We start from the raw sequence: 62,112 nt of genomic DNA, 5'->3' as shown, positions 1-62,112 counted from the left end.
GATACGAAGTCACTGACAACATGTGGCAAACTGTTCCGAAGTTCAGGAGCTCTCTAGCTAAAGGCACACCCTGCTGTTGGGATTTTATTAATCACAGGTACTTTAAAGTAATGGGTATCTGTTGAACAGAAACAATTTTCTGTAATGTAAGATTATAGATTGTAAACAAAAACACATAGTGGAGTGATTTAAGGCTGGCTAGGGAATTAATCTCAGGTGCATCTTGGCACTGCTGTCCACAAAAATAAGCAAGGTCTGCCACCGTGGGGCGGCACGGTGGCACAGCGAGTAGCACTGCTGTCTGTGTGGGTTTTCTCTGGGTGCTCTGGTTTCCTCCCACAGTCCAAAGACATGATGTTCAGATTTACCCACCGTATGTGAGTGACAGGGAGAGTGTGTACCACGGATGTATGGATGAGTGACCCAGTGTAAGTAGTGTACAGTACCAGCAGTGTAAGTCACCTTAGTGAATGAGGTGTGTGGGCTGGTAACACTACATAGTATTCATTGTAAGTTGCTTTGGAGAAAAACATCTGCTAAGTGAATAAATATAATTAGACTACACAAAACAAGCAAGAATTCTTCAAAGGGGAATATTTTGCTAAGATGACCAGGTTTTCACCCGCAGTTAAATTTCCAGAACCTTCCACAGATTGCAGGTAGGTACAGTTTGTACCCTTGATTCTTCGGCTGAGTTCTAGTTCCTCCTCTTCTGCCCTAGTGGGGGCGTTGCAGTTTCATTTCTGCTGGGAGTTCCAGTGGCAGCAGCAGAGAGGATAGAGGGTGCAGTGCTAACAACTATTTATTTTCACAGACTGTGGCATCTCCATCTCAAGGTCTGTGTCAGCTGTCAATGCAGTACCAGCAGTCAGAATTAGACCCAAACATGCACCCAAATGTTGCAAAGAAGTACCCTGACCCTGAGACAATTAGCTGACAAAAAACAATAACCAAAGACAAGAACAAAAACAAAGACACGTGACCACAAAAAAAAAAAGCAATATGAAACCTGTCAAGAAATCTGAACAAACACATTCAGCCGCTGTTGCAAGCCACCACTCGGGCAGCAACATTTTCACTATAGCTGTGGTGTGATGTAGGATCATGTGGCAAGAACATTTAAAAGCATTTCGCCTTAAATTCCATGTGTGTGTCTCAAGGCAAACAAAGGAATCTGTCCTCAGTGAGGAGACCGATACGTTACATTCATTCAAGATACACGGGACAAGATGTTACGCCCCATGCGCATATTGCAATGGCTTGTACACAACCGACATAAACAGGTCTGCATCTGGTTCAGTCTGCACTGAGAAAAGAGCAATAATAGAAACGTATCTCTTTATGTGCAGGGTAGCTTCTGTAAAACTCTTGGATAGAGCAATAATAAATCAACAGCTAAATTGAACTAGGTTCTATTGCATTACAAAGGTAACATTTCTACATATTAATATTTCACATTTGACAGCTAATAAAGTCTGCTAACAGGATTTACATATTTACACATATTCCACACTATGCACTCTTTCAAGATGACATCCTTTCATTTATTTATTTTTCTTCTGATGCCTTCTTCTCACCCTCCTTTCCAATCAAATCCTTCTCCCCTGCTTCTCAATCCACACTCAGAGAAAGGCAAGCATGGGGGATGTATGAGCAGAATGAGCAAGTTATCTCAAGGTGGCTTTGTGGATTGCTGAACTAATCATAGTCCAGACAGACAAGCACAGGAGTATGAAAGCAGAACAGCAAAAATAGAAAAAGTAGCAGGAAGAAAGACATGGCACAGTTGAGTGCACAAGCAACTAGCAAAGATAATATTTAAAAAAAAAAAAAAAATTATTCCACAAAAGGAAACAATAGAAGTTGGCATCAGACAGCTAATATGACCAGTGAAAAATGATGATGAAGTTTGACATTAGTTGAGCTGACAGTAAAAGTTATATTCTGATTACTAAAGCAAGCAACTGTTAAACAGCTGCTTTTCTGAGCTGCTAAGCTGCTACTCACCTAAATAAATCAGATCAACAAAGGCCCTGGCTTCTTGCCTGACTCCTTACTACCTTCTTCAGGATGAGCTGTCTGTACTAGGAGATCAAGTGTATGGGACCAGCTTGGGCTATATTGCCAGTCGCATTGTGTAGTAATTGAAGCTGCCCTTGCACATGACATCCCTCTTTTTGTGACGAGATCAAAAAAATGTCTGCACGAATCAGTGTCTTGGAGTTGGAGTCGGAAGCAATTACTGGGTTCCTGGAGTGGGAGTCGGTAAAAATGTACCGACTCCGAGGTACCCGGTAATTATACCATATACATAATAGATAAATGTAAGTCGACCCCCAAAAATTAGAGGTGTAGTATAGATTTAGGCCTATATTTGCTGGATAAGTTGACCCCCAAACTAACGTGCAGCTTTTGGGCAGTGCCGTGGAGTTGGAGTCGTGGCGTTGGAGTCAGATTTGAAGGTTTTGTGTACCAACTCCACAGCCCTGACGTGAATGGACTCATGAGTTCAGACCAGTGAATTAATGAGTACATTGAGGTGTGGAAGACAGAAGATTTGCAGCAAGTCTAAATCTGTACAAAAAGAGAAGCGCAGTTCACTTTTTGAACAATCACGACATGTAATACATACTGTGGCGCACAGCGCCGTGGGTTTGGATGGGGCGAAGAATGACGCGGAGGCAGCGTTCTTAACAAATGGTTTATTCGAACACCAGCGCAAGAGAAATAATGCTCTCAGTCCAGAGACCCCTTTTCCTCCAAGACCTGTGCTTACAGCCAGCCTTCCTAACCTGCTTTACCACCCCTTGGCTCTCCTACACAGTGGCAGACACAGTCAACCCACCATTTCCCCCCGAAGTGGCCCCAGTGGTTACAGACATTATTTACAGATTTCCCACAATGCAACTATTTATATTAAAACAGTAACACGGGTCGTTACAATACTCCAAAACAGTATACTACAAGAATGATTCTAATTTACATTTTTATTTTTGTCGAACCAGTCAAACATGTCTTAAATTGGGATTGAGTTGTAGGCTCTTCATCGAAACAGTGTTTTCATTTGAGCCTCTTCCTTTGGCTCCAAAACAGTAATACAATTAAATATTAAATAACAAACAAAACACTGGTAGAGTATTTGACTAAATGAAATGGAAGAGACTCCTCCGTGAACCGCCACCTTACCGTGGTGGAGGGGTTTGAGTGCCTGAATGAGTCCAGGAGCTATGTTGTCTGGGGCTATATGCCCCTGGTAGGGTCTCCCATGGCAGACAGGTCCTGGATGACAGACGAGACAAAGCGCGGTTCAAAAACCCCTTATGAAGGAAAAATCAAGGCTTTCGTTTACCCCGCCCGGTATGGGGTCACCGGGGCCCCACCCTGGAGCCAGGCCTGGGGGGGGGGCTCGCATGCGAGCGCCTGGTGGCCAGGTCTATGCCCACGGGGCCTGGCCGGGCTCAGCCCGAAGCCATGACGTGGAGCCGCTCTTCGGTGGGCTCACCACCTGCCGGAGAGACCGTAAGGGGCCGGTGCATTGTGATTTGGGCGGTGGTCGGGGCCGAGTGCCCGGCCGACCCAAACCTCGGGCACCAACTCTGGTTTTTGGGACTTGGAATGTCACCTCACTGGCGGGGAAGGAGCCTGAGCTGGTGCGGGAAGTTGAGAGATACCGTCTAGATATAGTCGGGCTCACTTCCACTCACAGCTTGGGTTCTGGAACCACTCTCCTCGATCGAGGGTGGACTCTCCACTATTCTGGCATTACCCAAGGTGAGAGGCGGCGGGCTGGTGTGGGCTTATTAATAGCCCCCCAGTTCAGCCGCCATGTGTTGGAGTCTACCCCGGTGAATGAGAGGGTCGTCTCCCTACGCCTTCGGGTCAGGGAACGGTTTCTCACTGTCGTTTGTGCTTATGCGCCTAGCGGCAGTGTAGAGTACCCGGCCTTTTTAGAGTCCCTGGGGGGCGTGCTGGAAAGCGCTCCCACTGGGGACTCTGTCGTTCTACTGGGGGACTTTAACGCCCACGTGGGCAGCGACAGTGATACCTGGAGGGGCGTGATTGGGAGGAACGGCCTCCCTGATCTGAACCCAAGCGGTGAGTTGTTATTGGACTTCTGTGCTAGTCACGGTTTATCCATAACGAACACCATGTTCATGCATAAGGGTGTCCATCAGTGCACTTGGCACCAGGACACCCTAGGTCGGAGGTCGATGATCGACTTTGTAGTCATTTCTTCTGACCTTCGGCCATATGTCTTGGACACTCGGGTGAAGAGAGGGGCTGAGCTGTCAACTGATCACCACCTGGTGGTGAGTTGGATTCGATGGCGGGGGAAAAAGCTGGACAGACCTGGCAGGCCCAAACACATAGTGAGGGTCTGTTGGGAACGTTTGGCGGAGGCCCCTGTCAGAGAGGTCTTCAACTCCCACCTCCGACAGAGCTTCAACCAGGTCCCGAGGGAGGTGGGGGACATTGAGTCTGAATGGACTATGTTCCGCGCCTCCATTGTCGGGGCGGCGGTTCGGAGCTGCGGCCATAAGGTCTCCGGCGCCTGTCGCGGCGGCAATCCCCGAACACGGTGGTGGACACCGGAAGTAAGGGATGCCGTCAAGCTGAAGAAGGAGTTCTATCGGGCCTGGCTGGCTCATGGGACTCCTGAAGCAGCTGACAGGTACCGACGGGCCAAACGGAGCGCGGCTCTGGCAGTCGCCGCGGCAAAAACTCGGGCTTGGGAGGAGTTCGGTGAGGCCATGGAGGAAGACTTTCGGTCGGCCTCAAAGAGATTCTGGAAAACCGTCCGGAGACTCAGAGGGGGGAAGCGGTGTTCCACGAACACTGTTTACAGTGGAAGTGGTGCGCTGCTAACCTCAGCTGAGGATGTTCTCGGGCGGTGGAAGGAGTACTTTGAGGATCTCCTCAATCCCTCCGGCACGCCTTCCGTAGAGGAAGCTGAGGCTGGGGACTTGGAGGGGGACTCGTCCATTACCCTGGCTGAAGTTGCTGAGGTAGTCAAAAAACTCCTCGGTGGCAAAGCTCCAGGGGTGGACGAGATCCGCCCTGAGTTTCTCAAGTCTCTGGATGTTGTGGGGCTGTCTTGGCTGACACGCCTCTGCAGCATCACGTGGAGTTCGGGAACGGTGCCTCTGGACTGGCAGACCGGGGTGGTGGTCCCTCTTTTTAAGAAGGGGGACCGGAGATTGTGTTCCAACTACAGGGGGATCACACTCCTTAGCCTCCCTGGGAAAGTCTATGCCAGGGTACTGGAAAGGAGAATCCGACCGATAGTCGAACCTCGGATTCAGGAGGAGCAATGCGGTTTTCGCCCTGGCCGTGGAACACTGGACCAGCTCTATACCCTCACTAGGGTGCTGGAGGGTTCGTGGGAGTTTGCCCAACCAGTCCATATGTGTTTTGTGGACCTGGAGAAGGCATTCGACCGTGTCCCTCGTGGCATCCTGTGGGGGGTACTTCGGGATTATGGGGTTCGGGGCTCGTTGCTACGGGCTGTTCGTTCCCTGTATGACCGGAGCAGGAGCTTGGTTCGCATTGCCGGCAGTAAGTCAGACCTGTTCCCGGTGCATGTTGGACTCCGCCAGGGCTGCCCTTTGTCACCGATTCTGTTCATTATCTTTATGGACAGAATTTCTAGGCGCAATCAGGGAACGGAGGGTGTCTGTTTTGGTGGCCGCGAGATCTCGTCTCTGCTTTTTGCGGACGATGTGGTCCTGTTGGCTTCATCAAGTCAAGACTTGCAGCGTGCACTGGGGAGGTTTGCAGCCGAGTGCGAAGCGGCGGGGATGAGAATCGGCACCTCCAAATCCGAGGCCATGGTTCTCAGTCGGAGAAAGGTGGATTGCCCCCTCCGGGTTAGGGGGGAGTTGCTCCCTCAAGTGGAGGAGGAGGAGTTTAAGTATCTCGGGGTCTTGTTCACGAGTGAGGGAAAAATGGAGCGGCAGGTTGACAGAGGGATCGGTGCGGCGTCCGCAGTAATGCGGTCATTGTACCGGTCTGTTGTGGTGAAGAGGGAGCTGAGTCATAAGGCGAAGCTCTCAATTTACCGGTCGATCTATGTTCCTACCCTCACCTATGGTCATGAACTCTGGATCATGACCGAAAGAATGAGATCGCGGATACAAGCGGCAGAAATGAGTTTCCTCCGCAGAGTGGCTGGGCGCACCCTTAGGGATAGGGTGAGGAGCTCAGTCACCCGGGAGGAGCTCGGAGTAGAGCCGCTGCTCCTCCGCATCGAGAGGAGCCAGTTGAGGTGGCTCGGGCATCTGTTCCGGATGCCTCCTGGACGCCTCCCTGGGGAGGTGTTCCGGGCTTGTACCACTGGGAGGAGGCCTCGGGGCAGACCCAGGACACGTTGGAGAGACTATGTCTCCCGGCTGGCCTGGGAACGCCTTGGGGTTTCCCCAGAGGAACTGGAGGAGGTGTGCGGGGAGAGGGAAGTCTGGAGGACTCTGCTCGGACTGCTGCCCCCGCGACCCGGCCCCGGATAAAAGCGGAGGAAGATGGATGGAAGAAGATGGATGAAATGGAAGAGAAATTTACATTCCATACCAGAGGTTATTTTAAAAATGGTTCTGCTGTAAATATTCTGTTTTTGCACCACAAAATTATAGGACGCATAAAAACATATATAATTCATTTAATAATTGGTAATGGTAAACAGAATGTATACTTTTTATACAGTAAACACGGAGTATATATAATAAACAGAATATTAAAAACGTAAGCAGTATTTAGCGCATACAGTGCAAAGGACTGGGATGTCACACCTAAGGAAAACAAGCGTTCCAACATAACTTTATTTTTTGTGAAAATGAAATACGGGGAAAGAAGACGTAGGCAGCGCGTGACGGCGGTTCCGCGTTTGCCATTGGCTGGAGGAATCGTCATTCAGGCGAAGAAATGACGTCAAACAGGAACAAGTCTGGGGAAGTGGACCGACCAAGATGGCGTCCCGCTATGAAGCAGGAAATACATTTCTGGCTTGTTAAAACTTCATTTTTTGAAAGTTTTGGTGGTGATATACTTAATAGCTTAATAGTTTTGTTTAGAGACGACAGTGGAGATACAGGTAAGAGAGCTCTAAGTGCCCACCGAATTATAGAAAGGCGAGAGCAGCTGGGAAACATGTTATATCGACGTTAGTTAGCCGGGTGACTTCCCCACTACACACACAGGACAGGCCTTGGCCGTCGACGTCAGTCTCAACATGAAATATCCGTTGTTGGAGCTCTCCCTGTTCCAGCAAAATGAAATTAACTTGAAACGTGGAAGGTGTTCTAGCTATTTGCGTTCTGTCTGTTTGTGAATCCTATCGTTCGCTAGACTACTTACTTGGTCGGTGGTGAATCATGTAGAGCCGCGCAGAAGTATCTTTTCCTCCTGCTGGCATGATTTGCGGGTGACTTAACTGGCAAAGCTAGTCTCTGCACGTTTAAAGAGGAATTCCTGGTAAGCTAGTAGTGATTGTGATACCCTGATATGTACTCTGAGGCCCTGCTTCTGTAGTTTTTTTTGCTCTGACTGAACAACAGAACTGTTATATTTTAGAGATTGATTGTATCTGACACATACTGTCCGTATGTTCATTTCTTTGCTTTGCTTTACTTAGTTGTTCATGTCCCCAGATGACTCATCTGTTGGTGTTATGTCGTGTGACACTTTGCCAGTGATAAGACAAATTTACATTTATTTATTTAGCAGATGCTTTTTTTGTCCAAAGCGACTTCCAATGAACTCTTATCTGTGTTACCAGCCCACAAACCTTATTCACCAAGGTGACTTACACTGCTAGATACTCTACTTACGATGGGTCGCTTATCCATACGTCAGTGGAACACACTTCCTCCGTCACTCACGCACCAATCTACCCGAACAGCATGTCTTTGGACAAATGTAGTATGACACACAGATGAAGGAAGTTGAGTAACTACAATGGAACTTCTTTGTTCATACATCTGAAACACTCATTTTTCAGTGTGGATATATGTGCCACAAACTGTGAAGGTGTTCAGCTATGTGATTAAGTGACCCAGTTTGCTGCAATAATGCAGACAGGGCAAGGATTTGTACTGTGTAGCATAACCCCACCATCCCCAGCCCCAAAAAAAGTTCTTTGTGGCTATATATTTTTTTTTTTTTAATGAAACAAGATCTTATTGGATTACTTGTTAGTGATATCCAAGGCTGGGATCTAGCAAATATATAAAATTTTAGGTTGTTGTATGAATTGCATAGAAAATATTTTATGTTTAAAAGCTTCCTATCAATAACTTATTAATGTGCATTTGTAGATTGCTCAGTTTCAGTCTGCTTGAAGTCTAATTTTTTTGAGATCCTCGGTGTACTCAAAAGTTTGAAGCGCATGCTGCAAACAGAATCAGAACGAGCTTTATTGCCAGGTATGTTCGCACATACAAGGAATTTGTCTTGGTGACAGGAACTACCACAGCACAGACAGAATGACAGTGACAAGACAGGTGAGAAGATAGAGTATGTGAGCAAGGGATAAAAAATATTTAAAAATATAAAGTACCCAATATACAAAAATAGTCACTAGATACAAATGCAAGGGAGTGTGAGTAAGAGATATGTGATAAATAGTTATAAATATAAATAGCATTATTTATTGCACGGTTTACTCTCTAGGGGAGAGATTTAGGTGTTCATGAGGTAGATGGCCTGAGGAAAGAAACTTTTCTTATGCCTGGCTGTCCTGGTGCTCAGTGCTCTGTAGCGCCGGCCAGATGGCAAGGGTTCGAAGAGGAAGTGGCCTGGATGTGAGGGGTCTAGAATGATTTTGCTAGCCCTTTTACTGACTCTGGACGAGTGCAGTTCTTGGAGAGCTGGGGGGGGTGTGCCGATGATTCTTCCAGCAGTCCGAACTAACTGCTGTAATTTTCTGATGTCTGACTTCGTAGCTGAGCCGAACCAGATAGTTATAGAGGTGCAGAGGACAGACTGGATGACTGCGGAGTAGAATTGCATCAGCAGCTCCTATGGCAGGTTGAACTTCCTCAGCTGACGAAGGAAGTACAACCTCTGCTGGGCCTTCTTCACAATGGAGTCTATGTGGGGCTCCCACTTCAGGTCCTGTGAGATGGTGGTGCCCAGGAACCTGAATGACTCCACTGTTGCCACAGTGCTGTTCATGATGGTGAGTGGGGATAATGCTGAGGTGTTTCTCCTAAAGTCTACGATCATCTCCACTGTTTTGAGCGTGTTCAGCTCCAGGTTGTTATGACTGCACCAGACAGCCAGCTCTTGGACCTCCTGTCTGTAAGCAGACTCGTCGCCATTCCGGATGAGGCCGATGAGTGTGGTGTCGTCTGCAAACTTCAGGAGTTTGACAGAGGGGTCTTTTGCGGTGCAGTCGTTGGTGTACAGGGAGAAGAGCAGTGGGGAGAGCACACATCCCTGGGGGGCCCCAGTACTGATTGTGGGAGTTTTGGATGAGCATTTTCCCAGCCTCACTATCTGCTGCCTGTCTGTCAGAAAGTTGGTGATCCACTGACAGATGGAGGTGGGCACAGAGAGTTGGGTTAATTTGGACAGGAGGAGGTGTGGGATGACGGTGTTGAAGGCTGAGCTGAAGTCCACGAACAGGATTCTCGCATAAGTCCCTGGTTTGTCCAGATGTTGTAGAATGTAGTGCAGTCCCATGTTGATTGCATCATCCACAGACCTGTTTGCTCGGTAAGCAAACTGCAGGGGGTCCAGCAAGGGTCCAGTGATGTCTTTCAGGTAGTCCAACACCAGTTTTTCAAGTGACTTCATGACCACAGACGTTAGGGCGACAGGTCTGTAGTCATTAAGTCCTGTGATTTTGGGTTTCTTTGGGATGGGGATGATGGTGGAGCGTTTGAAGCAGGAAGGAACTTCACACATCTCCAGTGATCTGTTGAAGATCTTTGTGAAGATAGGGGCCAGCTGGTCAGCACAGGTTTTTAGGCAGGCCAGTGAGACACCGTCTGGGCCTGGTGCTTTCCTTGTCTTCTGTTTGACGAAGACCCGACGCACCTCCTCTTCGCAGATCAAAGGTGCAGGAGGGGGGAAGGTGGGGGTTACTGGAGGTGTTAATTGATTGGTGGAGAGAGGGTCTGAATGGGTGTGGGGTGTGAGACAGGGTTTATCAAACCTGCAATAAAACTCATTCAAATCGTCGGCTAGTTGTTGAGTTGACACGGTGCCAGGGGGTGGTGTCTTGTAATTTGTGATGTCTTTCATGCCTTTCCATACCGACGCAGGATCGTTGGCTGAAAACTGTTTCTTCAGCTTTTCGGAGTAGTTTCTCTTAGCCACTCTGATCTCTTTTGCCAGTGTGTTTTTGGCTTGTTTATACAAGACTCCGTCCCCGTTCTTGTAGGCGTCTTCTTTGGCCTGACGAAGCTGTCTGAGTTTTGCAGTGAACCACGGTTTGTCATTGTTGTATGTTAAACGAGTCCTGGTAGGGATGCACGTATCCTCACAGAAACTGACGTATGATGTTACAGAGTCTGTGAGCTCATCTAGATCGCTAGCAGCAGTCTCAAAAACACTCCAATCAGTGCACTCGAAGCAGGCTTGTAAGTCCTGCTCTGCTTCCCCAGTCCATCTTTTAACAGTCCTTATTACAGGTTTAGCTGATTTCAGTTTCTGCCTGTAGGTCGGTATAAGATGAACCAGACAGTGATCAGAGAGCCCCAAAGCTGCCCGTGGAACAGAGTGATATGCATCCTTTACTGTGGTGTAGCAGTGGTCCAAAATATTACTGTCTCTGGTGGGACATGTAATATGCTGTCTGTATTTTGGCAGTTCACGGGAGAGATTTGCTTTATTAAAGTCCCCGAGAATGATTATAACAGAGTCCGGGTGTTGTTGCTCTGTGTCTGTGATCTGGTCGCCCAGCTGTTGCAGTGCTGCGTTCACGCACGCTTGTGGTGGAATGTAAACACTTACGAGGATGAACGAGGAAAACTCCCGCGGCGAGTAGAAAGGCTTACAGTTGATGAAGAGCGCTTCTAGGTCGGGACAGCACATCTTCTTCAACGCCGTTACATCTGTACACCACCTTTCGTTGATGTAGAAGCATGTCTCACCGCCACGTGATTTCCCCGCTGATTCCGCGTCGTGATCCGCTCTGAACAGCTGGAAGCCCGGCAGATGTAACGCGCTGTCCGGGATGGCTTCATTCAGCCAGGTTTCCGTGAAACACAGACCAGCAGAGTTTAAGAAGTCCTTGTTTCTTTGGGACAGGAGGAAAAGTTCGTCCATTTTGTTGGGTAAGGAGCGGAGGTTCGCCAGATGGATACTAGGCAGCGCTGTTCTAAAGCCGCGCTTTCGCAGCTTGACAAGTGCGCCGGCTCGCTTTCCGCGCTTGCGCGTCTTGGAGCGCTTGAGAAGCGCCGCTGCACCTCCGAGTACAATGTCCAGCAAAACGTCAGAATAGTCGAAAACTGGTAAAATGTCGGGTGGTGTGTACTGCCGAATGTTCAGCAGTTCTTCCCTGGTAAAACTGATTGTCGGAGTATAACTAAAGACAGGGCAAACTAACAAAAACAGTAAAACAACTGTGGAGCTCCACACCGAGGCGGCCGTCTGCGGCGCCATCATGAAGGTGTGATGGGAAAACACAGGGAAAACATGCAAAATCCACACAGACAGAGCCAGATTTGAACATGAGTATGAATGCATAACCCAGGTGTTGTGGCACCAGCACTCCCTGTTGTGCTACTGTGCCATTTTCTAAGGAAGTTTTGTCTTAAGATGTGGTTGTAATTCACTCCGGTGCTAATGCTGAAAGATAAAGTACACCCACCCTTGAAATGATGGTGTTAATTCCATGAAATCAGCCTGTTAGGTGAATTCCTCTTCTAAGGCACTTAAGTTTCCATTCCTGTTAAAGGGGAGGCGGTGAGGGATGGGTTCATGAACAAAAAATTTTACATAAGATTAATTAAATACAACAGTTAAAATATACTGGTGTCATCACCTTTATCATCTTTGTCACAAAAAGTTTTTCTATCTTTTTATATTACTTGTATTTATTTTTTATATTAATAGTTATATTTTCATTCATTCATTCATTCATTTATTGTCAACTACATCTGGTCCAGTAAGGGGGGTGCGATGGCCCAGCAGGTTTGACCTGTGCCTGTTCTCTGGTGGGTCTGGGGTTCGAGTCCCACTTGGGATACCTTGCGACGGACTGGCATCCTGTCCTGGGTGTGTCACCTCCCCCTCCAGCCTTACGCCCTGTGTTGCCAGGTTAGGTTCCAGCTCGCCACAACCCCACTCGGGACAAGCAGTTTTTGTGCGTCTGTGTGTAGTGGTCCAGTGCAGGGTCTCGGCAATACAGAACGTACTCTGAAAGTATTAGGCCACTTTACACCCTGAATGGAGAAATTCTGGTAATCTGCTTCACGGATGTTTCATGTGAAGAAATAAAGCTCATGAAATGACTGCCTAAATCTTTCACTGTGCAAACAGATGGACACTGTGCTTTTAGATGATCTTAATTTCATTGCAAGTTTGAGGCTTATTTAGGATTGTGTAACGGTACACATAGGAGCTGTTTCTTCTCTTTTCTGTCCATTATAATCTCCTGGTAAAGTGCGGTTGTACTTCTGTTTTGGTGCTTTAGTGCTATACAGAAATGTTTGGCTTCACATGTCGAAGGTACAAGTGCACAATGGCCAGGAAGGGAAGTTTCAACACTGATGTTTTGGGCTGCGGTCTTGGTCGGGTTGTTCATCGCATCCAGTTGGGCAGACACGTTCAGTAGGCTGTTGGTGGTTCAGGTGTGCTTGGTGAGCCTGTTCCCACCCTCCACCATGTCATCCTGACAGTGTGTGCCACAATATGATTTAAATAACATAAGTTAATAGTTTCATGTTTATAGCAATTAAAGAAAAGACGAGTAGCCCCAGAGGGTGTTTGGTTATTACGTGCACATGAGGCTGAGCGGTTTAGTTGCAAATGTTTTGACACCACCTGCTGAAGAATGTACCTTGCCTACTGCTGAAACCTCCCATAGTGCCAAATCACAGATAAACCACTCAGCCCTGCATGTGCTTAGTAACCAATTTACATGTTTGTGGTTTATTTTTGTAAGAACTCAGAGTCCAGGTTCGAATCTCACTTCTGTAGTACTCTTGAGCAAAGTACTTACTCAGAATTACGAAGAAGTGGCATCCATCCAAAGTGTACCCTTCGTCATCCTGTGTGTCTGGTATAGACCAGGATATGTTAGCTCATTTGTTGTGTTATGTTTGTGAAGTTGTTAATTGAAGAAGTATAAAGAAGAGCATGGATATTTTGGTGTCCACCCAGGAACGGTATGACAGTGCTGAGGAATGAGACTGTTTGTTCGTTCCTTGGATGCACTTCAATCTCTGATGCCTGGCTCATAATATTAGGTTAGGATCAGTTGTATTTGAAAAATCACAAACTGCATTCATTCCTTAACCCACATTTAAGTTTAGAGCACTTCTTTCTGAATGACACACTAATACATTTATGAAAGCTGTTTTTGAAAATTGAACATAAATTGACATAAGCAAAGAGCAGCTGCCTGTTGCTAGTTTGTTAGCTTTGGACCAACAGCTGTTATAAGCTGTCAGTGTTTCTGATGGAGAATTTTAATAGTTTGGTTTATTTATTTAATTTCACAGTCATTAACAGCTACAGTTAGAATACAGCATAAGTTTGTTTTTGCTCCCGCTGTGTATTGCCTGACTACCTTGTCAATGTAATAGCAGAGATGTGGAAATAGAGCAGGTTGGAATGTAATAGACAAACTAAACAGCAACAGCATTGCATTACAGGCATTAAGAGGGTGTTGGGGGAACAAATGAAAAATGAAAAAAGTGGGGAAACTTAAATATTTGGAATGTTTTAAAAATGTACTTGTTTTGTCCTATTCATTGTTATCTGGTGACATTCACAGATTTAACAACCCCAGGAAGTAACAGGTGCTTTTTGGATGGGACTATATCAGGTGGCTCTTGAGTTACAACATGAGCCACTTACAATTATCTGTTCCCATGGCAGCCAACCGCTTAACCTTATATTATTTTTGAGTCCCAACATTTGATCATTACATCTTATATATTTCTTATTGTTTGGCTCTCAGTGTTTGGATGGTCAGAAGCAATTGTGTTTTGTTTAAAATGCTTTTTGTTTGTGAATGCCTACAGGTTACTTTTTATTTAAAATGACTAGCAAGGGATAAAGCGAGTGTTCTGGTGGTCCTTAAAGTAGAGCCAAAAAGTTTCACAAATGAAAGTGAAAACAATAGTACAGCATGAAAATATACTGTTCAGTATTTATATAGTAAGTTGGGGAAAAAAAACTCAATCAATCTTGTAACCCAGATAGACCCTATGAAAGGTGTCCTGCCTGTGTCACTTTCATCCATTTGCTGCTTTAGTCTTGTCCCCTAATGAAGTAGGGTCAACTCAGAGGAAGACTAGTGGAACTGTAAATAGTGTGTGTGTCATGGGCAGAAGTACCACTTGTTTGTCCCTGGAGATTTAAAAAGCTTCTTCCTCTAATTTCAAGACATTGCGTCATTGTCTTTTGTTGACTGAAAAAGGGAGTGAGTGAGAGTGGCTAAGAATATACATTCAAATGGATATCTTTTTCCTGAAGAACTGCTTAAAAAGTACCTTTTTGCTTAAAAACTGCTTACAGTGATTGGTGTCTTATTTTTGAGTCCACACAGGAGAATAAAATATGCAGTTTGCTTTATGTAGCGCTCTGTTTATCGGGTCAGTGGTCAGTTTTGTTTCAACAGCTTTAAGACTGCTCTACGTGACCACTCCTTAGTAGTTTGGTATTTGGTCATTGTTTCTGAGGAGTGGAAATTTCCTCAGTCATCTTTCTATGTGCTCATGTTATATTCTTCAGTGTGACATAGTTTTCAACATAACTGTTGAAAGTGTTCTGATAGAAGCTTTGAAATTAAATTTGAAATGTAACTTTCAGCATTCATGTTATGTTTTGCACATGTCTCAGGAATGCATTGTATTGTACAATGAAGCAGAGACTGCAAGGGGAAAAAATGTTTCATAGTTACGGTCTATGGTCCACTGACAAGAGAAATGGTATCTTGCTTAACTTTTTAGACCTCCACAGATCTAACGTCTGTCTAATGTCTGTTGCCATTGTTGGAATGACTGGGGTTTAACAATGAGCAAAAGACTGTTGGTGCCTCTTGACACAATAACTTTTTAACTTTTTCAAAATACCACCCATCAGCACAGGTCATAGTCACACCAAAAACTTGGCATAACCAGGAAAGAAATGTTACTCAAGTAATGCATAAAATGCCTTCCAGAATTATTGGCAGTCTTGCTAAAGATGACCAAAAAAAGGCTATAAGAAATCCTTAAATTAAATTTCTAAAAATACACACAAATACACACAATTATTGGCACCCCTAGAAATTGCCATGAACAAAGTCTGACATATTTCCATTTTTCCATTCAAGCTGATTGACTGACATGTTGCAACCTGCCCTTGGACTGTTCCAGTGAAGCACTGAATCAGATAGATATGCATATTGTTAACTTCGATTCTGTAGGGGCTGTGTAAAACTGCACCATTATTGCCCGAGGAACCTTTGATTTCTTCAGCTGTTTGAAGGAAGAACATTCTCGTAGCCTTCTTGATGACTGACGTGATGTCGTCATTCCACCTGAGGTCTTAGGAGATTAGGCTGCCTAGGAACTTAAATGGCTTGGTGGTGCAGACTATAGAACAATTTAGGACAAGCAAGAGGTGAGGTTTCTTGTCATTTCCATTGACTTCTGGACATTGAGTTGTAGTTAGTGACGACTACAACAGTGTGATACTTGAGTGACTTCATTCCTGTATATGAACTTGTCTGCATGGAGATAAGACCAATAACAGCAGCGTTGTCAGCAAATTACAGGGCTTTGAGAGACTGGTCTCCAGAGGTGCAGTCATCTGAAAATTAATTTATAGGTATATACACGTTTAGCTGCCTTTAATCCTGTTGTCAACCCAACTGTGCTTATTTTCACTTCTCACTTCAGTGTCTTTGTTAGGCACCAGTTAATTCCTATGTATTCCATTTCAGCTTTTTAGTAACTATTACATGTTGATGTGCACTTTACTGTCTTCACTTATTCAAAAGTATTTGTGTTCTAATGTTAGTCATCTTTTCTTGATTTAGGCTCTAAATGGCTGCAAGGAGGCCTGGATCAGACATCCACAACACTGGTATGTTCCAGTGAGACATGAGCGATCAACATCTGTTGTCCGAAATATTTTTAAACTGTACAAAATGTTGTCTTAATTTTCTTTTTATATTTTTATGTTTTATTTTCTCCTAAAAATAAGTGGTTTCCTTTGATAGAAAGTAACCCAACCTCTGCTTAACATACATGTACTTACTAGCCAAAACTCCAGAGCACACAGCAGTGTACGTAGGTCAGTAATGACAGCACAATTCTCCTGTTGGTTACTACACTACATGACTCTCAATTACGGACACGAACTTGCTGCTCAAGTTCAAAAATGTAGAGTTTAATTCTATATGCTATTGTCAAAATTTGCTGCTGGGACAAATAGAGTGCTGTGTTCCAGAGTCTGTCTGTTAGCAGCACTGATGCCACAGCCAAGGTAGCATGATAGTGTTGCTCTCAGTGCCACAACACATTTGAGTGCTGTTCTGAAGATTGCTACTACACAGTCACTCACCCCACACTTTGTTATAGTTGTTCAAGCTAAACAGTTTCAGACTTCAGGAAGCAAGTGGCAACATAAATAAACTGCAGTGGTATAATGATGCGATAGTGGTGCTTTTTTGTAGGTTTATGTTTATCGTTTCAGAATTGCTGAGTTTGCAGTTATAGTACAAGGGAGTCAAATGCACAGGCTACAAAGAACAGTACTGAATCAGTATACAGTACTATAGGAATACAGGTGAATATAGCTTTAACTTATAACGACAATAAATAGTGCTTTCCCACATTACTAGTAATTGTCTAACATTATTTTTACATTTATGAATTTAGCAGATACTTTTCTCTGAAGTGATATACATATTGCATTTTCTGGGAGATGTACATTACATTAGCAGAAAGAGACACTTAGATGCAGGTGTGTGATTCTAAAGTGCAGTTACTTTCCACCATATGAACCAATGTACATTACGTGAGTAGCTGTATAAAGGTTTTTTATTATAAACATTTACATTATATGAGTAGCTGTGTGAAGGTTTAGCTGATATTCAACAGTTATCTCAAAGTTACAGAGCATGATCATTTACACTCTATATGAACTTAAGAGATCATGGGAGCAGTGAGTCTGGAAGACATCAGTTTTTAGACCCTTTTTAAATGTAGAGGGAGATTCAGCAGTTTTAAGTGAGAGGGGAAGGTTGTTCCACCACATCAGAGCCAGAACAGAAAACCTTTGTGCTTTTGGACCTTTTGTTTGTGAGACCACCAAGTGGGCTGAGGTGGAGGAGCATAGCAGTCTGGTTGGGGTGTAAAGGATGATCAGGTCTTGTAGATATCTGGAAGCAGTTCCGTTTATGCTTTTGTCGGCCATAACCACAGTGTTGAATTTGAGCCGGGGAGCTATAGGAAGCCAATGCAGAGAGACGAGGAGGGGAGATACATGGAAATGCTTCAGCAGGTCAAACATTTTAAGTATGTTGTGTACAAAACCAGTCCGCAGCAGGCACCATTCGCCCCACGGTATGAAGTAGCTACACCCCGACCTAACTAATAGCAAGAACGAATACGCAACACTGGAATGACTCTTAGAGATTTAAGATACTTAACAGGTGAATTGGAGTCCAGTGTCAAATATCTCTGACTGAGGTGAAGAAGCTCAAATTGATCTAGACCCAAGGGAATACGATCCCAGTAGAACTGCAATATTTATTCATTTTTAAATTAACTTTTATTTACTACGATGGTGTTCAGTACAACACTTTTGTGGACCCTCTGAAATCCATCTGCTGACTCCAAAGAGGTCCATTCACCCTATCTTAAAAAACCCTACGGTATGTCTATGGTATAGTATGCTGCTGTATAAATTGGTGTGACGTGGTCTAGAAATTCATAGTAATTTACCCCAGTTAAATGAATGGAATTGGTTTCTGCTTAACAGATTTCGAAACTCGAATGGAACGTATCTGTTAAGTGCATGTTGAGTGTGCTCTGTAAAATTTTGGGGGAAGTGTGCTTATAGTTCTTTTGCATGTGTTATACATGTCCTCGTCTCCACCTCTACATCCAGGACCCATCAGCTATCTGGATGACGTTCCCTTTAAGCTCAATGACAAATTCCGATGTCCTGCAAAAGTGGGATTGCCTATTGGGTTTTGTCTTCCTGAATGCAACCCAGTGCTCTCTGAAGCACAGGTAAGTCAGCCCTGAGTTGCGCTTAGGTATTGTCGTTCCCCCCTTAACATAGTGTTTTCCCAGTTTGTGGTTGGATAGTACTTAATAAACAATGGCTTTAATACACACGCACACAGACACATTTTCAGAACCACTTGTCCCATACGGGGTCGCGGGGAACCGGAGCCTAACCCGGCAACACAGGGCGTAAGGCCGGAGGGGGAGGGGACACACCCAGGACGGGACGCCAGTCCGTCGCAAGGCACCCCAAGCGGGACTTGAACCCCAAACCACCGGAGAGCAGGACCGTGGTGCAACCCACGGCGCCACTGCACCCCCCTCTATGGCTTTAATATTTTCTATAAAAACATTTTGGTGATATCACTGTTATTAAAATTTTCTTTTTGTTCCATGTTTTTAAAATAACCTTTAAAATTGAACAGCGTTTCAAAGAAGCAGGTCCAGTTTCGATATGAAGCAGAAATTTTAGAAAATGGCAAACAAAATGCATTTTAAAAATAAGTAAACTGAGATTTTCCTATCTTTAAAATTTGTAACTCATATTTTCTTCCAAATGCCTTTATAAGCTGACCCTCCAAGTGATTTACCATAAAAAAGAAAATAATATTGCACTGCAGCTCAAAAGCAATTTACAATAACTGTCAGTACTTAAATTACAATATTACAATTACATTACATTACAATATAACAACCAGAGGTCTCCTACACAAACTGAGAGAACAAGCAACCACTGTACAGACTGAGGAAGGTGCTATGAGCAACCCATGATGATGCCACATTGCCTAACAAAATAGAATAAGATGTATTCTGTCCCTAACCCTAAAATAAATGCAAAACAGTAATAAGTTAAAGGATGAATGGGGGAAAAGTGAATCAGGGATGCAAAATTTTACAGTTTAAATAAATGGTAATGAGTTTTTCTGAGAATTCAGTATTGAATTGCACTCTTTCATACAAAGGATGCTTGTACTGCCTAAATATAGAGACAGTTTCTGACTTCGCGTTCCGGGAACCCTTATGCAAGTCAGTATTTGACCCAACCCATTAATCACACAGCATGATTTATGTATTCATTTTTTTTAAATGTCAGTGCACATGTTTGAAAATTTTAGTTTTATCACATTGAAAATTGCATTTAATAATTACTGTCTTAATGTATGTTGTATAATGGTATGTTACTGTACCATATGTTTGTAGATATGAAAAATATAAAAAATGTTGTATGGCATGAGAATGGAGTTTTATTACTATTGTTTAAGTTTTTGAGGCTGATCCTTACACATGATTTTATGCGGACAGCAACTTTCACGATGATGTTAACTTTCAACATAGAGAAACCAAGTTCACATGCTATTGCCAATAAGCTTTGTCCACCTTTGTAATTTTTTTGATCATCTTCATTTTAATCTCCATATCAGTTTTGGTTTTTGCATGGGCTATGGGCTAGCAGCACCCAATGGCCTCTTTCCATTCATTTGTTTCACAACAATGGAATGCACAAGAAAATATTTAAGCAACAAGTGACATTATTTCCATGACAAATTAGCAGCAAGACCAAAGCGTAACTGACTCGATGATAGGCCAGCATGTAACCGTTTTGTATGACACCAACACAAGATGGCAGCAGTGTTAATGTAAACAGTAGCTGAAATTTTCCATAGCTCTGAATTTCTGTCATTGACCCTTAGGTGTTCCCCCCCCCCCCGTTTTACGTAAGCCCTGTTTACTGAAGTCGCATATTGCGTAACATGGAAACCATCTCTACAGCAAGTGGTGAATTTTAAGAGATGCAGACAAACCTGCCTGAATACAAAGTGACTGTCATAGGCTCGGTTCTTAAGGTGTTTACCAGCACTTCGTGTTGTTAATATTGCTGTTTTTTGACGTTATTAAATGGACACTGAGTAGGTGATCATTTTATCTGTATCTCTTCGGCAACACTAGTACCTTCAAATGTGGACAGACTGGGATGATGGGGGGACCAAATATCCTCACTAGTGAATTACATGTTGTGGACTTCACCATTTCATCTGAAACACATCTTTGGACTGTGGGAAGAACTTGGGGTACCCAGAGGAAAGTCATGAAAACCCAGGGAGAACATTGTTCAGTGTTGATGTTAATTTGGCTCAGTCACTTCTGGTACATCTAAATACACATTTGGAAGACATCTCTAATAAAAGTAAAAATAAGTGAGTTTTCAGATTTGTTTGAAAATGTCATATACACTGGTTTTTCAACCTATGATCAGAAGTGCAAATGGAAGTCTTTAACTTATCAAGCAACTTTAAAATGAGTTTGGATAAAATCTAATTTCCACAATTTCCTAATCAGTCTTGATGGTTGATAGAGTCCTCCTATAGGCATGTGCAATGTTTGTCAACTGGTGGCAATTTTCAACTTCCTTTATTATCTGTACAATGAAAAGCTTAGTAGTCCAGAAGTTGTTTCATTTATTAACATGTCAGTAATGGTCTCAGATAGTTATATGAAAACAAATTGTTAGTTATGACCATTTGGACATAAGACAGCCGTCCTATTAACCTTATATTATTTCTGAGTTCAGACAATGACATCTCCATCTGCTTTTTAATGACTTCTGCTGATCAGAGTTTGGGTGTCCAGCAACAATTGCATTTTGTTCATTTTTGTTTAAAACGGCTGTAAGCAAAAAAAAGAGTATTCTGGTGGTGCTGAAAAGAAACAGCAAAAGATTTAGAAATAAAAGTGAAGATAATGGCACAGCATGAATAGCATAGCATGAAAGTATAATACTGTATTATTCTGTTAGTGTTGTTTTAATATGATTAATGTGTGAAATTCATGACATTCAAGACACACAGGATGAAATGTTACACCCCATGCATATATTACAACGGATGTACACAAGGACCCAGTCCAACCAACATCATTGTGAAGTCACAGAGAACAACATCCAGGATTTCCAGCATATACCTCCATGACTCAAGCCCAAGAATCTTAACTTCCTTCCCTACCCAACAAAACCACAGGGTACCAACATGGGTATTTCACTGAGGTTGTCAAGTGAACGCCTTCTTTCGTCGATGTTTCGTTGAATTGGGCCCACGACACCTCTGGAAGGCTCAACAGTGCAGTGGGGCATCCAAGACCCTCCAACCCTTCCTCCACACCCAGATGCCCATCACTCTGAACAAATACAGCAACTCCACAAACTCAACTACTCCAATTAAACCACAGCCTCATCTATACCTTCAAATACAGTACCCTCACAGTCTCAAACAATCCTGGATTAGCTGCACACCTGCCAACAAGAACTGAAAATGCAGTACTCCAAAAGCTTAAATTAACCTAATTAACAATGCCATGCCTCCTCACTTACCACCAGCTGCCTACAATTACTAGCCACCTGCAAAAATATCAAATACACAGGATATATGAAATATATATCAAAGCCCATTATACAATGTAGTATTTGTATATATGTCCTTATAGTTCATATAAGTGGATTTTTTTTCGACTTAGTGTCGTCATCAGAATGAAACTTTGTAAGCTGAGGGCCACCTGTACATTAAAATACATTTAAATTGTCATCATCCTGCTGTTAATCACAGACTCTCAAACATCAGACAGATTGTAGTGCGGGAAGGCATTATGGAAGGCAGTTCAATATAAATGGTCCCAAACTCCTGTTTTGTTTTAGTGTGTCAACTAATGTATGGGCATAGAAACAGTGGTAATTTTCCTCTGCAACAGAAAATTTTATGAATCAGGCAAGAAAGTGCAATAAAAAGTAAATCTTTGAAATGTTTGCGCTTTCAAATTTTTGAAGATACAAACAAATGTTTAACATGAGGACCCTGTGTATCACTACAGGACGGTTCAGTTCAAAATATTCCGTTCGTTTACTCATTCAGGATTACAGAAATGATCTGTGACATGAGCATTTTAATAGTGTTCTACAGGTAGTAAATGTGTTTTGTGTTTGTGAATAAAGTAAAATTTTTCATTCTTCTGAGGACAGTGAGCACAGCTGAGTAGGGGGTAAAACTGCTAATAGGAAGGAAAACTGATGAATAAAACAGTTTTTGCATAATTTTCATGTAAATGTAGCTGGATTTTAAATATTACCAAAAAATCTACCTGCTGCTTTTTAATCGATAAAATACTGGACAGCCACGTTGATTGTCTCCCTCCTTTCTGTCCAGCAGTATGACTTCTCTCTAGAGCGGCGCAGTGTGCAGTGGGGCGAGGAGTTGACCAAGGCCCGCAAGGCCCAGCAGAAGGCGCAGCTGCAGGCTGACATTGTCTGCACAAACACCAGGAAAAGTGAGCAGACGGCTGTACTGCAGGACCAAAGTGGAGGCCCCGGTGACAGGAAACCATGCCACCCCTCGGATGAAAAAGAACCCCCACCTCCAGCGCTTAACCCTGTGCTGGCAGGCCTGATGCATAATGCTATCCTCACCCCACTGCCAGCCCCCAGTCTTGGTCCTGTACGCCACCCGAGCCCTCCACCCTCACAGAGCCTTAACTTGGCAGACTTTGAACGCGAAGAAGACCCTTTTGACAAGCTAGAACTCAAGACACTGGATGACAAAGAGGAGCTGCGTAGCATCCTGCAGGTGCAATTGGGCACCCCACTCCAGCCCAGGGTAGTGCAATGCAGCACTGAGCCAGAGCTGGCCAAGCCAGGTGGCTTCCACAAACCCAATGGTTTGGTGACACTCTTGGAAGTGGACAGGCCTGGAGGCACTCCGGTGGGACAACTGGAGACGGACCGTCCTTGTAACATCCGCTCACTCACCTTCCCTAAGCTCTCTGACCCTGTTGACTCCTCTGAGTCTAAGAGCTATATTCCCAGCCCTGAGTGCAGTCTCCCCAACGGCATTCCTCCAGGCTTTCCACAGGTGACTTCCCAAAACGAGAGCTGTCAGCAGCACCATAGCCGCATGCACAGTGAAACTCTAAAACAGGTGAATTGAACACTTGATTTACCCCCCTTTTGTCAGCATCAGTAATACTTTCATCATGCTTAATCATTTTATAATATGGCATATTTAATCAAATGTGAGTGCGTGAGACTAAAAAACTAAAATTGGACCTCAGCATTATTTAAACCAACTAATTTTAAAGAAGGGGGGTGCAGTGGCACAGTGAGTTGGACCGGGTCCTGCTCTCCGGTGGGTCTGGGGTTCAAGTCCCCCTTGGGGTGCCTTGCGACGGATTGACGTCCCATCCTGGGTATGTCCCCTCCCCCTCCAGCCTTATGCCCTGTGCTGCCGGGTTGGGCTCCGGCTCCCCGTGACCCTGCATGGGACAAGCGGTTCAGGCAATGTGTGTGTGTGTGTGTGTGTGTGTATGTGTAATTTTAAAGAAATATGATGCTCAGTATAGTATAACCTTTTGTGTGAAATAGGATATTCTGTGTCCTTGCTGCGTCATATAGTGAGTTGATATTTTCCACAAAGATTTTGTCTCGGTAGATGTTTACTCTTTAGTAGCACTGAATGTTCTACATGCTGAGGGACAAAAATATTTTCCTTATTAGTACTGAGGTGAAAGAAGAGTGCCTTACCTTATGAATGCAGCTGGGACCGAAAGTCAGTTTGTAGCTGGTGGTTACAAAACTCTGTTGAACTGAAGGAAGAAACCATAAACATGTCAGCATCTATTCCATCGGAGCATATTTTTGTTGCGATAGAAAGTGGAACTGCAGGCCCTTTTCATTCTGCAGCAGGGAGAATTTAGAAAATAGAAAGGTGAGAAAGGTGAATAAAATGTAAGTTGAAAGCAAACTTAACGTCTGTGTCATTGGAGTCGCAAGTCAGACGTTTGTAATACGAGGTACAAGAGTATTCATTACTTATGGTTCTAAAACGTAGTATTTTAAAGTTTTGAAAATTGATGGGCAGAAGTGGGCTGTCAGAAGTGGAGAACTAGGAAGCATCGTAAGAAAAATGTTTCGGCAGTCTTGTGACCCTGTGACAGTCCCTCTTTGTCTTGATCCTGCAGCCTGATGCCGTGCCTACAGCAGCCTCTCCCCAGTCAGCATGTGCAGAGCCCACTGATCGCATGGCGGGTCGGTGCAGGGCCCTGCTGAGTCTGTCGCCCAGCGAGCGTGAGTGTGTGGAGACCATTGTGGGAATGGGCTATTCCTACGAGGGTGTGCTGAAGGCCATGCAGCGACAAGGCCAGAACGTGGAACAGGTGCGAGTGCTGTGCTTCCCCAACTCTTCCTGCCATCCTAGTCTGCATTCTCCTTACTGTGTCATTCTGTTGATGCCCGTCAGGTGCTGGACTACCTGTTCATACATAGTCGCCTGTGCGAGCAGGGCTTTGATGCCAGTACGGTGGAGGAGTGCCTGGAGATGTACCAGTGTTCCGAAGAAAAGGTGAGAGTATTGTATGATTTTGCACACTTTTTTACAAACATATTGCGGAGAAATATGACAACACTGATAAATACACATATTAAGTGCTTAATTATTCCTTTCATAAACCATATAACAGTGCTGCTTTTTATGCCTTATTCCAGTTTTTATATGGTCAAATTGTTCACACTTTTTACTATATACTTCACAAACTGTTCTCTTGAACTTGAAAAATGTTTAATGACAAATCAAAAAGAACTATGAATGAACTTCTTAGTGTATAGCTTAGCCTGTAAGTAAAGGTATTAGCTAAATGAATAAATATTTATATATCTGCTTATTTTATATAGCTGGATGTTTTTACTGGAGCAAATCTTTGGATACAAATCGTCTCTTAGAGAGTGATCCTTATAAGTACAAACCCGTACCATTTCCAAAAGATTTATTAGATCTGAGTCTCCCCAGCACAAATGCATCCGTACATCATGTATAGCATAATGCACACAAACTTTGGCAAATGCTTGTACCAACAAATCATTTACTTGTTTCATACTGATTGTTTGATTCATATTGATAGGAAAAACAGTGATACATGATTTGTATAAAAAGGATTTTTAATGTGTCAGATTATGTAATAACATCTAATTTCTGTAAAATTTGCTAAACATAACACCCTGATTAGTATGAAGATGAAACTCCTACTGTGTTTTGAAGATCAAATTTCATTGTAAGATCAAATGCTGGTCTGCTTTTGCTTCTTAGGCTTTGCAGTTTCTGCAACTGATGACTCGATTTGGAGAGATGGGCTTTGAGAGGGACACCATTAAAGAAGTACTACTGGTACATAACAACGACCAGGATAAAGCTCTGGAGGACCTCATGGCTCGTGCAGCAGCCAGCTGAGAGCTCCATGGCATTAGCTTGTTTCCCTTCAAACCCCTTTCTCCCTTTTCTTTATTCTGTAGCAGAGACCCACAGCCGATATGAATTATGGGCTGTATACAGAACAAGACGCAAGACTGGCCTTCTTTAGCTTTCTTTATTCTTAGAGGTTTGGTGGGGATAAGCAGCCCATAAAAAAGTCAGGGAGACTTGTTAGGGCACATTCATTTCATCTGGGGTAAAAAGCTCACTGAGATGTAGCGCTACACAGCAAACTGACTTTGTTAGCTACAAAGCTGCCATCGATTGCTGCTGGACTTTGGCCCAGTGAAGGCTCACATTGGCTGGAAGCACATGCAAGCTGAATTTAAAAGCCCAAGCGTACAAGAGCATGGAACGGAGAACTCAAAAGTGCCCTTTCTTTGTCTGTGGCTTGTGTTTTAATATAAATTTAACTGTGTGTAGTTTGTCTAATGTGGCAAACTACTCTTCCTAATTTTGGACATTAATTTCTTTGCTTTTTATTTTAAGAAATTTATGAACTAATAAACAATGTCATGTAAACAGAACTACTGCACCTGTGACTCTTGTATGGATTTGTGACAGTCTCACTTGGACTGTGAACAGGAAGGAAAGGCCATGTTTGAGATTCGGGACTTTACAAGCAAGGCAAAGTGCAAATAGGAGCTCTCTTGCTTTCTCTCTCTCTCACACACACACACACACACTACAGAGGTATTTAAAAGACAGACCATAAACTGCAAGGACACACCATTTTTTTTTTTTTTTTTTTTGTTTTAAATTATGATTTAAGTTCAAACATCAAGTTTTTGTGTTTCTTTGTAAAATGTTAAATATTCCACATGGTGTCCATACATGTAATTGTACAGAAAGATGAGGTCTGTTAGGTGTGTGTTATAGGGCCATCCTTGGGTGCAATAGAGACTGGAGAGGATAAGCCCTGCTTGGGAGCAAGGGTGGGGTGAACCAACTTCCTGACATTTGACATTTCTTGGATGGTGCCTTTGCAAAATTAGGTACCTGTTGCTCATTACTAATCCATAATATGTTCTAACCTGTTGAGAACTGTTTGAAAAACTGGTAGTGGGTGGATAGATTAATGAATGCATATAACAGCTGCAGTGTTGACCATGATTTTAAGCTGTCTTGGAAGTCCTTTACAGTCCAGGCCTAGTGAGGAGTACAGAAAGGAGTTAAACATATATTTAGGTGGCCATTCTGTTTTCTAGCGTACAATGGAAGCAGATGCAATTTTCTTTCATTGGAGAATGACCACACGTATTAAAATGTCTTCTCTCTCCAGAGCATTAACTTTCTAAAGAAGTGCTTCAACTTACATTAAATCTTAAGATTTTGTCAGTGGTGGTTATCCTGTGAACTTTTGATTTGTTAATGGGGAAAATGGTGTATAAAGTGGGTTCGGATTCAGAGACCCTTTAATATGAAGAAGTTTATGATGGCACTTTAGTTTAGAACTGTGTCGAGGGTTTTTAATGATTACAGGTTCCCAAATCCACAACTACTGTTTCTTGAACTGTGAAAATTAACATAAAAATGTCTTGTTAGCACTGTTTTGTTAATGACTTGTATGTGGGTTCTGTTTATTTTTCTTTCTTATTAATGCTGTTGAATAATGAAATATGTTTAGTGGCTCTGGACTAGTAGACACAGTGGTATCATTCCACAATACGATTTCAAGGGCTTTACTCATTGTTACTGTTTAATTACCTAGTTTTTGTTGGAAGCAAATGCTATATAATTTGGAGCTATAGGTTATATGCATTATATAATTATAGCATTATATGCTTCATTTATACTAAGCATTTACCCACAATTTAGTTCTCCCATGAGCCAGATTTCAAAAGTACAGTTTAAGAATCAAGACAAAAATGAAACTGGATTCTAAAATGTCTCCCAGGTGAAATTGCACAACAGGTAAAATCACAGTGTACTGTGTTTTGAAATCAGCTGGAAATCATTTGAATACCAAACAACTGAGATCCTTATGTTGTAATGCACCTTCTAGAAGCAGTACCAGTTTTGCAGGCACAAGAGTTTTAAGTCATTGAGTATTCTTTACTGTTGCCAGAGAAATTTCAAAGCAGTGTTGCCATCAAGATGTCTTTTATAAAATAAAATAATACCTCCGTGATTGTCTGAGAAGCGCTGTTATTGGGGGTTGGGATAAAGAAATGTTGGCTACACTGAAGAACTGCTCATTTCAAATGGTACTCTGACTTTTCTGTAAATGGGCATTTGAAGAATGAGCTCTGTTCGGCAATTTTAATGCAACCATAGTAACAAGCTTTCGACACATTTTGATTACATAAATGTACCTCTGTTCTAAAGTTATTTGGTTAGAAACAATGGAACATTTGCTAGGTCCAGTATTATTTGTAAACATACAGTAACCAGAGAAAATTGAAAGAATTGTTTTTGCGATACTTGGCGGTATAGCAGGTAACACTAAAACCTCAGAGCTCCTGGGCAACTCTAAACTGCCCTTAGTGTGTAAAAGTGCCTGTGGCTACTCTGCATTAGACTGGCACCCCATCCAAGGTGGACCTTCCTCAGCCTTGCACTCTTGCTTCTAGACTGCTATGACCCTGATTTGGACAAGGGGTTAAGGAATACAATGGACATAGAAGAACACTGAAAAACATGTAGGAAATTAGATTGTTCTTCTAAGTCTCCCCCTTCATGTTATTCCTTTTGGTATAAAATAGATGCAAGGTAAATTTCACCATAATCCAGTGATTTCTGGTCTTTTTAGTCCCAAATTAGTAAGAAAGAGTGATGGAGATCTGAGGGCCCAAGTGCCAGTTTTCTAACCCCTTGGACCTGTGCCTGATCCTGCCACACCCCCTGCACCAATCTGAAAAAAATTCAAATAAAATCGCAAGTTGATTCTGTTTCTGTCACGATCCTGGACAATCGGACTTGGGATGAATGCAGTGGCTGTCTCCCCTGGAGCCACTCAGCCACATGAAGCACACCTGAACCCAATAAACACTAAATCCCAGAACCATAGAAGGAGTGACACACCAGCCTCTTGTTGTGGATTAGCTCTTTCATGGTGATTACCTAGTGGTTCTTGGGCTTCCTGCCTAGGCTAAGACATATTACTGTTAACTGATTCCATTTCCTTTGCGAGGACATTCAGTGAGTCCCCTCACTGTGTGTTCCTCATCTCACACTGGCTCTTTCTTTGCATGGTGCATGTGTGTGTCTATATATATATGTTTATATATGTATGTAATCATTCTGCTTTTGAGAACATCACCCTTTTCATTCACATTTGGATGCATATCAATACACGTCCTTGAATGTGACAACTTCGTTGTCCTGTTCAGCAATTGCTGTTACTTTTGAGAAAGCATTGGCTACATATTCTGTAGTTTTTTGCTTTCTTCTACTTGCTTGACTTTGGCTTAGAAGTTATTTACAAATTGTGGTGTTTTACACCAAGAACGAATCCTTGAGAGTTTTGTAAAAGAAAGGTTCCTGCCGGCCTGTAGGGTGTAAGTTGACAAAGGATAATTGTCATTGGTTAGTAACCAAAAGAAGCGGGAACCGTTATTGGCGGCACTATATATATCGGGGGTGTTTTCGTGCAAAAAAGGAGATGAGGTTCCGCGGTGTGAAGTGAGGTTGTGACACGAGCTACTGTTCTTAATAAACTCTTTATTTTGCACACTTCAAGTGTTCCAGTGCTTTGTTTCAGGGAAACCTCCAAAGAACGGTGTACCTTCCTTTCGGACACCACACAAATCATACTGGTTTTTAGCTTTCTTTCAGTACTTTCTGTCCCTTGTGCCTAATAGTTCAGTGTTCTGTGCAGAATTTGTCCTCTTATTTATGGTATTTGCATAACAGTGACTGGTCTGGTACTTTTGTTGGTTTAGCAAATGTTTTCTATAAAGCAACTTACAACGAATAAACCTTATTCACCAAAGGTGACTTGGAAGGCTAAATATACTACTTACAATGAGTCACTCATCAATATAGCAGTGAGAAACACTTTCTCCTACACTCACATTAAGGATGGTTTAGAGTCACTGGTCCTCCTGAACTGCATGTCTTCAGACTGTGGGAGAAAACCAGAGCACCCTGCACCCTGTCATCATTAACCCTGCTGTCATTTCCTCCATCTGAATCACTAATCTCTAGGCTCTGCCACCTTAAATGCCCAACCATTTGCCCATTAAACCCCAGACTTCTGTCTGATAACCTCTGGTCTTGTGTTTGATCAGTGACTTTATTGCTTATGTGTGTTTGTTCTCTCGTGTTTGTTTAGTCATTGTACTTTGGGTGAGTGTGATGAGTAAGTGTTTATTGTTATGGTGCTGTTGTCTTCGGGGAAAAGAGAACAGGTAAGTGCATTACGTGACCTACATGTTGAACAAGTAGGTTTTTGCCAGTCTGCCTAGACACATTAGGGAAGAGGCTGGTGCCATTCCCTGTGATTTTGGTTATTATTAGAGTAGGTTAGTTATGGCATCATAGACACTGAAGAGCCTTTTTTTGTTTTGTTTTTTCTATAGCTGGGGTAGCTTACTAAATTGAAATTGTTTAGTTTTTCTTTGTTCTTTGATTTGGTACAGTCTTAGTTCCTTTTCCTGCCGAAAAGTATGTTGTGTGTTTTGTAAAAACTTTAAAGATTGTACATAGTCCCTTGAACATCTACAAAAATTGGCACAGTAAAGGAAACTGCACTTAGCACTTATATTGGTGTTATCATTGTCATGCATAAAATTGCATAAACTGTAACATCTAACTATTAAACTATTCTTTTTATCTCATATCATGCTGAAAATTATAATTGCAATTACAAAAAACAAAAAAAAAACTATAAAACAGCAAATCTTACATTTTTCAAACTTTTTTTTTTTATTATATTATTGTTTTCAATACATTCACAGAAAAAAATCATTCTGAAACAGGGATAGAAACCATTTTCGTGGCCTTGTTAAACTTCCACAAATGTGAATCTTTGAGCTTTTTACATCATAGCACAGACTTTATTTTTCTTCATATAAAGCTAGGTTTTAAATTGGGATTTTAGGATATTAGATGGAGATCTTTTACCTTTACCTTTACCTTAAGGCACACGGCTACATAAAGCATATTTTTAATTCCATTTAATATTAATAAAACTACATTGAAAAGAATTTGATTAATTTATTGTCTATTCACCTATTGAGGGTCTTATGACTGTATTACTTGACATTATCTACCTGAGGAAACTGATACGATGATGCTGTTGTTGGCCGAAATATCTTCCCCAGGTATCTTTCGGCCAAGTAGTTTGTTTAAAAGCTTTTGAAAAGATCCGCTGAAAGCAGGGCTGGAGAAGTAGTAGACCAAAGGATTGAGAACACTGTTAAAGTAGGTAAAACATACTGAAGTGTAAAATGCAAGGTTGGCCTCTTGAAAGTATGAACACTCATTGTGCCAGACTTTTAGGATCCAAACAGCAATGCGAGACATGCTGCTGGGGAAGAAGCAGATGATGAACACTAGAGCCACAGCCAACACAAATCGAACAGCTCTCTTGATCTTTCCTTGGGTGTCGATTGTCTTACTCTTTAATTGCCATGTCACACAGACTGTGCAAAATGTTACAATGCCCACGGGTACAATGAACTGAATTACATAGAAGATATTGTGCCATGTGGCTAAAGGGTTGTCTCCCATACAAATATTGAAGCTCTCACACTGGGTACGGTTATTATGGCTAAAAAAATGCTTGTCAAACAGCAAATAGGCGGTCATGGCTACAATAAGCGCCCACAATCCAGAGGAGATGAATAAAGCATAGTTCAAACCCATCCGATTGATGCAGTTATGAGGGTGAACAATCTTTAAGTAGCGATCCACTGCCACAGCCGTGAGGAAGAAGATGCCCGCAGCCCTGTTAGCAGCCAGCAAAAAAAGCAGGATCCGGCAGAGGACATCACCATAAATCCAATCCTTTCCCCGGCGATAATAATCTGCCCTAAAAGGGAGGCAGAACAGGACAACTGAGTCAGCTACTGCCAGATGCGTAAGGTAGACAGCGTTGGGTTTCCACGTATCTAAATGAAGAATAAACATCCACAGGGCTACAGAATTTCCCAGCAGGCCAAACATAAATTCCAAGATTAGGATAGGGGGTAGGACCTCATCCAAAATGGGAGAATCGAATGCACAGCATACAGTAGAATTTGCCATTACTGTAGCTCTCAGATATTTTCTGCACCTTCCTCTCCTGCTCTTTAGCACAACTGGATATGGACTGTCTGTGCTATATATATATCTTTCGGAATCTTTTGAGATCCTGTTTTCTTTGTGCACATGCAAATGAAGCACATTTACAAACACATAAGTAACACCCATCTTGAGATTTGACTTTCCCCAGATGATCCTAGCTGTGCCAAGAGACATAGACATAGACCATGTGTACTGTGTTTGGGAAGTAAACAGAGAACACTATTAAAAAAATCGATTAAAAGGCTAAAACAAATCTATATGATAGAATTAATGAATTAGATTACAACTAGTCCTCTCATCTGTGACTTTATACCTTTGTCCATGGTAAAAATAAACCCAAACATTTATTTAAAATTAAACCGTGACACCTCGTCAATATTAGCCTTACAGCAGTCAAATACAAGGTAAATATTAACCAAAATAAACCCCTCTTAATTAAATGTACAAGTTAACCACAGAATTGTATATATATATATATATATATATATATATATATACAGTAAATAACACAATAGCCTTCCCTCACATAATAAACACTCGTATAAGAATTTGGACTTACATGTATATTACATATTATATAAATTACATTGCTCATAAGTCCAAATTCTCACATGAGTGCTTATTATGAGAAATTTCTATAATAAGCTGTCAAATTACACAAGAAATGTTTCAGGAAAACAGAAATTTCAATTCAGAATATGTGTTCTGGTAATCTTGAGTGCAACACGAGGAGACCAGCAACACCTAAGTGCAATAGCGTGGCTTTTTTGTATCTTAGTTGTCTTATAGCTGGGTTCTTGCAGAAATGACACAGTATATGTGTATAAAGCCATTCCATTCAATCTACACAGGACAAGATGTTACACCCCATGCGTACACTACAATGGCTGTACACAAGGATCCAATCCAACCAACTTCATCGTGAAGCCACAGAGAAAAGATAGTAATAGCAATATAAAACCATAACCTAAGATAATAATGGGCTCTGAAGCAAAGTAACCTTCTAAAAGAAATGAAAAAATGAAAACAAATGTAGTCATCACAGTAATTAAATTACAAGAACTGCCTTCTTATGTAGTGTAATAATAAGTTTATTTTTATAGTGTACTATATGAAATATACTACAACATTTAATGTATAGATTACAACTGTAAAGCAAATTACACACACACACACACACACATTTTCAGAACCGCTTGTCCCATACGGCGTCACGGAGCCTACCCGGCAACACAGGGCGTAAGGCTGGAGGGGGAGGGGACACACCCAGGACGGGACGCCAGTCCGTCGCAAGGCACCCCAAGCGGGACTCGAACCCCAGACCCACCGGACAGCAGGACCGAGGTCCAACCCACTGCACCACTGCACCCCCTTTAAAGCAAATTAATGTATGCTAAATATCATTAAAAACTACAGCAATAAAAAAATAATAATAACAGCACTTTATAAAAATAACAATACAGAACAATAGAATGCGTCCACTCCTTGTTCAGTGTAGGGTCGGATGATCAAAAACATGTAAATTCTTCTGTTAACACTATTCTGCTAAAACCAACAAAGGATGCCCAATCCCATTTTCATTTTTATTTTCAATAATTTTAGATCCTTTTACGTAAAACCTACGATTTAACTTTTGGAGAGTCAAATTATTTCAGAACCTTAACATTCCTAATGTAACTAAACTTCCATTTTCTAGTGGAGATACTAGTGCTGCTCTCCTCAGACTGATTTTTACAATCCTTCAGAATAACAATTGTCAATAATTGGATTGCCATCAAGAGTACTAGCAATCTTTATTAAAGCTCTGCAAGTATATTATCAGCACAGGCATGTTGGTGAATTAAAAGAGTAAAGGAGAGTGTACAAGTGGGATAACAGTAACAGTTTCAAAAAGTTTGTTTTCAGTTGTTTGTCTGCTCTGGGTCGGGTGTGTGTTTGTTGGGCTACTGCTAGATTAGTTCCTTATAATATCAAACTCAAGTGCAGGATTATGAGGGTGTTATATTTAGCTTTCATTTTATGCTTTTTAGTTAAATTTCAGATGAGATGCACATGTATGCATTTTATCAAAAATACCAGGGTGGATTTTGTTTTAACTTCAAAATGGGTAATAAAAACTTATTATCCATTTTGAAGTCCATCTATGAGAACTTGAATGTTCAAGACAGTAATTGGACATTTTGTTTAATAATCTTGTTTTTAACTTTGGCTAAAAAAGCTTTCTTTTTATATAAAGACCATACTGAATTTTACATTGTTGGTGAGAAATGATGACACTAATGCCAATGAAGTTGCTCTGAAACCAGTGCAGGTTAATGTGTTATTAACAAAGTCTCTAGAACCACCTCTAATAATAATGAGCACAGCTTATTTTGTTTCATTTATTTGCAATTTAAAATGTAACTCTATGGGGAACGCTTTGCTCCCAGTTCATAAAGTTCATCCCTTGTGGTTTAATACGTTTCCCTGTTTTTCATGGCTGGCTTTAAAAACACCCAGTAATGATTACAGAAGATAGTCTCAGAAGGAGGTACTGAGAACAAAGAAAATTCCTGTCGTATTTTAAGAAGCAAACATTTCTTTTGGTACACAAGCAAAACATATGAGAATTTATCGAAAATATCGTAAGTCAAAAACGCATTTAATACACACCTCTGTGTGACACGCTGGGAGATGCGGATCGCTGCCGCTGCCCAATATCATGAGAAAGTATCACTCCGCATATTGCTTGCAAAGAAAAAAAAAAAAAAAATTCAAAGTACAGTTTCTACTGAATGTCTATCGCCAGCTCACCATCGTGAAGTTGAACTAATGTAAATTGGGGACCACCTATATGTATATATTGAAAAAGTTTGGAACCACTCAGCAATTTTAGAAGAAATTATACTTTTTTTATCAAGGTACCATTAAACTGATTTTAAAATACAGCTCAGACATCATCACTAATGTATCAAATGGTTATTACTGCTTAAAATGACATTTATATTGCTTTTTTTTTATTTTCACCAGCTATTACTCCAATGTCCTAATGGTAAACTGTAATGGTAATGATCCTAATGGTAGAGAAACCTTTGTAATTGTGTTAGCACAGCTGATTCTGTTCAAAAAAGTAAGTCGTTTTTCCTTGGGTTTCAACAGACTGGGATTCCTAAAGTTTGTATCTGGATTTAAAAATGGCCTAAACAAAAGAGCTTTCTCAAGGAACACAGTCTATTGTTGCTTTGCAAGCCTATTCCATGCATCAGACTGGCAAGGAACTGAAGATTTCATACAAAGGTACCCACTACTGTCTTTAGAGAAGGCGGAAAACGTGTTCTAACCAGGATAAAAACGAAAGCGGAAGCTTCAAGCAATAAACTCTTGGATGTTCAATTCAACTGATTTTTATAGAGTGCTCTTCTCACAAAGGGACACAGAGAGCTGAACAAAGAACTACAGAAATACACACACACACACACACACACACACACACACACACACACACACACACACACACACACACACACACTAGCTGAAGCCACTCATCCAAAGCAGGGTCACAGCAAACCGGAGCCTAACCCAGCAACACAGGGCACAAGGCTGGATGGGGAGAGGACACACCCAGGACAGGATGCTAGTCCATCGCAAAGCACCCCAAGCAGGACTCAAACCCCAGACCCATCAGAGAGCAGGACCCAGCCAAACCCGTTGCACCACCGTGCCTCTACGTCCCTCTACTATACAGATAATACAAATAAAAGGTTGGCTATAAATTAATTATCAGTGTAAGTAAGCCGACTGGCCATGGAAGAAAGGAACAAAAGAATCTCCCAACTTAAATGCAAGGGAGAAAAAGAAACCTCTGCGGGCCAAGTGCCAGTGGCTGTCCACCCCACCTGAGCCTTCTGAACTGAAAGTGACTTTGAAGTCAACTTAAATAGCTGTTTATAACAACACTATGGTCACTAGAGCTAATAAGTTGATGTCCTGGTTTGCCTATGCAGGTCTCGTCCGCATGGAATCATCAGCTTCTGTTGGAGTGCTGTATCTGTCACGGAGTTTCCCCGAAGCGGGAGCGCCGGACCCAAGTGCGGAGCACAGGAAGAGCTTTCAAGGAGGCAATCCAGAAAACATGGTCAAGAAACAGGCAGAGTCACTGATGGGCGAACGAAGTTGAATCCGAGAGACGTAATCCGGGGAACAGGCAAGGAGTCGTGGTAAGCCAGGAAGTCGTGGAGATACAGAAGAAGGTTCAGGGAAACAAGAAGGAGGATGAGGACAGGAACGAAGATGAGGAATCAGGAAAGACAGGAAAGCAAAGGCAAACTACACAGATGAGTAATAACGCTGAACAAGGTTCCACATCTGTGCGTGTTCTGTGCCTCCTTCTTATGTGTCCATCTCTTGATCCGCCACAGGTGCTCCTCGTTGCGCCAAGGGGGGTGTGACAGTATCACAACTGGCCTCGTCAGGTTTTGTCATGGGGCAACAATGTTTAACAAAAAGAAAGTGTTAGTAACTGACAACATAAAAATACTACAAAGATTTATAGAAAAAAAAAACACAACAAACAGGAAGCACATGAGTTACTAGATACACCAGGGTGAACATACGAGTCTTAAGCCTGGATTTGAAGACTGAAACGGATGAGACAATCCTGACAACAATTGAAAGACTATTTCGGTGTTCTCTAGCGAATGGCAGGCCCTCCTACTGAGATATTATTGATCACAGGTAGTTTAAGGATGAATGAAGACAGCGCTCTGGAACATAGCAACCTGTAATCTCATTAAGGTAAAATGGATAAATGCCATGTATTGCTTTACAGTGTGTAGCCAGCCAGCGGTCAGCCACAACATTAAAACCACTGACAGGTAAGATGAAAAACATTGATTATCTTGTTATAATGGCATCTGTCAAAGGGTGGAATATATTAGGGAGCAAGTGAACAGTCAGTCCTTGAATTTGATGTATCACTTAATCAGAACGTAGAGACCGTCTGGGAGGCAGTGCGAGAAACGGTTTACAAAACTGCTGTCGATGTCCTGGGGTTTTCAACAAAACACCAAAAGGACTGGTTTGACGAAAACGATATCGAGATCCAAAAACTACTAAACGAAAAACACCGTACTCATCAAGCATATCTTAGCAAACCGGATTCACCTACTAAGAAAACTGCATTAAACAACATACGTAGGTCATTACAGCAGAAACTGCGTCACATGCAAGACTCCTGGTTGAAAAATAAGGTTGATAAGATTCAAGGCTACGCGGATAGGCGTGACTTAAAGAACTTCTATGCAAGCCTGAAGGAAATTTGTGGTCCAACCATTTTCCGTGTATCTCCTCTCCTCAGTGAAAATACGAACACTTATCGTTGACGAATCAAAAATTCTTGATAGATGGGTCAAATATTTTTACAAGATACTGAATCAACCATCATCCATAAATGCGGAAGCAACTGAACGTCTACCACAAGTAGATGTCAACGAATCCCTTGATGAATTACCCAGCCTTGAAGAAGTACAGAAAGCGATTTATCAGATTTCCAATAGAAAAACACCCGGTGCAGACTCCATTCCAGCCAAGATCTACAAGCAAGGTGGACAGGGACTGACCATGAAACTGCTGCAACTTTTTCAACTAATCTGGGAGGAGGCAATACCTCAAGACTTCAAGGATGCCTCAATTATCCACTTGTACAACTATAAAGGGAACCGCCAAATATGCAACAATTATCGCGGCATCTCTATACTATCCAGTGCCGGCAAAATTCTTGCTAGGCTGCTGCTTAATCATCTTGTTGCACACCTTGATCAAGGACTCCTACCTGAAAGTCAGTGTGGATTTCGTAAAGAACGCAGTACTATTGACATGGTGTTTTGTGCGAGGCAACTTCAAGAGAAATGTCAAGAGCAGAACACTGACCTATATTCCACCTATGTTGACTTAACGAAAGCGTTTGATGTGGTTAGTAGAGAAGGATTGTGGAAAATCATGGCAAAGTATGGTTGTCCAAAAAAATTCATCTCATTAGTGAGACAGTTTCATGATGACATGCGGGCCAGAGTCCAAAGCAACGGTGTAATATCTGAGCCCTTTCCTGTTACCAATGGAGTCAAACAAGGATGTGTTCTTGCACCAACATTGTTCAGTATTATGCTCTCGGCAATGTTGACTGATGCCTTTAGCGAGGAAGATGTTGGAATCCATATTAACTATCATACAGACGGTAAGCTTTTAAACCTTAAAAGGTTGAAATCCAAAACCAAAGTTGCAACAGATACCGTCAGGGATTTTCTGTTTGCTGATGACAGTGATACCTGGAGGGGCGTGATTGGGAGGAACGGCCTCCCTGATCTGAACCCGAGTGGTGAGTTGTTATTGGATTTCTGTGCTAGTCACGGTTTGTCCATAACAAACACCATGTTTATGCATAAGGGTGTCCATCAGTGCACTTGGCACCAGGACACCCTAGGTCGGAGGTCGATGATCGACTTTGTAGTCGTTTCTTCTGACCTTCGGCCATATGTCTTGGACACTCGGGTGAAGAGAGGGGCTGAGCTGTCAACTGATCACCACCTGGTGGTGAGTTGGATTCGATGGCGGGGGAAAAAGCTGGACAGACCTGGCAGGCCCAAACGCATAGTGAGGGTCTGTTGGGAACATTTGGCGGAGGCCCCTGTCAGAGAGGTCTTCAACTCCCAACTCCGACAGAGCTTCAACCAGGTCCCGAGGGAGACTGGGGACATGTCAGGGCGGCGGTTCGGAGATGCGGCCATAAAGTCTCCGGCGCCTGTCGCGGCGGCAATCCCTGAACACGGTGGTGGACACCGGAGGTAAGGGATGCCGTCAAGCTGAAGAAGGAGTTCTATTGGGGCTGGCTGGCTCATGGGACTCCTGAAGCAGCTGACGGGTACCGGCGGGCCAGACGGAGCGCGGCTCTGGCAGTCGCCGCGGCAAAAACTCGGGCCTGGGAGGAGTTTGGTGAGGCCATGGAGGAAGACTTTCGGTCGGCCTCAAAGAGATTCTGGAAAACCGTCCGGAGACTCAGAGGGGGGAAGCGGTGTTCCATAAACACTGTTTACAGTGGAAGTGGTGCGCTGCTGACCTCAACTGAGGATGTCCTCAGGCGGTGGAAAGAGTACTTTGAGGATCTCCTCAATCCCTCTGACACGCCTTCCGTAGAGGAAGCTGAGGCCGGGGACTCGGAGGGGGACTCTTCCAGTACCCTGGCTGAAGTTGCTGAGGTAGTCAAAAAACTCCTCGGTGGCAAAGCTCCAGGGGTGGACGAGATCCGCCCTGAGTTTCTCAAGTCTCTGGATGTTGTGGGGCTGTCTTGGCTGACACGCCTCTGCAGCATCGCGTGGAGTTCGGGGACGGTGCCTCTGGACTGGCAGACCGGGGTGGTGGTCCCTCTTTTTAAGAAGGGGGACCGGAGATTGTGTTCCAACTATAGGGAGATCACACTCCTTAGCCTCCCTGGGAAAGTCTATGCTGGGGTAGTGGAGAGGAGAATCCGACCGATAGTCGAACCTCGGATACAGGAGGAGCAATGTGGTTTTCGCCCTGGCCGTGGAACACTGGACCAGCTCTATACCCTCACTAGGGTGTTGGAGGGTTCGTGGGAGTTTGCCCAACCAGTCCATATGTGTTTTGTGGACCTGGAGAAGGCATTCGACCGTGTCCCTCGTGGCATCCTGTGGGAGGTGCTTCGGGATTATGGGGTTCGGGGCTCGCTGTTACGGGCTGTTCGTTCCCTGTATGACCGGAGCAGGAGCTTGGTTCACATTGCCGGCAGTAAGTCAGACCTGTTCCCGGTGCATGTTGGACTCCGCCAGGGCTGCCCTTTGTCACCGATTCTGTTCATTATCTTCATGGACAGAATTTCTAGGCACAGCCAGGGAACGGAGGGTGTCTGTTTTGGTGGCCGCGAGATCTCGTCTCTGCTTTTTGCGGACGATGTGGTCCTGATGGCTTCATCGAATCAAGACTTGCAGCGTGCACTGGAGAGGTTTGCAGCCGAGTGCGAAGCGGCGGGGATGAGAATCAGCACCTCCAAATCCGAGATCATGGTCCTCAGTCGGAAAAAGGTGGATTGCCCCCTCCGGGTTAGGGGGGAGCTCCTCCCTCAAGTGGAGGAGTTTAAGTATCTCGGGGTCTTGTTCACGAGTGAGGGAAAAATGTAGCGGCAGGTTGACAGACGGATCAGTGCGGCGTCCGCAGTAATGCGGTCATTGTAACCGGTCTGTTGTGGTGAAGAGGGAGCTGAGTCGTAAGGCGAAGCTCTCAATTTACCGGTCGATCTACGTTCCTACCCTCACCTATGGTCATGAACTCTGGATCATGACCGAAAGAATGAGATCGCGGATACAAGCGGCAGAAATGAGTTTCCTCCGCAGAGTGGCTGGGCGCACCCTTAGGGATAGGGTGAGGAGCTCAGTCACCCGGGAGGAGCTCGGAGTAGAGCCGCTGCTCCTCCGCATCGAGAGGAGCCAGTTGAGGTGGCTCGGACATCTGTTCCGGATGCCTCCTGGACGCCTCCCTGGGGAGGTGTTCCGGGCATGTCCCACTGGGAGGAGGCCTCGGGGCAGACCCAGGACACGTTGGAGAGACTATGTCTCCCAGCTGGCCTGGGAACGCCTTGGGGTTCCCCCAGAGGAGCTAGAGGTTTGCGGGGAGAGGGAAGTCTGGGGGGCTCTGCTTAGACTACTGCCCCCGCGACCTGGTCCCAGATAAGCGGAGGAAGATGGATGGATGGATGGATGGATGATGACTGCGCTCTCAATGCTACTACAGAAGCCGACATGCAGTATTGCGTCAACAAGTTCACCATGGCCTGTAATGATTTCGGCCTGATCATAAATACGAAGAAGACTAGTTCTACACCAGCCTGCTCCAGGAAAACCTTACGACGAGCCTAACATCACAATAAACGGAAAAAGGCTCAGTACAGCGAATAAGGTCACGTGCCTTGGAAGCACACTGTCCCAAAACATTCTAATCGATGACGAGGTGAGGACAAGAATCGCCAAAGCCAGTGCAACCTTCGGCAGACTACATTCAAACGTGTGGAAAAGAAGAGGCATACGTCTGCAGACAAAACTCGCTGTTTATCACGCAGTCGTACTATCTACACTGCTCTATGCGAGCGAAATATGGACAGTTTACAGTTGTCATGCCCAAAAACTGAACCACTTTCACACAACATGCCTACGTAGAATTCTTGCTATTAAATGTCAAGAAAAGGTTCCCAATAGGGAGGTTCTTGCCCATGCTGGCCTACCAAGTGTTCACACTATTCTAATGCACTCCCAGCTTAGATGGGCAGGTCACTTGGTATGCATGTCAGACCTATGGCTTCCCAAATGACTTTTCTATGGCGAGCTATCCGAAGGTAACCAATCTAGAGGTGGTCAGAAGAAGCGATTCAAGGACACGCTCAAATCATCCTTAAAGGCATTTGGCATTGACACGGATAACTGGGAAGAATCTGCAAAGAACAGAACGAGATGGTGCACCTCCATACATAAAGGCGCTGTGTTGTACGAAGCTAATAAAATAACTTTAGCCATGCAAAAACAACAGGAACGGAAATCTTGAGGCGCTCGTTCCCAACAAAATGGCACAATCACATGTCCACAGTGTCAGAGAACATTTCATATGCAAATTGGTCTAATCAGCCATCTGCGCATGCACAATGCACCCCCGCCCCTACCCCAGTCTAACTAGATGGTCCTCATCAACAACGACGGACAAACAATACATTGGAAGCAGGAAAAACGGGCAAGCATAAGAATCAGAGTGACTTTGACAAGGGCCAAATTGTGATGACTAGACAACTGGGTCAGAGCATCTCCAAAACGGCTGGTCTTGTGGGGTGTTCCCGGTATGCAGTAGTCAGTAGCTATCAAAAGTGGTCCAAGGAAGGACAACCGGTGAATTGGCGACAGGGTCATGGGCACCCAAGGCTCATTGATGTGCGTAGGGAGCGAAGGCTAGCCTGTCTGGTCCGATCCCACAGAAGAGCTACTGTAGCACAAATTGCTGAAAACCTTAATGCTGGCCATGGTAGAAAGGTATCAGAATACACAGTGCATTGCAACTTGATGTGTATGGGGCTGCATAGCCGCAAACCGGTCAGAGTGCCATGCTGACCCGTCTACCGCCAGAAGTGCCTACGTTGTGGACATGAGTGTCAGAATCTGCCCATGGAGCGATGAAAGGGGGCCTGGTCTCATCAATCACATTTTCTTTTAGACCATGTGGACGGCTGGGTGTGTGTGCATCTTTTACCTTGGGAAGAGATGGCAATAGGATGCACTATAGGAAGAAGGCAAGCTGGCAAAGGCAGGGTGATGCTCTGAATAATGTTCTGCTGGGAAACCTTGGGTCCTGACATTCATGTGGATGTTACTTTGACACGTAACACCTACCTAAAGATTGTTGCAGACAGAGTACCAGGTCAGTGGGAGCTTCATGGCAACAGTATTCCATGATGGCAGGGGCCCTGCCACACTGCAAAAATTGTTCAGGAATGGATTGAGGAACATGACAAAGGGTTCAAGGTGTTGACTTGGCCTCTCAATTCCCCAGATCTCAAGCTGATTGAGCGTTTGTGGGATGTGCTGGAAAAACAAGCCCGATCCATGGAGGCCCCACTTTGCAACTTAACTTGTTACTAACATCTTGGTGCCAGGTGCCACAGGACACCTTCAGAGGTGGAGTCCATACCTCAACGGGTCAGAGCTGTTTTGACAGTGCAAGGTTGACCTATGCAACATTAGGCAGGTGGTTTTAATGTTGTAGCTGATCGGTGTAGATCAAGTAAGACTATCTAAAAAACGAAGCTGAAAGAACAAAGCCAACTGGACTTTAAGATTTTATCATTTCTAAACTTCACCAGAAGCCAACACAGCAATTTAGTGTTGTATGGTCATACTTCCTTGTAACAATTTCCACATCAGTCTTCTATAGTAACCGTAACCTGGATACAGTCTGATACTGACAGCCTGGTAACAGAGCATTACAATAATCCAGCCTACTCAAAACAAAAGCATGAACTAGTTTCTAAGCATCTTGCCTACAAAAAAAATACCTTTAGCTATATTTCTCAGCTAAGAAAGCATGACCTGGTCCATATAGCAACGAGGCACAAATGACAGGTTTCTGTGCTTAATGCATTCCGTATGATTGAAGCTTAATCCGTGAGTGGTGAAGACTAATGTGATTGTTTCAAGGGCTCCAGCACCATCCCTCCACGTACCTTTTTTGCCTGGCAGATTCAGAGATTGCCTTTCTTCAGCAGTCTATGAGAAGAGCACTATACAAAAAAAAAAAAATTGGAAAAAAAAAACTCCACAATTTTATACAAGAAAAACTATTTGCTGAACGGAACAGTATGCAATAGGTCATCAGGCTAGAAAACATTACCATTTGAAAGAAAGGGGAACTCCCTGTGTCTCTAAGTTTTACCATAAAATTATTCAGAACCAGACTTTCTCTTCTGGCATAATAAGGTATGTAATGACCAGTTCTATGCGTTGGTTTACAGGAAATCGTGTGTAGTGGGGGGGAAGGAAAAAAAAAAAAAAAAAGTAGTGCTGGTGCAAAAATAAGCAAAGCCCAGGTTGCATTGGTTAACATAGGGAAGTAGAATGAGGTATTACACAATCACTTAAGATTTTAAAATCTCATCTCAATCACTACTAGAATGTTCATATACTTCCAAGCATGACTGCATCACCAGAATATCAACAAAAACATTATGCTTACAAATATCACCTATACAGTATTTACTGGAGGCTTGCACACTTTTGAACTGCACCACTGGAACAGGATTCTGGGACATGAAGGTGTCAGAGGTAGCTGTGACAAGTAAGCTGAAGGTGGCTAATCTTCCATTGCAGAGTTCAATGCCACCCTCCTTAGTCATCTAGAAGCCTCATCACCAGAGCCTGCTTTTATTTTATATTTTTTTTAAAAAAAAAAAAAAAAAAACCCTCCCCTTTGACATGTTTCACATTGTCAACAGACACTTTTCTCCCAAATGAAATATCAGACAGATACAACTGACTGTAGTAGATCAGACACCATTTTGAAATTGTGCTCATTTTAAGGTAAGCCTGTATAATGCAATTACTTCCACTCAAAATACATGTTGCAAATATTTCACAGAAATACATCAAGGCACACAACCGGAACACTCATACCTAAAAAAAAAGTCTTCCAAGCAATTTTATTGTATACACTATCAGAATAACACTGTACAAGTCTTGCATTTCTGCTGCAACTTGCACCTGTTCCAAAGGCTGTTTCACTTTTCTTAGCCAAGTTCTCCAACCAAGTCTCTCTTTCTTCATATCTTCACCTTGCAGTTTTTCCTCTTTGCTTTTGTCTCCACATCCCCATTTTCCTAGAATATGGAAACAATTTGTAGAACTCAAAACATGCCAAACTATTAACAGAGGGTTTGAAACCAAAACAACTCAGCTGTTCTACTCACATCAGTGATTCAGGCCTATGGTCAGAGACCTGTCAATGGTTCGGAGTAGGTTTCTTTTGCATGTCGTACACTATGACAGGACCATATGATAGGTCCAACCATAAATCAAGACATGCTTAGTATACACAATCAATTCTCAGACATACCTCTTCAGACTTAGTCTTCTTCCTCCTCCTCCAGCTGTTTGGGAAAAGGAGGGGGAGCACAATTCATATGCCATTATAACATTCTGGTAGATAATGGTATTCAGTGAAAACCTGCAGGTTATTACACCAATCCTCACAATAAAGAGCATACCGTGTCAGGCTCATTAAATCAGTTCTTAACCCTCACGCGAGCGTCAGGGAAAAAGTCATCATCATTCACGGCAAACTGTTCTACCTTCACAGTGCGTGTTTGACAGCTGCTAGGACAGAATTTTTAGGATCCTGCTCTCACCTCTTTCAATGCTTCCTTCATGACATGTTTATATGCGGTGCTTCAGCTGACTTGAAAGACAAGTGCTCCTCCAACTAGGTCCTTTAACTTGTCAGCAAAAATGCTGAGGTCCATCACTGGAAAAAAGGTTGCAAACATCACTCCTGCTACAGCACACAGCAGCTGGCAAAAGCACACAGGAAACTGCAGGCTCTGCTCAGTGTTTAGAGCTCAACACCCATCCAAGGATGGAATACTGTTGACGAAAAATGAGCATCACTGCAAGAGCCAGGAGAGATGACTTTACAAGAGTGGGAGGACTGGTTTCTGTATGATACTGTACATAGGAACAATGGCAGGCTCTTGCAAAGGTTCATAAACAGCAGGAAATTACAGCACAATTAACATTATATGGTAATATTCACAAAATGTGAAACCTCTACAGAACTACACAAGACCAGTCCAAAGCAATTTAGAGCATTAAGTAGGCAAAATCCCACATACTTATGAAGCGGTCGATGCAGGAAGCAACAATACACTTGTCAGTGAGTGTGATGCAGCCCTTGTTCTTAGAAGCACAAACAATGGACTTGGAATGAAAGCGGGAGCCACATTTGGAAATGTTACCTCAAGTCTTCACAGTAGGCAGAAGCCATTGTGTAAGTTCACTAGGTCAATCACTGCAAAAATAAGCACATGACATTACTTATAAAGAACATACACTACTTCTGCTTCCTGCTTTTGATGTATTTGTCAGATAAAGAAGATTATACAGGGAGTAAGTAGTAATAGCTTAAGACACCCCCAATGGTGACACTCACAGAAATGTCTCTCCTTTTGTTTCTCCCATCTAGGCCACAAGGACCCTAGATGGGGAATTAGAAGAATTTGTTGTTCCTCCTCTTCCTATACAGACAGTACAGAGTGGCACTGTCTGTGGTAAGCACTGGGAGGTAGCACAGAACCAAACAGCCTGTGCCAAGAGACAAGGCAGTGGCCACCATATAGTAGGCTTACCAAAGTTGTTCCAGCAGATCATGTCCTCCTAGTCAACACTGAACTCCTTTGAACTTGGGTAGCAGTGGCTAAAGTGGTAGCTTCATCTGTCAGACCTTTCACAGGAAGTGAAAGTACAGGCAAACACCTACAAAAGAATGAAGTAAAAGTGTGAATGCCAATTTCATCCTAGCCTACCACCTTTCACTGGACCTGTCTCCTCACACCCCCTGGCAGAAATAGAGGCAGAGGCCTGCTATTCTCTACACCTGTCAAATCTGTCCACCTTTGAATTCCATGTCTCCATCACAGCCTTAACCACACTTCTGCTGGTTGCTCTTTATTGCCCTCCCGACTGTGTCCTAGATGATCCAAACATTGAGCTCCTTTCCAGGGAACAACACACTGCAGATTTCTGGTCATTTCAACCTGCATGTTGGAACATTCATGAAATCAGTCTTCTGTTGCTCCTGCAGTCTCTATGCCCCAGTCCTCTGCTACACAAAAAGGCAGCAGTCACCTCAATCTTGCATTCTCTGGAAACTGTAGCTATCCTTTACCCTGTCACTCTACTGCATGTCAGACCATTTAATTTCCTACCCTGTATCACACCCAACTCCTCTCCTGCACCCTCTGTCACCTTCCACTACTAATCTCACCCACCCCCTTCCATCTCCTGTGCCAAACAATTCTCAAAGCTGCCCATAGACAATGCTACCCATGTCTTCCTCAACCCTCGGTTCCTCTTCAGACACTCTGCCCTCTACCATCAAGACCAGAATACCCCAATTCCACCCACAGATACAAAAATGCACTGTCTCAACAGGGTCAAATTCAGATGCACACAATGATAGCAGAAATCAGAGAGACACTTGACATTTACAAAGAACTTGGCAGAGTGAAAGTTTGCCATTTCCTCAGCTAAAACCACATTTATCCACAACAATCTCATCTGCAGTCAAGCCACACAGGCTTCACCTTCTCTTCCCTACTGTCCTCCTGCTCCTCCTTCACAACCCTGACAAATTCTCTGCAAACACCTGCCCTAATCATGCTGAATCTCCATGAAAAGTCAGTCTGCGCAATTCATCCCCTGACAGAAGGTTCAGTCTCTGAGATCCTGTGGTCACACAGAGCCACCACCTGCTCCTTTGAGCCCATCCCTTTACCTCTCCTACAGAACACCCCACAACAGCTCAACTCCATGATCACAAATTCCTCACTCTGGACAACCTGTAACTAGCCATCTGTATTTGATGCTTAGAATGATTAGGCTGGTAATCAAGGATCAAAGTCAGATATTGCATCGAAAGCACCCTCCTTGCATTTTGTCTCCAGGATCTCAAAACTTCCCTATTTTCAAACTCACTTTTCCCCTGATTTCTTAAATGCTTAAAGATGTGTTGTCTGAATAATTACACCCATACACAGCTACTTGTGTAGGGTCTACTAGTTTATATGGTGGTATGTGACAAATTGACTGCGCCATCGCATCTGTACATCCAAATCTCTGCTTTTACTGGTGTAATGCGCTTTTTGTATTGTTATTGGAGAGGTATGTCACTTTGGAGAAAAGTATCTACTAGACAAATAAATGAAAAAGATATATTCAATTCATTTAAGAGCACTCCTCACAGTGACACTTGAATCTTGGGGCAGCAGGTAAGTGCCCAGTGGTCACCCGATAATCAGCAAACCCAGGTTAAAACAGCCGACCCTGATTCTGGTGTAGTACCCTGTACTAACTTGGGCTTAGAAGCCAAAACAAGTTAGGTGTTCTAATCACATCAGTGACTCAGGCCTATGGTCAAAGACCCATCAATGGTTCTGAGTAGGTTTCTTTTGCATGCCGTACACTATGACAGGACCATATGATAGGTCCAACCATAAATCAAGACATGCTTAATACACACAGAATCATCTCCTAGACATACCACCTCATCATACTGAGCCTTCTGACTGCCACTTCCTCTTCCAGTTTTGCTTAATTTTTGCAGCTACTTCAGCCTTGGAAGCCAAAAAAATTAGTATAAATTCAAACAAAACCTGGGAATTGTGGGTTTGCTGGAGAACACCAATACTTTACTGACAATTTCTGCAGACACAGCATCCTTTCTGGACCTGTCTGTCTACAGACACCCCCACAATCGAGATGGGCTGCCTACAGATACCTTTCTGGTGTACCTGGCTTGAATGCCCACCCAAGGATCATACTGGCTCAGTTTGTGTACCTCTGATAAAGAAGCACATCCACCCTACACACAATGATCATTTGGTGATCTACAGGTTGGGGGGGAAGGGCAATAAATATTCTCTCCGGGGTTTACATTTTCATTTGATTTGTCCCCCCCCGCTTACCACCGCACTGAGAAACACCTTCATTTGTGTTTTTAATCACTGCTAGATAGTATTACCTGGGCTATGCTGTTATTTTATGCAACAATCACTGTTATGTAAAGAGACTGTTCTAACCTTCACAGTACTTATGTTTTACAGCTGCTAGGACAAGAAATTGTTAGGATCCTTCCCTCACCTCTTTCAATGCTTCCTTCATAACATCCATGTTTATATGTGGCACTTCAGCTGACTTGAAGCACAAGTGCTCCTTAGCTGAATCCTGTAAGTTGTCAGCAAACATGGGTACATCACTGGAAAACAGGTTGCAAACATCACCCCTACTACAGCAGATGGCAAAAGGCACACAGAAAAATGCAGGCTCTGCTCAGTGTTTAGTGCTCAACATCCATCCGTGGATGGAATACTGTTGACGAAAAATACGAACATCACTGCAAGAGTCCGAAGAGATGACATTTACAGCAATGGCAGGACTAGTCTCGTACTGTACTGCAAACTGCAGGCTCTTGCACAGGATCATAAAAGAGAGAATACAGTACAATACACGTCATATGGTCACTTTCACAAAATAAGATAAAACTAGTACAGAGGACCAGTGCACAGCAATCTGCTGCATTAAGTAGGCAAAACCCAACATACCCAAGAAGCAGTCAACGCAGGACCCAACAATCCACTAGCCTGTGAACGTGGATGATACAGCCCTTGTTCTTAGCACTGCAACTGATGAACCTGGAACGAAAGGTGAAGCCACATTTGGGAGTTTTCCCTTGAGTTTTCATGGCTGAAATTAGAAGCCATTGTTGAGGTTCACAGAAAAAAGTACTTTTTCAACTTACTGGTTTTGATAGATATATCTTTCAGATAAACTACTACTAATTTGTAACTAAGACACTACCAATGAGGGAGGGCAATGTAATTATTCACAAGGGCATAATCTCTTCCGGTGCCCTTCATGGCAATGAAATGACAAAAGACATCCGTCTCCCCTTTTACTTCTACCATCTAGGCCACAAGGACCGTAAGTGGATTATAAGGAGGGATGGTTGTTCCACCCCTTCCTATACAGAAGGAGTGGCACTGTGTTGTAAGCAGTGGGAGGTACCACAGAACCAAACCCAAGCCTGTTCCAAGAGAGAAGACAGCAATGACCATATAGCAGACTTGCTGTACTTGTTCTAGCCGTTTCAGCAGATCATGTTGTCCAACTAGTTAACGCTGAACTTCTTTGAACTTGGGTAGTGGTGGCCAAATTGTGGCTGGGCTTAAGAGGCACCTTTTATCTGTCAGACCTTTCACAAGGGAGTGGACACAGTCAAGATGAAGATTCTTGGAGAAGCAGGTGACAATAGTTAACTTGTCACCTTACCGTCAATGGACTCTGCCCTAAAATCCTTGCTTCTCATGTACCCTGTACTAACTGTGCCACCAAAATCACAGAGTTGTGTATAGTACACGTAAATTACTATGACGCCTTGGATACACGTTGAAGAAATAAAGTGTACACAAGCAGTAACACAGTTTGCAAGCCTGTCTGTTCAGCTTTTCAGTATGAAGCATCAGAGTTCAGTATTCAAAGGAACATCATAACAGAAGAGGCTTCTGAATCAAGCATGGTGTGAAAGACTAGAAGAACAAGAGCATATACTACCCCAAAAGGCTGTAATAAACACTTTAATATTAAAAAAAACCATTTCAGAGTAGGTAGCTAATAACTGACCTAAGGTACCTCAGTAACTTGGCCGCAACAGCCACAGTCCTCCCGAGTGTTGCTTCAGTCTCTGAAGGAGCCACAGCCAGAGTCACCTTCTTTCTTCTAGCAGGGGGAAGGTTAGCCTCCAGAAAGAGCGCAAGGTTTCCATTCAGGACACCCTACACAGTGAAACAAAGATCAGTTCCAGTGATTGAGTAGCTACAAAATTGTTGTATGGGATAGTACAGAAAGGAGCGCAAACAAGTTAGCTCAGAAGTTGAGGTAAATATGATGCTCGCAGCACTGACTGTCCAGTGCCAGTGGGCCAACACAGAAATCCACTGATCATGCAGAGGTCTCCTTGGGTGGACTTTTAAAGCACAAAAGTGCCCAACTTTCCCAGACAAAGGAACTTATAGGGATTATTATACTTTCCGCAACAGCCACTCATACATGGCAAGCACCTCAGTTCTTCCACCTTCTGTGAATTTAAGATGTTTAACGCCTTGAATTGATAGATTCATATCACTTTGCACTGTAAGTGCACCTCAAACTTTAAAGAGGTGAAAAGAGAAAGCCGTATATAATATGGGCGCCCACGTCACGTGTGGAGAAGCTCGTTTCACCGCACCGCCGGTCCGGAAAAGGAGAACCTTGGCTTGAAAAATATCAAGGAGGAATTTATATTTAAAAAAAAAAAAAAAAGCCAATATTAAATCGCTTTAAGCGTCGACGAAGACGCACACGTTCGGCTACACGACTGCGGAGAAACCAGGACCAGCAGGAGCAACAGGCTCGTCATAATGGCGGCTCCGCGCTCAGCCACGTGGCTGCTTCGAATCACTGTCCGCGTGCGCGCTTACGGCCGGGGCGGGAGAACATTTTATGTGGTGTCTCAGCGGACAAGCAGAACAGCACGTTCAGCGGCTGGAACATCATTGCCACAATTCCCCACCAAGCTGAAGAACAAAACTTTTACACAGCGAGCGACCACTAGCACGTGTTTCACGACAGAAGGTCGCAGACACTCGGCCTAGTAGTAGTGAGTGAGTGAGTGAGGCGCCGTCAGCCGTGTCGTGTAGAAACCAGCTTATCTATCGGCTGCCTCCTCCCTATCTGTCTGGCGAAAAATATACTTATATAAGTCATTGTCCTTTCAATTGCTATAATATTGCTAAACGTCGAATTACTAGATCCAAAATTTGGTCCAAAATGTCACGTGCCTCTGCATATTCTATTCAAAACACACTGTGTGTGTGTGCGTGCGTGCGACAATGTTACTCTTTAAGTTCCACGCAAATTAGTACTAAATACACCATTCTCCATTTCACGAAGGCCGAAACCTCCACGTACCGCATCCGTCGCTCTCGTCTGCTGCGTCGAAATACCCAGCTCTCTGTACTTCTCTCTACCTACTTCACCCGCTTTTACTCTCGCGAGATTTCAACACGACGGGAAAACACGTCACGTCGAACGTTACAATGAAATTTAAACCGTGTACTGTATTTAAAAAACCACTATTTATTGCCGGGTAGGCTCCGGTTCCCCGTGACCCCCGTGACTATTTATTGTGTATTTTTTTGTCCCATTTATTATTTCTTTGTGTATTACAATGTTTCAATTCTATACCTTGGAAAACGAGATCCAGTGTATTTTTTGTTTACATTTATTCATGCTTTTCTCCAAAACGACTTACAATATATATAGTACTTACAACTATTTACCCATTTGTACAGCTGGGTAATTTTACTGAAGCAATTAGGTGAAGTACCTTGCTCAAGGGTATTACAGCTGGAGGCGAGATTCGAACCTGCGATTACCAGGCAGAACGTCTAACCACTGCGCTATCCGTCCCTGTCATGTCATTGTCCTGATTTTTATTTAAAACGTGAAAATTATATACACTTGCTTGTAGTTTAGTACTGTTGCCTTATAGAGTTTTAACAAAGGCAGATTTAGAAACTAGTAAAGTCGGCGCATGATAATGATGTCAAGTAAAACTGTAGTACTGGTACATTTATACATTTTATTTGTAATATTGTAACGACAGGGGGGTGCGGTGGCGCAGTGGGTTGGGCCACAGTCCTTCTCTCCAGTGGGTCTGGGGTTCAAGTCCCGCTTGGGGTGCCTTGCGATGGACTGGCATCCCGTCCTTGGTGTGTCCCCTCCCCCTCCAGCCTTACGCCCTGTGTTGCCGGGTAGGCTCCGTGACGCCGTATGGGACAAGCGGTTCTGAAAATGTGTGTGTGTGTGTGTGTGTGTGTGTGTGTGTGTGTGTGTGTGTGTGTGTATTGTAACGACCCTCGTTAGCCGAGTTTGAGCGGGAAACTTGTGTTTGCTGTGTCTGTGTACTGTCCTCTACACAGACTTAGTGGTTTGACAGTCAGCTAAATTGCCAGCCTTCACGTGACTCTGAAGACAAGTGTTTCTTTTGCTCACAAGTTTAATGATTTTAGGTAAGGAGTGAAAAGGCGATGCTGTTGCAGGGCTGAGGATGGAAAAGATTAGGAGAGGAGTTCACCACGTGCACTGACGATAACAACAGAACTACTTCGTACTTTATGTCAGAGAGGAAGCGTAAAAGTCTCAGTAATACGTAAAATATACAAGAAACCGCCAGTAGATGGCACCAACTCACATTCGCCTATCGAGAACTGAAAAACACACACACACACACACACACACACACACACACACACACACACACACACACACACACACACACACACAAACAAACAAACAAACAAACAAACAGCTTGAACAGTGGGTTCGTGGCAAGTCGGAGCCTAACCTAGCAACACAGAGCACAAGGCTGGGGGGGGGAGGGGACACATCCAGGCCATCAGAGTGGATAGTGCCTCATATGTCAGCTGTGAAGACCCAAGCTATCTTTACATTGTATCTCGGATCCTTGTAGTAATACCAGTCATCCTCTCCCATGAACCACCCATGTGAGAAGCATGGGTAGGGTTAAACTGCCAGATGCACCTTTGGTCTGCAAGGAATTTCTTCACAAAATAATTGTCAGTGTTGGAAGGAATGTTGAGCTCTTCAGAAGCATTAACAAAATTTGCGAACAGATGAGCTTTACAGGGCCTCAGATGGCAAGGAAACGTCTGAGAGCAGTAATGAAGCTGGACGTGTCAAAGAACTTGATAAGCGCAATGTGCATAGTTTTCACACTCATGCAGCTAAACATCATAGCCCACCTCTTACTATGTGCTTTCTAACAGGCAGACCTCAGTCCGTTAGAATGTGGAGCCATACATCCAGGTCAATAACCATAAACACAGGAACTCCGCATGGCTGCATGCTGAGCCCCATACTCTACGCACTCTTCACTCATGATTGTGTGGCCTCCCAGAACAACACCAACATCATCAAATTTGCTGATGACACGATAGTCATTGGACTGATAACGGGAGGTAATGAGTCGGCATACAGAAGGGAAGTGGCTGACCTAGTAGAGTGGTGCCACGACAACAATCTCTCCCTCAATGTGAACAAAACAAAGGAGTTGATAATAGATCCACGGAGAAGGAGGGAGCAGCACTCATCACTGTATATTGGTGAGACAGTGGTGGAGAGGGTGAGCAGCTTCAGATTCCTGGGTGTTCGCATTACTGAAGATCTCACCTGGTCTCACAATACAACACATCTGGTCAAGAAATCATGTCAGTGTCTGCATTTCTTGAGAAGGCTGAGGAAATTTGGCATGGCAAGCCGAATCCTCAGATGCTTCTATAGGTATGCAATCGAGAGCGTCCTCACCAGCTCTATCACAGTCTGGTTTGGAAGCTGCACAGTACAGGATCGTAAGGCTACAGCGAGTGGTGAAAGCTGCTCAAACCATCACTTGAACGTCCTTATCATCACTGGAGAGCCTATACCAGGCCAGAACCATCAGGAGAGCCATGAACATCATCAAGGACAATAGTCATCCCCAGCACAGCCTTTTCACACCCTTACCATCAGGCAGACGCTACAGGAGTGTTAATGCCAGAACTTCAAGGTTGAAAAACAGTTTTTACCCACAGGCCATCAGGCTTGTGAACGACACCCATCCACTACCTTTCCACCCATCACAGCAGACGCAGTTCACCCTCTGAGCCTGAGAGATGTCAACTACCCCCATCCTTCCTACACACACACATACACGTCCACAACGCCAATAACATCAGAGACCACAGACTACCTCCGTATACCTTGCGTACACAAATACACATCGCCCCCCCAGCTGCGAATAGACCCAATCTACCTCTGCAGGACGTTGCACATGTACGATTCCATGTTTACATTGCGCACTGCACACTTTATATATGTATATAACCTTGTTTCTTGGATTTTTGCACTAATAGTAATTTTTGTAATTTGTGACTCTGCACTAATAGTAATTTTTGTAAATTTGTGATTTATGCCTTGTGTTTTCCTTGTGTTTTTCCTGTGCTTTTCTTTCCTTATGTCCTTATAATTTATGTCATAGGCTGCTGAGAGGATTCACAGAGTAAGAATTTCATTGTATGGTGTAACGAACTGTTTACTGTACACATGACAATAAACTCTGAATCTTGAATGTGCGTGCTGACACTGTCCATCGGCCTAAAACACCTAAGCCGACATTCTTGAATGGGGGGTCAGTGGAAACACGATCTGCTGGGAGGTCAGCAATCTTTTGGGTTTGTGGCTTCCCACGAAGTGTGCGGTATGTGACACACTCATGACTGACCTTAGAGACACACTTTTGCCACCAACTATCCAAAGGCCAGCAGCCCGTATGACACTGTAAGAGATGAAGCGGGGTACAAGAGGTGCAGCGCTCGTCGGTGAGGGGTTTTCATGGTGCAACATGTCAGATCCAAGATCAAGTTCTTTGAGGTCACTGGCATAGTCTTAGGATGAGAAAGCCTCTAGAACCTCTCTGTTATTAGAAGCAATTTTATGGAACCATAGGTTGAAACCAGAAAGGGTATATTGTTTCTTTTTTTGAGCACATCAACTGCAGCCTTGACTGTGGGGAGAGACCTTAGGCCATCATCGACATAGAAGTCACGATTAACAAAGTGCTTGACCCCAGTATCCCCATCTTCAACAGACTGGCGGAGACAGTAGATGGCCACGGCAGGAGAGGGATTATTCCCAAACACGTGAACCCTCATACGATATTCAATGATATCTTCAGATAGGTCATTGTTACACAACCACAAGAACCTCAGGAAATTGCAGTCATCTTCTCTTACAAGAAAACAGTAGAACATCTGTTCAGTGTCTGCTGTTATGGCCACAGCTTCCTTGCAGAAATGTATAAGCATTCCAAGAAGGCTGTTATTCAAATCTGGTCAAGACAGAAGAAAGTTATTGAGCGAGTGTCACAGCCTCATTGGCCAACCCATCAGCAACACCTGCTGCCCAATAAAGGAACACCAAAAAAAAGGCAGCTCTGGAGAGTTGCTCTGCAGAGAGCAACTGCTGTTTCTACACGACTGCTTCTTATGATATGTGTTTCCTGGATTTCTCAACCTCTCTTCTGTTCCTTTTTGAGATTCCTGTCTTTTCCCGTGTATGACATTTGCTGATCGCCTGACCTTCACCTGTCCTTTTCACTCTTCTTTCACCTGCTCCTTTTTGAGAAGAATACCAGATCATGAGAACTACGCTTCAGTCCATCTCTTCCTTGAGCCCGGCGACCATGACAGCGAGACACCGTTGTAATGGGCACTGGAGTCAAAGACCACCCTGATGTTGCCATGTTTCTTAGGATGGTACATGCCAAAGAGTGGTAAGTACCAGTGCTCATCACTTTCTTTGAGAGGGGGTGCCACCTCAACATGGTTATTACGAAAGACCTCCATAAAGGTAACAAAGTGCTTTCTCAACTCTGAATTCCTCTCAAAGTTGTTCCTTGGCAATAGCAGTCGTTTCATGGCCGGAGCCCTGTTGTTGGGGAGTCAGCTCCTTGAGGCTTTGAAAGGTATTGTAGCCACCCAGTTGTTACTTTCATCCTTCTCCAGCCATTGTTCCATTATGTGAAGGATTTCATGTTGTTAATAGATGGAGCCACCTTGTCATCATCAGATGTTCTCTTGAACACTGCATGGCCAAGCTGTTCATGTTTGCAACTGTTCATAAGCTCATCTGTGGGAATTTCTGCTCTGTTGTTAGGAATGTTGTTGCACTCTAGTAGACTTGGTAAAGGGATTCTCACTTTTCCATGTATTGACTCGATTTGGTAGCCAAAAGCTTTTCTTCTAATTATCTCTGTCACTCCAGAACAAGCTCTGAGGGTATATGAAGAAGCTGGGCCTTTTTCCTTGAACCTGTCAAAAAACTCAGAGCAAGCTAATGACTTGTTGCTTTTTTCATCAAGGACCACATAGACCTTAAGTGCTTTGTCACGATGGCTACTGGGAAAGATCTTAATGAAACAGATTCGAAAAGCAGGATCTATTGCTGTGATCACCTCCACAAACTTCAGCGCAATGAGCTGCCACTTCTGAAGTTAACATGGAGTCTTCCTCCCCACCATGCTTTGGTGAGGGTTTTGGTTCTTGAGGTTTTGGTGGTGGGCCTGGATGTAGTGCAGAAATGTGTCTCTCACTTCCACACTCTGAGCATGTGACATTATATTGTAACGACCAAGCGTTACTGTTTTAGGAGGGAAACTCCTAAATGTAAATAGTTGCATTATGGGCAATAATGTTAAATGTGGGTGTACAACCACTGGGGGCACTTAGGGGGAAAATGATGGGGTGACTGTGTCCCCTCAGTGTGTTGGGGAGAGAGAGCCTGGCAAGGCTGGCTGCAGGTCCCGAAGGAAACAGGGTCCTCAGACCAAGAGCATTATTTCCTTGGTACCGCTGTTCGAATAAATTGTTTGTCATGAACACTGCCTCTGCGTCCTTCTTCGCCCCCTCCAAACCCACGGCACTGCGCACCACAATATTTACAGGTCTTAACTGTGTGTGATGTGTCTAAGCAGTGTTTGAAACATACCTTTTTCCTTCAAATATGCTATGCATTCTTCCAAGGACTTCTCGTGGAAGGCACGGCATTTTCAGAGCAAGTGGGGATTGCTTGTGAATAGAACAGTCTTTTAGCATTTCAGCTCTCTTTTCATGTCTTTTTTGCTGTCATGAGCAGGAGACAAGTCAGTCTTGTAAACTGAGATTTCTGTCTGTGTACTTGTTTTCCAAATGCCTTTGTCTGCTTTAGGAAGTGGCTCCCCTTGTGCTGAGAGTTTGAACCCTGGGTCATTTCTTATTCTAGTTTGCTGACAGATGAAGCTATCTAAAACTGACAAGGGGGGGAAAAGAGACACAATGTTTCTCTTTATACCTGGATCCATATGATAGCCACTGCTCTTGTAAATTGAATGGTAATTTTTGGACTATAGGGTTGATTCCCTGAGCTGTATCCAGGTATGACAGCCCTGGAAGGTCCCCAGCTGCTTTAGCTGACTCGACTTCCACGAGGAGGTCACCCAGTTCACAGTGCTTAAAGTACTCCCTACTTGAAATCTTAGGAAAACTCTTGACACCTCTAAACAATGCACTTTCGATTACTTCTGGAGCACCGTAACACTCTTCCAGACTATCCATATCATTCTGAGACCCTTATGTGGAGCATTACTGTATACTGACTTCATGCATTCAGCATGTTCAGTTGACTATTTCCCCAGTCATTTGATCTAGCAAGTCCATTTCTTCACTAGGTGTCAAGTTCAAGCCACTGACTACATTGCGAAAGGAGTGTTGCCAGGCTCTGTAGCTTTCTGGTTGGTCATTAAACTGGATCAGACCAGTGTTGACTAGCTGACGGCGAGCAAGGTATCTGACAAAGTCTGTAATGTTTGAATTGTTGTGCTGGAGAAACTGAGATCTGGGCATTTGAAAAAGGATGAGGGCTTACATTGCTCAAATGGTGTCGTTTGCAATAGTCACTTTGCTCATTACTTGTGGGTCGAGGCACATCTGAAGTAAACTGTGGTGGCTGGGATGATCTATTAGCAGACACTGTATTGTGAAGATCATCATCTGAACCATTCTGTTTTGAGACATGAAGCGGGAACAGAGCTTGATGCTTGTAGCTCTGTGTGAAGCTGTATAGTCTCGTCTAGAGTGGGCGGATCTACTTCTGGTGCTGATCGTGCAATGTTGTATGCATTAGGCTGGTCAATGTCTTTTCTTGTCCGGCTCATGAAATTGAGAGGGGTTGCACCCAGGTGAAGCTCATGGCTGTGTTGCGCACTCTTGTCAAGAGCTGCCTCTAGTGCTTCAGCTTCAGCTACTGCTGCAGCAGCTTCTCATTCTAATGCCATTCTGTTCATTATCGCCTCTAATTTGGCTGTTTCCAGTTTTGTTCTCATTTCCTCATCTGCATATGCTAAGCATGTGTTAGATGCTTCCGCTCTGACCCTGGCAACAGCAGTTGCTGCATGTGTAGATGAGCCACTTGACCACTTGGATGAGCAAGACACGTATGATCTACTTTTCAGTGAAGGTGCGGACTCCATTGTCTTCAACAAACTTACATTGTGTCACTCTGAGCTTCTCTTGCCTTGCAGCCGCCTTTTCACTGTACTGTCCTCTACACAGCCTTAGTGGTTTGATAGTAAGCTAAATTCCCAGCCTTCACATGATTCTGAAGACAAGTGTTTCTTTTGTTCACAGTTTTAATGGTTTTAGGCAAGGGGTGAAAAGGTGGTGCTGTTGCAGGGCTGAGGATGGAAAAGATTCAGAGAGATTAAGAGAGGAGTTCACCATGTGCACTGATGATAACAACAGAAGTACTTCTCACTTCCTGTTAGAGAGGAAGCGTAAAGGTCTCATTAATACGTATAACATACAAGAAACTGTTATGAACTCTGCCTGTGCATCCGTCTTTGCCCCATCCAAACCCATAGCGCCATGCCCCACAATATTCACTCTAATATTGAATTCCATTTATTTTTGTAGAGTGCTCATCTTGTGCAGAGACACAGAGCACTGAACACAGGACCAGGAGCATAATATAAATAAAAGGTTGGTTATACTTTAAATTACTACAGTAGCTATGTAAGTATTAAACTGGCCAAGGAGGAAAGGAACTAAAAAACCTCAACCAAAAGAGAAGGTAGAAAATGAAACTTCTGGGGGTCCAAGTCCCAGTGGCTGCCCACACCTCCTGACCATTCTAGATTAAGAAGACTTTAAAGTAAATTTACGACTTATAATAACATTGTAGCTACATGCTAGTAAGTCTGTCCTGGTCTACAGGTATATCATATTTACCATAGCATGTAGTCATCAGCTTCCATCAACATGAAAGAACTGCTATCACAGCCAGCCTTGTATTGTATCATCCCCATGGAGCTACTGGAGACAGTTCAGGAAACAGGGATCTGGAAAAATGCTCTTCATTGACCCTGTATGTCTTTCTAATTGCAGTCTTGATGCTACAGAGAGTATGACACCCTGCTGAACATTTGAGAGTTTCCCCAAGTTTCTCTGAGCCCCCTTACTCCACACAATGGCTAGGGGGTCACCCCTTGAACCCCCCTAGAATTCCCCAGTGGCAGAATGAGCATCAATAATGTGACAGCCAATCAGAAAGGCTCACAGAACTATGTACAGGAATAGACACTAATCAAACTATTTCCATTAATCCACACCAGGCCCCTTCAGTGCCGTTACATTGAAAGTGTATGTGGATTCCAGACACTGCCCCAACTGCTTCATTCCAATCATTCCAGCCCTGGTTCCTTACTCAGCTTGGGCTCCAGTGGGCTGCCAAAAGTTAAGTCCATGGGGGTCCTTAGTTCGTGTACAAACGTCAACAGGGCAGGGGTATAGCCAGTGAACTCCTGGACGGCGGAGAGACACACCCACAGGACCAGCAGCAGGTGCCTGTCCCAGTCACGCTGGTGTCGGTAGGTGAGGACAGAGAGCTGAATGGTGAGCATGCGGTAAAAACGCTCCACTAGATCGTCAGTCTGCGTTTGGAGAGGCGGGATGCCCGTCTTCCATACCTCAGCCTTTCACGCACCTCCCTTATGACCTGTGACTCAAAATTCTTGCTCTGGTGGCTATGCAACTCCTCTGGTGCCCCATTATGGCAGAACATCTCCTCCACCAAACGCTCCGCCGTAGTAACGGCGCTCTTTTCCTCTACCGCATTTGCCTCAGGCCACTTGGTGAAGTAGTCCATTGCCACGACCACATTGTGGTTTCCCCAACTGGTGCAGGGAAAGGGTTCCAGGATGTCCATTGCCCACACACTGCATGGGTGTGCCTGAATGAAGTGGCTACAAGGGAGCATGCGACTGATCACTGGGGCCTTACATGCCATGCAGATATTTCAGCAGTGCATGAACAACTCCACATCCTGATGGCATCTTCCCCAGTGTAACCGCTGGCGCAGCCAGTGCTATGTCTTCACTGCATCAAAGTGCCTGATGCCAGGAGCTCCATGTACACGCCGCAACACGTCTTCTCTGAGGCTACAGGGGATGAGGAGCTGCCACAGGACCTGGCCACGCACCAGCCCTTCTCGCTGCTGATACAATAGTCCCCCCTGTAGGGCAAGGCTGTCCAACTGGAAGCAGTAAGACTTGACGATGGGCTCATGCAGGGTAACTGCGGTCCAAGGTGTACATTGCCCCAACTGCAGGAAGCCCTGCACCACTACCACCTCCGGGTTGGTCTCCTGGGCCTGCCGGAGCAGTCCCATATCGTCAGCGAACAACCTGTTTCTCACCATGTCTGCCCTCAGCATAGCGGAGGACTCGACTACAGTCCCTCGACTCTCCTCTAACCGGTTGCAGCGTCTGCAGGACTCTGCACTGAAGGTATGCCAGGAGAGTGTGTTCGCATTGGCATGCAGGCTGCACAACCGGTGTCAAATCTCAAACTTGTATCCTTGCTGGAGCTTCAGCCACCATGCTGTCTGTCCCTCCAACTCCCTAAAGTTTTGCAGCCACATGTGCGAGGTTTGGTCGGTCTGCAGAAGAAACCTCATACCGTAGCAGTATGGGCAAAAATGCTTAAGCCCCATCGCCACAGCTAGGAGCTTGCACCAGGTGATGCAATAATTTCTCTCTGCTTGACTCAGCTGGAGACTGTAAAACGTAACCACTTTCTCACCCTTTCCTCCCACCTGTGACAGCACAGCTTCAATACCCTGATTGCTGGCATTCATGTCCACAATGAAGTGCTTTGAGATTGGCAAGGCCAGGACAGGGGCAGATGCCAGTGTCTCCCTCAGGCAGTGAAAGGTGGCAGCACACTCGGAGGTCCACTCAAATGGGGTCCTCTTAGCAGTGAGGTGGGAGAGCGATGTTGATGAAACCACGCAGGAACCGGTGGTAGCAAGACACCAGCCCCAGGAAACTCTGAAGCTTTGACACAGCTGTGGACACTCCGTCCAAGTCGATAACAGAGCCCAGGAACTTCACTTGCCACTGGAGAAGGTTCCACTTCACAGGGGCAACTTCAGCCTCGCTGTGCGGATAGCAGCGAATACCTACTGTAAGTTTGCCAGAGCAGACTTGAAGGAAGGGGTGTGCACCAGCATGTAAACAAAGCACCTGCTCCTGGGCACATTCGACAGGACCCGCCACATCAGCAAATTGAATGTGTCAGCTGCGTTGCAGAGTCCAAAAGGCATGACCGTCAAATGCCAGAGACGCCCTGCCCCAGGGTGAACGCTGTCTTCTCACAGGCTTCTGGTGCCAATGCGACCTAGTGCTGACCAGGGATTGCAGCCCACAGCCAAGTGCAAGAGTCATCATCACATCACTAAAGTATCTCCCATGACTGTGCAGGTTTGCCAACCTCTTAGTCCATCCCGCAGGAAGACGGCATGCAGTTCCGGGCAGCACCCCTTTGTGGACTATGGAGATTGTCGACCCTGTGTCCTGGAAGGTTTTTCAGGGTACGCCTTCTACAAGGATGGTATTGATTTTGAGAAAGCATTTGACAGCATTCACCACCTTTCGCTCTTCATTCTACAAGCATATGGATTTTCCTAGAAATCCATTAACATCACAAAGGACCTGTACGCTGAAAACCAGTGCTGTGTGCGCTACAAAGGACAGTAGAGCAAGTGGTTCCGTGTAAAGACAGGGGTCAGACAAGGTTGCATGATCTCACCTGTATTCATCCTTGTGGTCATTGATTGGATAACGAGAAGGGCCACTGAAGACAGATCAAGGGGAGTGGTATGGGGTGGGATTGACTGTCTAGAAGACTGCAATTTTGCTGACAAATTGGGGATTCTCTCACATACCCAAGA

At 43.9% G+C, this 62,112-nt stretch overlaps 2 protein-coding genes, 1 long non-coding RNA gene and 3 other non-coding genes across 13 annotated transcripts; 1 reads left to right on the top strand and 5 right to left on the bottom strand.

Annotated features, from left to right (window-relative positions):
• The first annotated feature begins 6,941 nt into the window (after nt 1-6,941).
• On the top strand, nt 6,942-26,189 carry ubap1 (ubiquitin associated protein 1). Of its 3 annotated transcripts, none has more exons than XM_018746837.1 (7): nt 6,942-7,084; nt 16,193-16,239; nt 18,271-18,395; nt 22,586-23,350; nt 24,390-24,584; nt 24,668-24,769; nt 25,511-26,189. In XM_018746837.1, the coding sequence occupies exons 2-7, from the start codon at nt 16,200-16,202 to the stop codon at nt 25,649-25,651; spliced, it is 1,368 nt and encodes a 455-aa protein (XP_018602353.1). In that variant the 5' UTR covers nt 6,942-7,084; nt 16,193-16,199; the 3' UTR covers nt 25,652-26,189. The 3 variants fall into 3 exon arrangements, with proteins under 3 accessions (XP_018602353.1, XP_018602354.1, XP_018602352.1); XM_018746838.1 differs by having other exon boundaries at nt 22,583-23,284; XM_018746836.1 differs by having other exon boundaries at nt 22,583-23,350.
• A 4,691-nt stretch (nt 26,190-30,880) lies between these two features.
• LOC108931194 (hydroxycarboxylic acid receptor 3-like) lies at nt 30,881-31,864 on the bottom strand. The gene has a single exon (XM_018746830.1). It carries the CDS (start codon nt 31,862-31,864, stop codon nt 30,881-30,883), a length of 984 nt encoding a protein of 327 aa, XP_018602346.1.
• A 12,005-nt stretch (nt 31,865-43,869) lies between these two features.
• LOC108931191 (uncharacterized) lies at nt 43,870-51,276 on the bottom strand. 6 transcript variants are annotated; one of them, XR_003797680.1, is made up of 9 exons: nt 51,199-51,276; nt 49,873-50,024; nt 48,795-48,884; nt 48,334-48,448; nt 45,822-45,948; nt 45,432-45,484; nt 44,826-44,941; nt 44,534-44,567; nt 43,870-44,297 (listed from the first exon to the last, which is right to left on the bottom strand). It is a non-coding gene; the product is annotated as an uncharacterized LOC108931191 (long non-coding RNA). The 6 variants fall into 6 exon arrangements; XR_003797679.1 differs by having other exon boundaries at nt 48,334-48,417; XR_003797678.1 differs by having other exon boundaries at nt 48,334-48,884.
• On the bottom strand, nt 44,373-44,503 carry LOC114910634 (small nucleolar RNA SNORA42/SNORA80 family). Its single transcript, XR_003797742.1, has one exon. It is a non-coding gene; the product is annotated as a small nucleolar RNA SNORA42/SNORA80 family (small nucleolar RNA).
• LOC114910632 (small nucleolar RNA SNORD57) lies at nt 44,686-44,754 on the bottom strand. The gene has a single exon (XR_003797740.1). It is a non-coding gene; the product is annotated as a small nucleolar RNA SNORD57 (small nucleolar RNA).
• LOC114910612 (small nucleolar RNA SNORA51) lies at nt 45,628-45,760 on the bottom strand. The gene has a single exon (XR_003797728.1). It is a non-coding gene; the product is annotated as a small nucleolar RNA SNORA51 (small nucleolar RNA).
• Nucleotides 51,277-62,112: the final 10,836 nt, after the last annotated feature.

Source organism: Scleropages formosus, chromosome 5 (assembly GCF_900964775.1).
Source record: "Scleropages formosus chromosome 5, fSclFor1.1, whole genome shotgun sequence".
Taxonomy (NCBI): Eukaryota; Metazoa; Chordata; class Actinopteri; order Osteoglossiformes; family Osteoglossidae; genus Scleropages; species Scleropages formosus.
Note: the sequence above shows the minus strand (reverse complement) of the source record. Positions and strands in the feature narration are given on the sequence as shown.

Excerpts from the sequence above, each read along its gene's own strand:
- ubap1 (XM_018746836.1), top strand. The coding sequence starts at position 16,200 with ATGGCTGCAAGGAGGCCTGGATCAGACATCCACAACACTG. Across the intron at positions 18,396-22,582 it reads CAGTGCTCTCTGAAGCACAG|CAGTATGACTTCTCTCTAGA; the intron begins GTAAGTCAGCCC and ends CTTTCTGTCCAG. Across the intron at positions 24,770-25,510 it reads ACCAGTGTTCCGAAGAAAAG|GCTTTGCAGTTTCTGCAACT; the intron begins GTGAGAGTATTG and ends TTTGCTTCTTAG.
- LOC108931194 (XM_018746830.1), bottom strand. The coding sequence starts at position 31,864 with ATGGCAAATTCTACTGTATGCTGTGCATTCGATTCTCCCATTTTGGAT.